Below are 70552 nucleotides of genomic sequence, written 5' to 3'. Positions count from 1 at the left end.
GCCCAATGTCGCTGGATGTGAGGGAGCTGGGTCTCTAGGTATGCTGAGGCAGCAGAAAGTCTGTGTGTGGGAGGAGCTTGGGTTATGGGAATGCTGGCTCAAGCTCAATGCCAGCAAAACGACGAAAAAATGCAGACCCCCAAAATGCAGACCCCATGTTTTATGTGTGTATATATATATATATATATATATAACATGCTATATGTACTGCTCAGGCAATAACCCTGTGGTGGTCACGGGCTCAAGGACTCTGTGTATGAAGGTGCTTTAAAGTGCTCACAGCCTCTGGCTTGCTTGGTGCCAATCTCCCTCCAAGGGACGCCTGTGCTATGCAATGCTGTTGTTCCAATTGCTCTCCAGAGGATACCTGTTGGACAAAAGTTTAATCAGTGAGGTGTCTTTCTGTTTGCTATCTTCTAATTCCATTTGCTATGAACTTTACAAAGGTATTTACCTGTTTTTGTGTATTTGAAAAAGAGAGTGCTCTCATCTGCTACTTCACTCTTCAAAGGTCCTCCATGGCTGGGGCTGGGCCAGGCTGAGACCGGTATCCTGGAACTCAATCCAGGCCTCCCCCAATGGGTGGCAGGCACCCAACTACTTGAGCCATTGCCCACTGGTTCCCAGGGTGCATTACATCAGGGAGCTAGATTTGAAAGTGGAACAGGGCCTCAAACCCAGGTTGTCTACTAGAGGAGGCAGGCTTCTCGAATGGTGCCTTAACTGCTGTGCCCAATACCAGGGCCATCCAGGAACTTTTCCAAGCACCATCTTTGCAGGAGCTGACTGATTTTGTTTTGGAATTGCTAATTTTGTGAACCACTGGTCAGATAAGTTTAAAAGTTTTGGGTTGCTGAAATAACTTCTCTTCTGTGTCTCCCAGGAAGTCAGATGGCACTAACCCTAACCTAATATGTCAATGGCTTCAGCAGCCTCCCAGGGCCCCACCGTGGAGCTGTATTCCGAATGATTAAGCCAGTGCCCTGCAACTCGACATCTCATGGCTCCTTGTCTTTCCCTGTTACAGTTCATGCTGGTGTGTAGTTTCTAAGACCAGTGCTCACTGGGCCTATTGTTGATGCAGTTGCCAGCCATAAAAAAAAAAAAAAAAAGATCATACTCTCATGAAATGAGGTCTCTGATGCGGTTGACAGGTGGGGCGATCTGGCAGTCTAGACACGCTCCAGCAAGATAACTGTGGCCAACTGTGGCCTGCTCTCCCTGGAAACTGCTTTCTGCTAAGCTTCTTTTGGCTCTTCCTTCTGTTTGTGAGGCTTGCTCAGCTTTTGTAGATATTGAGTTTGCAAATCCTCATTTAAATCCCAGTTGGGAGCTCTGGAGTTTGCTGATTCGAAGGGTTTAAAATGACCACAGATTGGAATTTTCGTTTGCATCTCTCAGTTGCCACTGAGCCTGTCTTGCTGTCGGTGTCAGCCATCAGTGTGCCGGTTGCTTTGCGGTTTGCCTGCTTGCTATCTTTGCCCCAGTTTTCTGCTGGTTGGGCCACAAGAGCTCTTTATCCTTTTAAAGTTAAAAGAAGACAACGACAATGAAGGAAGCATCTCTGCCTTAAATTAACCTGCTGTGGACAGCACACAACTGTGAACTGCCTATGCACGCCTTGAGCTTGGGAGGTTTTCATGATCCCAGATTGGAGGGGCAGGAACTGACAGGTGCAGAGCTCATTGTGCTAGTCAACATGCCTGGCTGAAATTTGGGCTAAAAAGAAAACACGAACCAAAGGCAGAATCTTGGAATGGTGCAAGTTTAGGTCAAGCTCCCATTTCTTCTTTAAAGCTCGTTCGTGGAGAGCTCCACAGTTGAACAACGCTGGGCTCAGAGCAGAACAACCATGTGTGACTCTAGCTGTGTGATGTTGGCCAAGTCCCTTCCCCTCTCTGAGCCATTTGGCCTCAGGATCTCCAGGCCAGCAGAGGGGACTCAGCTAGCAGTTAACAGATTCATTTGCTTGCTCTTCCAAAGCAACCCATCTGCACTCAGCCGGTAAGTGAAACCAAGCAAGAATGCTATCCCTGGGGAGCCTTTAGACTAGTGACAGGAGAAAGGCAATGAGCAATGGGCTGCCAGGATGTGGAGAATGCTGTGGAGGAAGGCCAGCAGAGTTAGTGGAGTGGAGGCTTGGACCAAAACCTGGCCAGCAGCACCTCCCCACACTGGCTTGCTCTGGGGATCATCAGCAACTCAAAATAAAAAAAAAAGGTGGGGGTAGGGAGGTGGGTGGGCAGGACAACTGCTGTTCCATTTAGGATTTATTTTTCTTTGTACACATCAAGTCTTCTTTTCCACTTTGTTTCAAGGTCTTTGGTCCCTGCCTATGGTCTTGGCTGCTCCTTAGCCTGGCTGGACTGTCATTTTCACGGTTGTTTGAATGACCCATTGCTCACCTGTGCCCTCCAGTGAGCAAGTTGGAGGCAAACTCACAAAACAGTGTCAGAGAATGTTCCTGGCTTTGGTGCCTGAGGCTGTGAGCCCCCTCAAGCCATGCCGTGGTCAGGCTGCAGCTAGCTCCTTTTGTGAGGCCTCTTTTTTCCTCTGTAAAATGGGTGCAAGAGTCCATAACCACTTGCTTCCAAAGGTTGCTGGGAGGGCAAGGTGATGACAAGTCCAGGCTGGCACACACATGGCACACAAGTTCATGTTGTGGAGTTGTAGCCTGTGGGACAGACAGATGCTACCGCCGTGGACAGGTTCAGGGCACACAGGCAACTGAACCATGGTCAACTGAGAGACAAGACAGTGGCATGGGAAGCCACCGGTGCCCTGCCTGGAGGTATAATCCTGGGGGTGTTGCCCTGCAAACAGAACACGGGCAGTGCCGTGGTTATTCAAGAGAACTTATGAATTAGCTACTATTAGCATCTTAAAACTCAATTTTTAAAATATAACACGTTTTTTATACTTCTTTTTCTTATTATCATTTTATGGTACAGTTCCATAGGCCCTGGGATTTCCCTTATCCCCTCCCCAGTTCCCTTTCCCCTCACTGAGTTCCCCTATAACATTACTATAATATAGTTCTTCATACACAGTCATATGTCCATCACTGTGGGCATGGATATTGGCAAGATGTAGTAAACAGTTTCATTAGGAATCCATCTTTGGAAGTAGACATGCATACTGCATTGTATCCTCACATCTAGATATGATAGTCTCCATTACACAGTTACTATACATTTCCTTAAATGAAAAGCCACAATACAAAATCAACAACAGGAAGAAAAATACAAATTTGCAACACAATGAAGTTAAATAACATGCTACTAGACATGATAGTCTCCTTTACACAGTTGCTATACATCCCCTTAAATGAAAAGCCACAATACAAAATCAACAACACTATGAAGTTAAATAACATGCTACCGAATGACTAATGTGTCGCTGAAAGAAGTGAAAAAGAAAATCAAGAACCTTCTTGAAGAAAATGATGCTTCTGTATGATCTGTGAGTCATTGAATAATATATAATATATAATCAGAAGAAAGTGTTCTTGAAGAGATGAAACTAATAAAAAAATTAAAAATCATGAGATATAGTTTCCACTGATCTTTGTTGGTGAAATGTGTCTCCTGTAGGCAATAAATAGATGGGTTTTGTTTTTTAATCCAGTCTACTAATCTGTGACGTTTGATTGATGAGTTTAAGCCATTTACATCCAGGGTTAATGTGAATGGGTGTTAATTTGATCCTGTCATTTTAGCAATGGGTTGTTCATTGATATAGTCTTCTGTTGTTATTTTCTGGAATGTTCTTCACATTTGCCTTTGGTTTTGGTGGGTGCTATTCCTTTTCTCAGTCAAGAGAATATCTTTAAGTATCATTTGTAGGGCAGCTTTGGAAGAGGCATATTCTTTTAACTTTTCTTTACTGTGGTAGAATTTTATTCATTTTCAAAGACAAAAGAAAGTTTTGCTGGGTCCAGAAAGTTATCCTGGACCGACAATTTCTTGATTTTAGAATCTGAAATATGTCACTCCATTCTCTTCTGGCCTGTAGAGTTTCCTGTGAGAGGTCTCCTGTGAGTTTAATTGGCATTCCTTTATATGTCAGCTGATTTTTTTTATGTGCACATTTAAGGATTTTTTTCCTTTTGTTCAATTGAAGAGAGTTTGATTACCATGTGTTGTGATGAATGTCACTTTTGATCAACCCTGTTAGGAGTTCTGTGCCCCTCCTGGATGTTGTTTCCCCATTCTTTCTCCAGATTGGGGAAATTTTCCTTTATTATTTCATTGAATACACCTTTAATCCAAGTTTCTCTTTCTGTACCTTCTGGAACTCCCATAACTCTTATGTTAGGCCTCTTAATAGTGTCTTTCAATTCTTGAATACTGTTCTTGCTCTGATCCAGCTCTGCTTCCAGCTTTTTCTTTGTTTACCCCTGGTGACAGGAAATATCTTCCAATTTTGAGATTCTTTCTTCATTTGCTTCATTCTATTTTGGAGACTCTCCACTGTACTCTTAATTTGCTCTACTGTATTCTTCAGTTCTAATGTATCAGCTTTCATTTGATTCATTTCCAGTGTGACATATTCCTTAAATTCCTTGAATGCCTGCTTTATGTGCTTCTCATTGTTGATAAGAAGTCTTATAACAAATTGTTTTGAATTCTGTATCTCCCATTTTCTTAATGTCTTCCTCACTTAACTCTGAGGTTGACAAAGAGTTTTGCTGATTTGCAAGGGAGTCTTCAGTAATATTCATTTTGCCTCTGTCTCTTCTTTTGTTCTTGGTCATTGTACCTCTGGTTAGCAGAATTTTCTCCTTGGGGCAGGTTTCTAAGCTGTGTCACCCACAGGTCTACAGTTCGATTTTACTTATTGCAATTGGTACATAACTCTTTGTTTGCAGCCAATTGTGCCACTCCCTCCAGTGAGTTCCAGATTTGGGTTCTTATATTAGATTTCCACAATGGTCTCCATAGCCCCGGTTCCTGGCTCACCAGTCTCCACCTCCTGTGATACCATGTTGAGGCTGCACCGTTGTCCATACAACCTTTCTTCCACTTTAGGTTGGAGCAGGTCCCAGGATTAGGGAGACACCAGGTGTCCTATATATAGCTACGTTGCTGTTAGTGGTGATCTTGCTGAAATCTGTTGGCCATTAGGTCTGAGGGCCACATGGACCTATTTTCACCCATACAATGCTGAAGTCAGTATTATTTTCCCTGTGGGACCAGTGCAATGCACTGGTCTTGGCGAGTTCCCCTCAAGATCAGCGCATATGCAGCTCTCTGTTGTCCCTGCAGTCTTAAATTCTTTGCCACACTGTACAAAATGGTGCCTCATGTGCCACTACTAGAGTTCTTGATCTGTTGGCCATCAGGTCTGAGGGCTACTCAGACCTATCTTGGGTGGAACTTGTAGAATGTCACATTGTTGCAGTTCGCTGAGCCAGAAATGAGCTCATTCCCAGCTCAGTGCATGAGCAGTACTGTCGTAGCTCTTGCCTCCTTAAGCAAAATGGCACCTGATATGTCTCTGGAGAGTGGACTGGGCTGTGAAATCCACCCTGTTCCCGCACTACCTGTATGGGACCTGCTGCTCTGTCTCTGCTCCTGGTCAAATCTAACAGAACAGTAGGATGGACAGTTCTTTGTCTGGGTTCACCTCCTGAACTCCCAGTGTAAGTCCTTTCCCACCTGGTTGCTGGTAGAGTTCAATTAAGATCATCACTGGCTGAATGCTGCTGAGGTATCAGTCACTGCAACACCACACATTTGTTTTCATTGTTTTCCTGTGTCTGTCAGTCTCCAGGTACCCCTCTGCTGTTGTTCTGTCCTGTTTTATTTCCTGGAATGTGCCCTCTCTGTTTCACACTGGCTAATGTCTCTCCATCTGTTTAAATGTATCCTTACCCTATTCTGCCATCTTGATTCCAAATAGAGCACACATTTTTATTTACTTTATTTGAGAAGCAAAGGCAGTCAACTTCCACTCAGTGGTTCACTCCACATATGGCCATCACAGATGGAGCCAGACCAGGATGGAAGTTGGGATACCAAAATTAGATCCAGACTGGCTAATTCTCTACCTCTAGTTGTGGCGATCCCATATGGGTACCTGTTTTTGTCCCAGCTGCACCACTTCCCATCCAGCTCCCTGCTTGTGCCCTGGGAACGCAGTGGAGGATGGCCTAATGCTTGGGGACCCTGCATCTGAATGGGAGTCCAGAAGATATTCTTTGCTCCTGGCTTCAGATTGGCACAACTCCGGTTGCAACCAGTTGCGGAGTGAAGCAATGGATGTAAAGTCTTTCTCTCTGTCTTTCCTTGTTTCTGTAAATCTACCTTTCCAATAAAAATAAATAAATCTTTAAAAGAAAGTACAATCCAAGTCTCCATGTCGGTGATAGGGACCCAATTACTGGAGCCTTCGCTACTGCCCACCAAGAGTGTGCACTGGCAGGAAGCTAGAGTCAGAAACAGAGCCACACTGGAGCTCAACTACTTTGATACGAGATACGGATGTCCTGCTGGGCCAAGCGCTCATTCCTAAAACATAGATCTTGTTATTGATGTTCAGGTGTGGTGAAGTCAGCAGACCAGGGGGTGATAGCCATTGGAGAGAGGGTCAGTTACCCACAATTCAGGGGTTCCTGGCTCCTGGTTTTGGCCTGCCCCAGCCTCTGCAAATGCAGGCATTTGGGCAGTCAGCCAGTGAATGGAAAAGTACTCTTTAACTCTGTCTCTCTCTCTGTGTCCCACCAACTTTCAAATAAATAAAAATTTCATAAAGATGTAGCAAACTTTGGGGAAAAAATGTCATCTTTCGTTCTGGAGAAGACAAAACGCAGTAAGATCATAGGATGGGTGGGTGGCCAGCTGGGCAGCAGAGTATCTTTGAGTATTGGCCGGCCCAGAGGGTTTCAACTTGATAGGGCCTGCAGGACCCAGCCATCAAAAGCATCATGATCTGGGGGCTACTGTAAGCAGGTCCTGATCATGGTGTGACCTTTGGCAAGCTTTGCTGGCCAGCAAGTCACTTGCCTTCTCTCTAGCTCAACTTCCTTGCTTGGAAAACGGGTGTGATCTTTTGTCCCCAAGGCCCTGATGAAATGGCTGAGGGAGTCTGAGTGTTAGAGGGTACCTAGGGAGAAGGGGTGTATGTAGAGTGGGCTAGCTCTTCCCTTCCCCACCCTGGTGAGCTAATGTCCTTGCAGAACCAAGAGGCAGGTGGGCCTTCCACGCAGGGACTGTGAGGACCAAAGTCCTGGGCCCAAGCCCATGTCCTTTATCCCTTCATTCTGACTACAAGACATAGTTCCTTCAAAGCATCCCTGGAGGGCCCGGCACAATGGCTGAAACTTCATGTTGCAAGTGCTGGTATCCCATATGGGCTCTGGCTCATGTCTCTGCTGCTCCACTTCCCACCCAGCTCTCTGATTATGGCCTGGGAAAGCAGCAGAGGATGGCCCAAAGCTTTGGGATCCTGTACCCATGTGGGAGATTCAAAGGAAGATCCTGGCTCCTGGCTTCATATCAACTCAGCACTGGCTGTTGTGGCCATTTGGGAAGTGAACCAGTGGATGGGAGACCTTTCTCTCTGTCTCTCCTTGAAGCTGATCTGCCTTTCCAATTTAAAATAAAAAGCTTTAAAAATCCCTCCATCTGGCTTTTGCACACCTTGCATGGAGGGGCGTTAGAGAAAGCCAACCCCAAGTGCCCGAGCACCTGCTGTGTCCCCTTGGCCACTACTTCTTTTGACTTAATCAGGATTCATTACATTCAGCCTTGTTCTCTGCAAGGCTCAGGGTGCAGGACTTGCCCTGCTCATCTAGCACATTGGCTACCATGTGGCTGTGCAGGTTGGAAGGACAAGCAGGACTGAAGCCAAGCACACAGCCAGTAAAAAGGGTGACTTTTGCATAGGTGTAATTGGATGGGGCAAGGCCCTGGTTGGCTGCTGTCTGCTTCTGGATAGGGAACAAGAATGGAGAGGTGCCTACTTGGTGTGGGGCAGGTCTCCTTCCTCTTCCTCCGGGCCCGGGGTGATCCGTGCAGGGTCATAGCGTGTGGGGATGGGCATCTGCTTCTACACAGGGCATTGGCAACCTCCCCCACACACATACCACCCTCACACCAGCATGTGTACCTGTCCCCAGACACACACACAGTACATACATACACACATACCATGCACACACATTGAAGACATATACACATACCAAGTATACATACATGGCCAGATATGTATACACAATGCAAACACACATATCATGCACATACAAACACACCACACACACACATGTACACACAGAGCAAGCACATTTGAGGAGTCTTCAAGAAATTCATGGGCAATGCCGCTTATTAAAAAAATACACAGATTTCACAATTTAGGCTGTAAAAATAAATTTATTTTTAAATTCCCTTTTTCCCATGCACTTAAATTATTTGAGAGACAGGACTGAGTGAGCCAAGGTCAGCAGCCAGGAACTCAGTCCAGGTCTCCCAGGTGGGTGGCAGGGATGCCATTGCTTGAGTTATCACCCACCGCCTTCAAAGATGTCCACCGGAAGTGGAACCTGGATGCACACAGGCACGCTGAATAGGACACAGGCCGTCTTCTCCAGCGGCTTGACCACCAGGCAGGCTGTGCCCCCTGGTGAGCCTTCTGCAATACTCCTGTGGCCCACAGCCCCATAGCCCTGGCCTGGGCTCATCTCCCAAAACCTGACTCTCCAAGGTGGATTTCTTCCAGTCCATGCCTACACTGCCTCCTGAGTGGGATGCACCCCGTGGGGCTGGGGGAAGAGGTCACCTGGTTATGCGTGTGACACACAGAAGTACATTCCAGCATGTTTTCTGTCCTGAGAGGTGCGTGTGCTGAGGTGTGGTGTTCCCATGTGTCTGGGTGGGTATTGGAGGATCGCTGTGCATTGTGTGGGTGTGGACAGGTATGGATGCCACTTACTAATGGCTGGGTGCATACCCTGGTGGGTTCCAGGCACATGGCCAGGGTAGAGGCAACGAATGGTCCCCTCCCCAAACTTGGGAGGGGCTTAGTCTCAGATTCAAGTTATTGTTCCTCTGTCTACCTTATTTCCAAGTTGCACAGAGAGTCTGGCGATGAGATTCAAGGCTGACGTGACTCCAGTCTGGAACTTTCCATAACCAGACCCTTCTCAGGCAAAGGCACAGGCAGAGAACAATGGGGACATCTCCCTCTGGGCCCTGGGTGGGGATGAGGAGTGAACACTGCAGGCAGGAGGGGGCTGGCAATGCATCATTTCTCACATAATCTTGGCCGTGGTGTGAATGTGTTCCCACAACTTACAGAGGAAACATGACCCCAGTGCAAGTGTTGGGCAGTGGGGCCCAAGGGGAGAGGTTTAGGCAGTGAGTGCTCTGTCATACCCTTAGCATAGAGGGGTTAGTGTCATGGGAGGGGGCCAGTGTCATGGGAGGGGGTCACATTGTCATGACAAGGGTCAATGTCTTAGGTGGATGGAGGTCAGTGTCTTGGGAAAGATCAATATCATGTGAGTGGTCAGTGTCACGGGGTCCATGTACACGGAGGGGTCAGTATCACAGGAGCAGGTTCATGGTCACAACATGGCATCGGGTCCTCCCTCTATTTGAACATTCCAGCCTCCAGAACTAAAAATTCCCTGCATTTCCTTTCTTATTGACCTGCTCTCAGGTGTGCTATTTCAGTCCACACTGCAGGCACAGTCAATCCTCTTCGTAACTCTGAGAGGAAAGGTCCCCGCGGCAGTGAGGGATCCAGCTGGATGCCGGGGGAGGGGGGAGACAGAGCAGGTGCCCCCAGGCCTGCAGTTGTGGGGGCTGCTCCCTTGCTGCTTCTGGTGGTGCCAGAAACTGATCAGAGCTGGCCAGAGCTGTGGCTCTTGTCACAGAACCAGAACCACGGCCGGGCAGGGAAACTCAGGGAACCAGCCCCAGCTTCTCTCTTCCTGGTCTCCCACCACTACCAGTGCCTCCCATTGGCCAGCCCAGCCACAGACACAGTTACTAGCCTGACGCTGGGGATGCTAGGGATGCTGGGGATGCCCCTCCCTCCCCCCCCAGCCTCCTGCCCAAGGTTACTTGCTCAAATGCCCACTGGCTGGGGACCCATGGGCTACTGGTCGGACCACTTGAATGCTCTCCCACCTTCAGCCTTCTGAGAGAGGCCAAAGGGTCTGTACCGAGGAGGCAGCTGCCGGAGGACACAGATGCTGACCACCATAACAAGGGAGGGGCGGACAGGAAAGTGGGGTGCAGGGAAACTTACTCTGGGTCTTGCTGTTGCAGGGAGGGAGGAAAGAGGCCCAGAGATGCTTAGGGTTTTGCCCTTAGGGCATCAGTGTATCCAGTGTGGGGAGTTCATTCCACACAGGAAGAGACCCCAACCGGGGCTGGAGGATTTCTCCCGACACCTTCCTCAGGGGCAGGGCCTTCCTGCCCTGCACGTGTTCATGCAGTCCCTGAGTGAAAACAACCCAAGTGCCCTTCAGCAGGACGATGACTCAACAGGATATAGTCTTCAGATTTATGTATTTTATTTGAAATGCACAGGGACGCACACACAGAGGGAGAGATAGAAAGAGAAATCTTCCTTTGCCTACACTGTTGTATAAGTACTGCGTGTTAACCGATTGCGCAACTGGAGCCCTAAGAGGGAAATCCTCCTCCAAAAATGGCTACAACAACCAGGGCTAGGCCAGACCAAATACAGACCCATACAGGCCTCCCACGTGAGTGGCAAACATTCAGGTGCTTTGACCGTCATCCGCCGCCTCCCAGGTGCGTTAGCAGGAAGCCAGATCAGAAGCAGAGAGTAGTAGGAACTGGAACTGGCACTGCAATATGGCGTGTGGGTGTCCCAAGTGGTGGCTTCATTGGCTCTGCCGCAGCACTTGTCCCAGAACACAGTCTCACAGCAGGACTGGGATAGCTTAGGAAAGCATCTTTGGCTTCAGATGCCTTGAGTAGAAGTTGGGCTGCCGATCAAGACCACAGTGATCCTCCACTTTGCTCCCATGGGGTGGGACAGAATCACAAATGCTGGTGAGAAAGCAGAGACAATGGAATGCTTGTACACTATGCAAGAGTGGGAAAGAGTGTGACATTAATGGAAAGCAGGATGGAAGGGCCTAGAAGGGTTAAACAGAGAGCTACCAGGTAGCCTAGCCATTCTACTGCCAAGAGAGACACAAATGCTACCAGCCCTACACTAAGTCCCCACACATGGGAGCTGCTGTAGCAGGAACCACGTACACCAAATTCAACCACTGCCTAGGCTGCAGGCATCCCCTGTCTGAGTGCTGGTTCAAGTGCTGGCTCCGAACCAGCTTCCTGGGAAGGGTTCAGTTGGATAACTGAAGTGCTTGGGTTCTGCCACCCACATGGGAGACCAGGAGGGAGTTCCTGGCTCCTGGCTTCAGTCTGACCCTGACTGTGCTGCTGTGGGCACCTGGAGTGTGACCCAGTGGATGGAAAATCTCCCCCCGCCCACCCTTTCCAACAAATATCTTAAAATCTCAGATGTAAATGTTCATAGCAGTTTTGATCATTATAGCAGAAGCAACTTAAGTGACCATGAACTGAAGATGATCCACACTGGTATGCCATACGGTGTGTTATTGTTCAGCCATCACCAAGCATATTGCACTATTACATGCTGTAGCACAGAATGATCTTAGAAGCATGACATGAAGTGCAAGGAGCTAGTCCCCAAAGGACCATTTCCTGTGTGACTCTACTGAAGCCCCTGGAGCAGGCACATCTAGCACCCTAGGGACAAATAGGAGGCAAGCATTGCCAAAGGCTAGGGAAATGGAAGCAAAGTTCCAGAAAATTCACAGAAAATGGGATTCAAAGATTAAGTTTATTTCGGTGCAAAAATATTTTTAAGATCCACATATACAAGGCATCTTTAAACGCTTCATGGCAAATGTGTATTCTGAAAAAAGCCACGCATGGATTTCAAACAGTTTTGCACCAAAATAAACTGCTTTTAATTCTGTCTCCCGTGGGCTTTTGGAAGTAACCCTGTATAGATGGATTGGGGGCTGATGGCCAGGAAACACTTGTTGCTTTCTGAGGTCCTGAAACCACTCTGTAACAATTGTGTGGATGTACTAAATGCCAATGAATTGTATGTTAAAATAGGTGACCTTTATGGAATGTGAATATTTCCCTCAAGCTGATCTTAAAAACAAAAAAATCAGACACCAGATTTGCACACAATATGATTCTGTATTTGTAGGAAAAGGCTCAGACACGTGTCTGTTGTCTTTCTGGAAAGATGTCTCCAATGAACTATCTGCTGTGGATCCTCCAAGTGGGATTGGGTGGGCACGGGGATAGCCCTCTTTCTTACTGTCAAATGAATGACTCAAATCCTCAGGGGATGTACTGCTTTTATGATGAAAACCAAGAGAAATCTCTCCCTGTCTTGGGCTGGCTGGGCCCTCCTTGAGAAGTGGGTGAGGGTGGGGTGGAGCTGCCGCATGAGCTCATGGGAGTGGTTCTGCCCAAGAGGGCAGGTCAAGAAGGCCTGCTCCCCAGGCCCAAAATAGACTTCTTATTGCAAACCTAGCCAAAAGCGTGATATTTTAGGGCTGTCTGGTCAATCAGAGGTGGGTGTGAGCACTGGAGTAGCAGTCCCAGGCCCCCAGCCTGGCTGCCCAGGTCCTGAGAGTCTGAGAATCAACCTGTCCTGGCTCAAAGCAGGTGCTTTTCAGGAGCTCAGAAGCAGGGCTGGCCTGAACTCTGAGAGCAAGTCATTCCAGAGCCTTTGCGGGCTGTTATTTCGGCTGCATCTCTGCCCACAGTCCAGTTGAGACTGTCTCAGAGCAGGAAGCGGTCTGCCAAAGCTTCTTCAGAGGGCCAGGCACAGTAGTCTAGTGGCTAAAGTCCTTGCCTTGAATGCGCCGGGATACCAAATGGACGTTAGTTCATGTCCTGGCAGCCCCACTTCTCATCCATCTCCCTGCTTGTGGTCTGGGAAATCAGTCGAGGATGGCCCAAAACCTTTGGATCCTACACCCGCGTGAGAGACCCCAAAGAAGCTCCAGGCTTCTGGCTCAGCACCAACCATTGCGGCCATTTAGGGAGTGAATCAGCGGACAGAAGATATTCCTCTCTGTCTCTCCTCCTCTCTGTTTATCTGACTTTCCAATAAAAATTTAAAAAATCTTTGGCCAGAGAAAACACTGGAAGCCAAGTGAAGAGTGGTTCCATCTCACCACCTCTCTCCTGTCTGTGACTATCTCTGTCTCTCTCTTAACCACTTTCTGTGTTTGTCTCTTGGAGTGTCTCCTGATGGGATTATCTGCCTGTCTGCCTACTGGTCTGTCCCTTTCATCTCTCCCATGTCTCTGCTGTGTCCACCCCAGCCTCCTAAGGGCCCACGGAGCCGTGCTGCTCAGGCGCTTTGCAGGCTGCCAGAAGAGAGAACCAACCCATAGCGCATCCTCTCTCCTCGCAGCTATTGCTGTGTGGCAAGGGGAGAGGGGCGGCCTCATGAATGTAACCCCTTAGGGGCCATGACATTGTTCTCTCTGGGACATCAGCGAGGGGACAGTGGCTGAGCTGACAATGTTAAGGCTTGCTCACAGAACAAAGGTTCTATTGATGCTGCACCACAAATCAAGTTAGACTCAAATTGCCACCTTGGGCCTCCCAGCAGCCAAAGCAAAGAAGGAAACCTGCTTCCAAAACCACCTGTCAAAGTCAAAGTGGGAATGAGATTCAAGGATGCAGTTTCTTATGGACGGAAGAGACAGCTTCAGGCAGACCTCTGGTAGTGTTCTTTCCAGCTGCAGCACAGACCAGACACAAGGTCCAGCTCTGAGGATGGTGGACAAGGTTGAGGAAAAGAAGGTCTCAGAGTTACTTGTGATGGTTTCTTGTGCAAAGTGGGACTCACTATGTTCCTCAGTGAGCTTGCTGGAACAAACAAATCCCACATTGTTTCCCTCCTTCCTTCCTCCCCTCCTTCCTTCCTTCCATCCGTCTTTCCATTCATCCATCCATACATCTTTCCACTCATCCTTCTTCCGTATCTCCATCTTTTAGCCATTCGTCCTTCCTTATATCCGTCTACCCACACGTCCAGCTGTACATCTGGCTGTCTTGTCCACACTGGCCTCCGGTGTAGACTGGTGGAATGCAGAGGGCAGGTGTGCTTAGACATAGCCTTTGTTCTGTGCAGCCACACAGGGATCCAGGCTCCTTCATGCACGTGGTTGTGTGAGTGTGTGTGTCTCTACCCTCTCCCACAACTTCAGGCTCTTCTCCCTTGGGCCGGTGGTCAGAAGAAAACAGTGAGGATCCAGTGTAAGAACTTCCTCTGGGCTGATCCCAGAAGCGACACACTCCCCTCTCACCCCCAGTCCAATGGCCAGAACTCGGTTCCTCTGCCACAGCTAGTTGACTTGGAGGCTGATGAGGAAGCACTGCATCCTGAATGGTCAGAAAGAGAGGGGGGTCATAGCTGCCAGGCAGGGCGACTTTGGTGCCCCCTCAGCAGCTTCCCTGCCAGCACCAGGACTAAGCATGGCCTCCAATCCCTCCTGCTGGCCAATCAGGAGGAAAGTCCTGGGACAACCTGCCTCTCCAGAGCAGCTACCCCCCCCCCCCGGGGGGGGGGGGCTGGAAGCACCGGAAGTGTGGGCTTCAGTCACTGCTCTTTCCCACATGTGGCTGTTTTTAGTTCTTAAGGACACTTGCGAGCCAGAGACCTCCTAGGTCAATTATTTCCTCTCCTGCAGCCAAGGCAGAGTGCTTCCCTCGGGTTACTTGGCTTGTGGGCCATCGTATCCATTCAGCTTGGAATGCCCCTTCTCCCAGTGGGAACTGGGGGCAAGGTGGAACAGTGCCTCAGGGGCAGCCCCTACCCTGGAGGGGTCTGCAGTCTCACTAAGCGGACAGAGCAGCCACCTGCATACAAGAGACCAGGTCACTTAGCAAAAAGACGACTGGCGACTTTCCTACATACTAGAGCAAGTTGTGCACACAGCTTGGCAAGTGAGGGAAGAAGCAAGCAACAAGCTTGGTGTGTAAATGGAGACACAACTCAACACCATACACAAAAAGCATACCTGTTGTCTTAAACATTTGCTGTGGCTGGGCTGTGAAACTGATGGTGAGCTTCCTAGCAGCTAGTACGAAAAGGAGAAACTTGTTCAGTTACATGAATCACATGATTATGCTATTGGAACAAACACGAGTTTTTCCAGAGAGTTCTGTTGGGTGTTCATTACTTCATCCATACCTATACAAGAGAGATATTATCACCCCCATTTAATAGGGAAATAAAAGTTTGCAGTTTGGCTGCAATTGTACCACTGGTTCATTGTGCCAATGGTTCAAGGCTTAGAGTATAGGCTGGTCAGAACCTGGGTCTCGCCATCAGAGCTCCTAGGTTTTACACTCTCCCCGAGGTCTCTCCCACACCTTGCAGTGGCACACACGGCCATCTCTCTACCCCGTGCTTTCTGCCTGTGAGCAGTTCAGGTCTTCAGCCAGAGTCTCTTCCTGTTTCAGCTGCCTCTCCATCGGCCAAGTTTTGGCTAAATATTGCTTCATTCATGCAACAAATTCATCTTGAGAATCCATACCACCAGGAACAGTTCTCTGCCCCACAGCCACAAAGCAATGTCCCTCAGAGGAAACACCACTTCATCCAGAAACCAAATGGTGAACAGGAACTGGCTGGGCAAGGAGGTGAGATAGAAACCCTGGAGGCAGGGGAGAGGAGCCTATTTTGGGCAGCAGCTTGGAGTGTTGAAAGGACAGCAAGTCAGCCTAACAGCCCAGGAGGTGAGCGAGGAGGAATTGAGATCAGAGGAAATCAGAGAGATGAGCAAGGGCCAGATTGTGAAGTTTAGGGTTAATGAGCCATTTTTCTTGTTTTAATTTGCTTGAATTCAGACTTCTCTGGTAAGTGTGTAGATTTCAGTAATTTTGTGTTGTAGAGATGAGAATAGACCAAAACCATCAATTTGTTGGAATGAAAGAGGGAAGAAGGAGGAAGATTGGTTCAATGGATGGATGGAAGAAAGGATGAATGGAAGGAAAGAAGGAAGGAAGGACAAATGGATGGATGGATTGTTGGACGGATGAATGAATGGATGGATGGATGGATAATTCTTAGGGCTTTGGTGTCCAGGGGCTGATTCACACAGGCCTGTGAGATTGTGCCCTCTCTATGACATGTTGGTAGCTTGAGTCACATTGATAGCTTGAAAAATCACCATAGTGGGAATTAGTAAATCTGCAAATCAGGGCTCCCTGATCCCCAAGAGTGTAACAGTTCTAGCTTACCAACAGCAAATGGTCACAGGTCTTCCACATGTTCACAGGAGAAGAAATTCCCAAGAAATTCCCAGGTAGTGTGAATGGAAGCCCTCGTGGCCAGCTGGTGACATGTGAATCATCCCACAACTGGCAGCCAGGCCAAGAAATGAGTGTGCATCCACCTGAGAGAACATTATGTAGGGGGAGAAGGAGTACAGTTTTGGGGGTTGCTAAGAGAAGAAAGGATTCACAGAGCCATAGGCACGTCCAGATATCAAACACCACACCTGACCCCTTAACACTCAGCAGCACGCAAACTCAGAAGTACCAACCCCCTGCAAGGCTCTAAGAGAAGGTGCTGCCAGGGGATGGTGCTGTGGCACAGTGAGTCAAATCTCTGCTGGCAATGTCCATGTCCCGTCTGAGCTCCAGTTGAAGTACTGGCTACTTGACTTCCAATCCGGCTCCCCACCCAGAGAAACATTGGACTAGGGAGACAGGGTATTAGATCAGCCAAGCCAGCTGCTGCCCCTGGCTCTCTTACTTAGGAGGTAGGCAAGCTTAGGTAAGCACTTAGTGTCTCATTTTTCTGAAGATCTTGAACTCTGAAACACATGACAGGACCTGGGAGTTGCTAGTAGCCACTATCAATACCTACAGCAGGGACTTTTGTTTCTGACCATAACGAAATCACTGGGTCCAGATTCAACCTTCCTTCTGAAACAACCAAAATCAAGACCAGATATACTAAGAACAGTTTACAGGGGACCGAACATGAGTTAGCGTACCATAGTAACACTTAAACCTTGGAAAGGCTTACAGTCTTGCAAAATTACAGACTGCAACGTGTGTTATGTTGGGAAATCAGGCAGATCCCAGTGATCTCTGGTTAAAGACATGAAGCCATAAGTCCAGGGAGGCCAATATGGCTAGAGTTTTCAGACCAGACTCCTGGACAGCACAGAGCTGCGTGAACTTCCTTTTTTTAATCTAAGAGGTGCAGAACAAGGGTAAGAACCACAAGAAAGACTAAACGAAAGACTAAACCCTGTCTCACCCAGAGCATGACTGGGAAAACCTTGTGGCCCACAGGACACCACTGAAGGTCTCTATCCAAGTCATGAGGAATGATTGTCGCTATGCTAAATTCTGTTAGGATCTAGCCTAGGATATCTTAAGAGTAAGATTAGAAAGTCTTAAACTGTTTCCAGGTAAATCAACTTAACACACAGGAATACAAAAGTATCTAGCTCCCCACAATGTAAAACTTGCAATGTCTAGCATCTAATTAAAAAAACCACTACACTTCCAAAGGAGCAGCAAAGTCTGACAATAATGAGGAGGAAAGAAGTGGATATTGACACAGATGTAAAGATTAGCAAACAGAACAATAAAGCAGTTATTTTGTGTTACACATATTTAGAAAGATAAATGGTTAAGTGGAAGATATAAAACAAACTTCTAGACATTGTCTTCAAATGGTGAAAAGTTGGAAGCCTTTCCTTTAAGATTAAGAATGAGGACAAAGATACCCCACTTCACCACTTCTATCCAACATGATACTAGAAGACTTAGAAAATAAAAAGAGGGCCTGGCGTGATAGCCTAGTGGCTAAATCCTTGCCTTGCATATACCAGGGTCCCATATGGGTTCCAATTCATGTCCTAGCTGTTCCTTTTCTCATCCAGCTCCCTGCTTGGCCTGTGAAGGAGGTAGAGGACAGCCCAAAGCCTTGAGACCCTGCACCCTCATGGGAGACCCGGAAGCAACTCCTGGTTCCTGGCTTTGGATCAGCTCAGCTCTGGCCATTGTGGCCACTTGCATAGTAACCGAGTGGATGGAGGATCTTTCTCTCTGTCTCTCTTCTCTGTGGGTCTGCTCCAATAAAAATAAATAAGTCTTAAAAAAAAAAAAGAAAAAGAAAATAAAAAAGAAGTAAAAGGCATCCATTTCAAAAGGGAAGAAGTAAAATTATCTGTGTGTGAAATGATCTTATGTATAAAGAAAGCCCTACAGATTCTACCAAAAATCTGTCAAAACCAATAAACTCAGCAAAGTTGCAGGTTATAATAACGAATATACAAAATTTCCATAATGAACTATCCAGACAAAAATTTAAAAGCCATGTCCATTTACCACAATATTTTTCAAAACTTAGGAATGAGTTTAACTAAGAAAATCAAAGATATGTACTCAGAAAATTGGGCCTGGCATCGTAGCCTTGCAGCTAAAGTTCTCTTCTTGCATCCGTCGGAATCCCATATGGGCACCCATTCTAATCCTGGCAGCCCTGCTTCCCATCCTGCTCCTTGCTTGTAGCCTGGGAAAGCAGTCGAGGATGGCCCAAAGCCTTGGGACCCTGCATTTGCATAGGAGACCTGGAAGAGGCTCTGGGCTCCTGGCTTTGGATTGGCTTAACTTCGACCGTTGCAGCCACTTGGGGAATGAATCAACAGATGAGTGATCTTCCTCTCTGTCTCTCCTCCTCTCTGTATATCTGACTTTCCAATAAAAATAAATAAATCTTTTTTAAAAAAACCCAAAGATATGTACACAGAAAACTATAAAACAGTGATTAAATAAACTGAAAAAAATGTGAATAGAAAGATATCCCATGTTCATGAATTAGAGGAACACAGTTGCCAAAATGCTTATACTACCTAAAGTGATGAAGAGATTCAGTTTATCTTCTTTTTTAAAAGATTTTTATTTATTTTTATTGGAAAGCGGATACACAGAGAGGAGGAGAGACAGAGAGGAAGATCCTCCGTCCAATGGTTCACTCTCCAAGTGACTGCAATGGCTGGAGCTGAGCCAATTCAAAGCCAGGAGCCAGGAGCTCTCCCAGGTCTCCCACAAGGGTGCAGGGTCCCAAGGCTTTAGGCTGTCCTCCACTGCTTTCCCAGGCCACAAGCAGGGAGCTGGATGGGAAGCAGGGCCGCCAGGATTAGAATCGGCGCCCATATGGGATCCCGGCACGTGCAAGGCCAAGACCTTAACCACTATACTATCATGCCGGGCCCCAGAGATTCAGTTTAATCTTTACCAAAAGGCCATTGAATTTTTCACAGAAGTTGAAAAAGCAACCCTAAAATCCATATGGAACTATAGAGCCCCAAAGAGCAAAAGCAAACCTGAGTTAGATGAACAAAGCTTGAAGCATCAGTCATTTCAAAGCATGCTACAAAGCTGCAGTCATCAAAATAGTATTGTACCGGCATTAAAATGGACCAGAACAGAGGATCCAGACAAATGCTTTTCCACAGAGCTGCCAAGAACACAAAATGGGGAAAGGAAAATCTCTCCAATAGGCAGTATTGGAAAAATTGGGTATCTACAAATTAGGCCCTCATCTCACGGTGCTCATAGCAATCTACTCAAATTAGATTATTCATACAACTGGAAACCACAGAACTCTCAGAAGAAAACATTGGAGGAAAGTCTCATGACAAGAGGCTAAGCAAGGATTTTTTTTTTTTTTGCTATGAATACACAAAAGATAAGAAAAAAAAAGCAGAAATACACAAAAGGGACTGTACCAAACTAAAAAGCAAAGCAAAACAATGAACAGAGTGAAGACAGAGTCTAAACGTAGCATAAACTTTGTGCAAACTCCACGTATAATAGGGGATTACTGTTAAAAATCTATAAGGATCTCTCAGACTACTGAATATCAAAGAAACAAATAACCAGATTCCAAAACACACTGAGGACCTGAATAGACATTTTTCAAAAGAACACATACAAAGGGCTAACAGATACATGAAAGAATGTTCGACATTATTCATCATCAAGAAAATGCAAATGAAAAGCACCATGAGAAATCCTCTTACACCTGAAAGAACGGCTGTCTTCAAAAAGGCAAATGATACTAAGCAAGCTGTTGAGGATGTGGGGTAAAAGAACTTTCCTCACACTCTAGGTGGGAATGGACATTAGTACAGCCATTGTGGAAAACAGTATGGCAATTCCTGAAAAAAACTAGAAGCAGAATTACTAAAGGAACCAACAAGCCCACTGTGGGCACGGACTTAAAGGATGTGACATCAGTGGGAGGATGCGTAAGAGATAACTGCATTCCTGTGTTCAGAGCAGCCAAGAGATGAGGTCAACCCCATCCACAAGGTAACGGATACCTGTGAGGCTTTAAGGAGGCAGCAGGTGCCAAGACGGGGTCACACTGCGGGGAAGGCACACTGCACGCTGTGGGGAAGGCACACTGCACGCTGTGGGGAAGGCACACTGCATGCTGTGGGGAAGGCACACTGCACACTGTGGGGAAGGCATACTGCACGCTGTGGGTAAGGCACACTGCACGCTGTGGGTAAGGCACACTGCACACTATGGGGAAGGAACACTGCACGCTGTGGGGAAGGCACACTGCACACTGTGGGGAAGGCATACTGCACGCTGTGGGTAAGGCACACTGCACACTGTGGGGAAGGCACACTGCACACTGTGGGGAAGAAGAAATCTTGTTATGGGCAACAGCATGCCTGAACCTAGGGGGTATTATTCTAACTGAAGGAAGCCAGGTGCAAGTTCTTGGTTTCATCCCTCTTGGAAATCTAGACAAGCCACAGTGTGGAATGTAGGTTAATTAGGAACCAGGCTGCTGCAAGAGTGAAGTGATTCTGGTCCCAGGACACACAGCTTTCTTTCTGCAGGATGAGCCAGTGCCATGTGTGTTCTTTAACTCCCGTGTAGTCACACAGGGAGTTTTTAAATGCTCTCACCATAGAAAGTTAATACATACCTATAGGTGTAATCACGAGCCAGATGTAGCCCCTGCACAGTATACGTAAGAATTGTATTGTACATCATAAGTATATACAATCCTATCATAATTCTAAAAACGTAATTGCAAAGACAAACCAAAAAACTCCCAAACTTTTACAGATGAAAACTTCAACTTTGCACCATTTCTAGTTCCTGGCCTTGGGCAGCCACCATTTTAGTCGGCTTCCATGAGAGGGTCTTTTCTAGCTTTCACACATAAATGTAAGCTCTCTTTTTGCACTGGATGGGATTCATGGCAGAGGAAAAAAAAAAATGTAATGAGCTTGATGGTAGAGCAATAGACATTACGCAACACACAAAGAGAACCTCTGAAAAAAATGAATAGAGTGTCAGTTAGCCTGGGACAAATTCAAGCGGCTTGATGTCTGTGTAATTAGGGAAGTGAAAGGAAAATTATTTGGAAAAAATAATGACTAAAATGTCTCAACCCCATAGGTCTAATAATACTGAATGTTTACACATTATTACTGTGTGCCAAGTTCAAATCTGAGTGCTTGCGCATATTAGCTCATCGACTTCATAAGCCTCAGAGAAGAGCACTTAACTTTTGTTCTATCCTCTTTTTGAAATGAAGCCACTGAAGGAACCAACTGCCCAAGGCCTTGCTGCCATGGAGCAGTTGAGCAAAGTCTGGAATCTAGAGACTTCAAACCTTGGCTCTCCAGTGAGGACCTGTTTTGCACCTCCAGTGGCCAGCACCCATCTGTTCTTTTTCATGGCTGCATAGTATTCTGTTACTAGAGTTTGTTTGACAAGGGGTTTGGAATATGGAGTGGTGGTGCCCAGGAGATGCGTGACCCTGAGCTGTTTCTGCCTGCTTGCCTGACTGTGGTCCTTACCTCCATCTCCAATGCAGAGCAAGTGCATAGAAAGCAGGCCTCTGTGTGGACACAGCCTGTGTGTTGTCACATTGCCAGGTGCCCGAGGCCCCGCCACTGACTGCCTTAATCCGTCTAAGTTTCACTTGATGCAGGAATGCTGTCTGTCCCCCTTCTCCCCTTGGACAGCTGCTAGGCAGTTGGCAGCAGGTGCTCCTGGCTTAGAACATCAGCATCATTACAGAACAGCTCAAGCTGGCGACCTGTGCTTCTTGTGGCCAGCGGGCACAGAGCCACACTGGGGATGTGGGAGGAACAGAGGGTGCATTCCAGCTCCGGGCTGGCCCGGTCGGCCCTGGTGAGTCTCCCTCAGAGGAGCGAGGCAGTTTTGAGCCTCTCCAGCTGGAACCTCCCCGCTCCTGATCCACCCGCCGGCTGACTCACAGCCCCGCCCTGGCTGTGGGAAAGCAGCACCACGCTGCTCTCCTTTTGTGCAGCTCCCCTGCCTGCTTTGCTGTGGGCTTATTTCAGATAGAAGGGGTCTGGGGTGAATATTCAGCCTTCTGGCTTGCAACCCAACGACCACCAAGGCCAAAGAGCTGTGTGTTGCCCAGACCGCCTAGAAAGCTTGGCAGATGCAGAGGGTGTGGCCTTTGGGTGGGACTGCAGGCTCTGTAGGGGCTGCGTCCACAGTGAATGCCATTGCTCCTGCCATTGTGTCTGGCCTTCCTACATCTTCTCCCACTGGCTAATGAGAGCCCCCCCTGCCCGCGCACCACCACCACCAGATTATACTTGCTCCCCTCTCTTTGGCCATCCTTCAGGCAGATGGCACTCCTTCCCTCGTAGGGGCTCTGGGGTCCCCAGAGGCCGAGGGACTCTCCAGAGTCACACAGCAAGTTGGCAGCGGACTGAGGAAGTGAGTCCAGCCCTCACTGGCTCAGACACAAAGGAACAGACCTCCCCTCCTCTAGATCTGTCAGGGGGCTGTGTGAGCCCCTCCTGGAAACAACTCACTCCTGGAGCTCCTTTGGCCTCCCTCGCCTCTCCGTCCATGCCACCCCACCGAACGACAAAACTCACTTCACTTAGCTTGACTGCAGCTCTGGGCACACAGTAGGTCTCCTGAGGACCTCCATGTTTCCTTTGTTCCCTTGCTGGGCACCTACTATTGCCAGCCCTGTGCTAGGAGGCCAAGGCTCAGCACCACACAAGCACTGTCTCATTCCAGTCCATAAACAGCAGTTCGTGCCTCGCTACTCTGGAGGCTGGGTGGCCAAGGTCAAGGCCCCAGCAGACTGTGTGTCTGGGGAGCACTTGCTTCCCAGCAACTAGACAGTACCTTTCATGGGGGAAGGGTGGGGGAAGGCAGCTCTCCAGACCCACTTGTAGGGGCTCTAAGCCCAAACCCCATCCCCTCCCACATCCTCCCAGCGCCTCCTAGTGCCCACACTGTGGGGGATGGGATTTCAGCACATGTACTTGGGGGAGGGGAAGCATCACAGACACAGCTCAGAACAGCTGGCCACAGCTGTCCTGCACATGAGCTCACACACCAGGGCAGAGGCAGTCATCCACAGCCTCGTGGATACATGCCCCCTGTGTGCCTGCAGCAGGTGCCACCAAGAATGATGGAAGAGGCTGCGTGGGCCCCGAGCGGGGCGGGAGGGAGGAAGTGCAGACAGGTCTGCTGGTGATACAGGAGGGGTGCTTCCTGTGGGATGGCCAAAGAGCAGGTTCCTGGAGGGCAAAGATCCTGCAAGTAGAACCAGGGAAAATGAGGTCTGAAAAGGAGCAGCAGCCTGGGCCGGCCACGGTAGCCTTGCGGCTAAAGTCCTCACCTTGCACCTTCCGGGATCCCATATGGGAATCCATTCTAATGCTAGTGGCCTCGCTTCTCATCCAGCTCCCTGCTTGTGGCCTGGAAAAGCAGTCGAGGACGGCCCAAGGCCTTGGGACCCTGCACCCACATGGGAGACCCTTAAGAAGCTCCTGGCTCCTGGCTTTGGATTGGCTTAACTTCAGTCACTGCAGCCACTTGGGAAGTGAATCAACAGATGGGAGATCTTCCTCTCTGTCTCTCCTCCTGTGTATCTGACTTTCCAACAAAAATAAATAAATCTAAAAAGGGGGTGGAGGAGCAGCTGCTGGACCACACTGAGCTCAGCAGGGCTGTGGGATTTCATCTCTAGAGGTTGGGAAGCCACCTTTCTGTTTGAAACAGGTGTATGTGACATGATCAGATTTGCACAGAAAAGACACCAGGTCCTGGGAGGGGAAAGAATTCTAGTGTTCACAGGGCTGGTTCTAAATTTGGATGTACTGCCTCGATCAGGCTGACGAGGAGAGCGGAGGGCACGCAACAACCACACAGTACAGCCTCCAAGAAAACCAACCTGCTCCTCCCACATCCCTGGGTTTCATCTGAAGCTCCTACTCACTGAGGGGTTTGATGAAAAATTTCATTCTCGCCCACAGTGCTCCTGACACGGTTCCCACCCCTAACCTGTACAGGCCCCACTATTCCACATTCTAGGCATAGCCACAAGTGTTTGCTCCTCAGAATCTCCCATCAAGCCTGAAAAACAGGTGTGGTTCGATACCTGTTTTGTAAACATGGGAGTTGAGGCTGAGAATAAAGCAACAAATTGCCAGCACCACCGGTCTCTAGGAGGTGGAGCATGAACAACAGGCTTTCCTGTGGGCAGGTTCTCAGCCTGGCCATCCGCTGCAATGACAACTTGTGCTTCCTAGAATGGTGTGACAGAATAGCATGGGTGACCTGCAGGTGCACCTGTTTGTTCCCCCAGCTCCCGATACCTGACAGCTGGGCTGTGACTTCCCAGGAGCACCGCTAGGGACCACATCTCTGCTCTCTCCATCCCCCAATTCATCTACCACTCTCAGTCCTTCTCTGACTCCCTTATGCCCCAAAGCGGTAGCCAGATCTCCCAGGCCTGGGTGCCTCAGCAGCCCAGCATCCTCTTACTCCCCAGCCTTGTGTTTGGAAAGCAGTGAGAATGTGCAGTGAGGTCTCAGCTCTTGGTTCATCTAGCACCCATCGAAAGATCTGCTTCTGAGAATTTTATGCATACGAGGCATATTCCAAAAGGTCACGCGCATGTGTCTTATGACAAAATTGCATGCATTGCAATTTGGGGTGGCATTGTTTTAGTCCATTTTTCTGCAAAGTTTCAGAAGTCCCCTCATAAGTGCCTGCAGAACACCCAGGAGCAGTGTCCTTGCCCCTACCTGCTCGCAGATCCTGGAGCCCCGCCCCTTGAGCCCGCTCCTTTGCAGGAAAGTGCAGCAAGATGAGCAACTCACACTGGTGCTAGCCTCCTGGATGCTGGCATGCAAAGAGCCAGCTCTTACCCTGTGGCAGCAGAGGTCAAAGGGGTGAGAGACCCGAGGGATGGCTGAAGGTCAGTCGGCCCGGGTAGGAGTTGTGCTGCGTACTCCTTTCTCTTGACCTTGAAGTACAAGTGCTTGTTATCATCTGGCTGTCCCACGTCACAGTCAGATGGGCACTGATGGACTTCCTGAGGCAGGTGCTCTTTTCAGGCCATCCTCTGCAGCACCCCAGGGCAGAATGCCCATTCCAAAGCCTTGCCCAGACCAACAGAAGACAAACCTTTTTTTTTTTTTTTTTTCATTTTATTTAAAAAGCAAAGAGCCAGAGAGACATCTTCCATGTGCTGATTCACTTCCACAACAATCAGAGTGAGTAGGGCCGGGCCTAAGTTAGACTGAACTTGATCTAGGTCTCCCACCCGCGTGGCAGGAACCCACATACTTGAGCCATCAGCTGCCACATCCCTGGGATTGGAAACAATGGAGGTGGCACTCACTCACACTCTGATATGTGGGAGTCCCAAGTGACAACTCATCAGCTGTGCCAAACACCTCCCCACACCACCCCTCCCCCTTCAGGATTCCTAAGGCAGACCCAGGAATCTGCATTTCAAACTCACAGCCCCTTGTGATGACTTTTAGGCCCTGCGAGAGTCCCTGACACAGCCAAGACCCCCCTGGGGGAAGCCTATCTGGGCACTACCATAGCTGCCCCGGAGGCGTGAACTTGGCTCTGAGCTGCAAACAAGAGGCCTGTGTGCAAAGTGCAGAGGGGTCAGAACTGAGTGGGGTAGGGACAGGTGAGGACTGGAAAGGGGCACTGCAGGCAGAGGGGACAGGCTGAGGCCACAGGCCGTGATTTCTGCACATCGCATGGGTTCCCATCCCCGTGTGGCTGCAAGTTGTGGGCATTCTGTAATAGGCAGTATCTGAAGTTAGGTCTGGCATGGTGACAGCAGCCACGTCCCCGTGTCACAGTTGGATGGTAGGGGGTTTTCAGGGAAGGCACCTTGCACTGACCCCCACAGCTGAGAGCCGCCTTCCCTCTACCAGGTCAAAGATGCTGGAGTGGCCTTGAAGGTGCTTGGGAAGCTCCTCCCCTTTGCCCATCCTGCTGTAAAGCCCTTGATGGCAACAGTGCCACCTGTAGTGCTGCCAGCCTGCATGACGCGTCGTTTTGGTGGGTGGAGTCCCTGACCCATCACCCGTGGGCTGTGATCAAAGGCCCTTGCTTGCTGTCTGGCAGCCCGCATGGGTTGATTAGAACACCACACTGTGTAGCCCTGGTTGGTCAGCAGCCGCCCCCTCTCCAGACTAATTCCCAGAGGAAGCAGTGCAGGCAGTTCTAGCCTCAGGACTGCGTTCCCACGCCCAGATCCACCCTGGGGCCTGGGACTGGAGAGTCCCTTTGCACAAGCTGAGTGCCCGTGGCGAGTCCCTTGCCCTCTCTGGGCCTTGTACAGAAGATGGCTGGGAGGAGCTGTGCATTTTTCTGTTTATCATCTGTGTTTACAGAGAACCTATCATGTACCACATTGGCTCCAAAGACACCACAGACAGGACAGACAAGATGCCCTCTTACAGCTGGGCTCCTGGCTGGAAAGAGGATGAATACAGTATTAGAGTCCCCACAGCTACAGTTAAAGGGGCAGGGAGGTTGGTCTTGGGGCTAAGAAAGTGCTGCTTGAACTGAGCCTCGAGTGCTCCAATTTTAGTATATGTGCTGCCGAAGTGAGCACACCTCTAGTAATTCATTAAAGGCACTTAGGAGATGGGGTTACAGGGGTGGGGCAGCAGCAGATGCAAAGGCCCTGAGGCTGGATGGCGCTCAGGGTGCTTTAAAAGCAGAAGGTGGGTGGGAGATGGGTGGACAAGTCTGCGGAGTCTTGGTCTTGTAAGCAAATCAGAATGAGGGCTTGCTCTACGCCTCAAGAGGACCCTGCTGCCAAAACTCAGCCAGTGTGAGCACACCGTCTGCAGGGCTCGTCCCGGTGTGGCACAAGAGCCCGGCTCCCTCACACAGACCACCACCAGGACTGAGCCCTGAGACACCCACAGCCACCAATCCATACCCCTCTTTCCTGGGGTCCCCAGGCAGTGTGTCATGCAAGAAGACAGTCAACAGCTGATACACTTGGGTTCAAACTGCAATGGAGCCTGTTTGTGATGTTAAAAATCCAGGGAACATATATTTTAAGCGCAGGGGATGCCAAAATGGAGCTGCTTTATTTAAGGAATCCTCGAGCCGGTGTGAAAGGATGTTTATTGGAGCTTTGGCTCCTGGTGGGGGAGAAATAGGTACCGTGAGGCTTGGTTGCTAAAAATAGGGGGCTTCTCAATCTGGTTTCCCGTGATCACCCCCTCTCCTCCCACCCCCGCCTCGGGCTGAGCAGTGCAGCCCGAGTGGTAGGACCTGGCTCTGCCTTGGACAGGATCGAGGCCCCAGGGGCCTGGGTGGGGCAGTCACTCAGTGCATGTGGGTGGGGAGCGTTTTAGTCAGGATCCCTGCCTGAAGTCTGTCACTGTCGCCCCTCAGACAGGGCCTTGTCAGTGCCCACCTTGCCAAGGTGGGAGCTAGGGCTTTGGGCTACAGGGCAAGCAGATCTGCCCATCCCAGGGGTGACCCTGGGTCATGTGGTAGGCAGGGTCCTTCAGGGTCTGCCTAGCTTGGGCTGGTGAATTGAATCAAGCCAAAGAAAGATGAGGCGGCTCACTGCTCGGAGAGTCCCTGATGGGGCCCATTGTTCAGATTGCACATCAGCTGGCCTGGGAAGGGAGGCTGAAAGAGGCCCAGCTGAATGAATCTATCCTGCTTACGACATTCCCAGGACCTTCTTCCTCAGCCTCCTGCCAGCCAGCACTCTCCGTACAGCATGTTTGCAGGGGCACTCTTGTTCATTCGGCTACTCCCACATTGATTCATGAAATCATTCATTCACCTTTATCATTCAACAACTGCGCTTGGACCAAGCTCAGGCCTTGGGTCAAGTCCTGGGCAACCTCGAGGACCCTAAGGCCAGGGGGTGCAGACAAAAGGGCACTTTACAGGGTCCTGGGCCGCACAGTGGCTCAGTGATCAGGTCCATGGGCACTGGCCCCTAGAGGGACCCCCACCCCCACCCCATGCCACCTCTTCACCCTCCCAAGTCTCTAGGGAGGGTGGGCCACTGGAACTGTTCGCTTGAAGCGAGGAGTATCATCAGGCAGCCAAGGACACTTGGTGGTCAAGGTCTTGAGGGTCACAAAGACTGGGGTTGAAACTTCTCAGCGTGAGCCAGTTTCTCTCCTTTGCCAGCTGCCCTGGCCTCAGGTGACTGCTGTGTCACTCACAGGTGCACATCCCCCTAAGGTCCCCTGCCTCCCTCATGCACCTGCTTTCTTCCCTCCCACCCCCACAGAGCACAGGCAGGAGCCACCTAGCCCCTCCTCTTTGCCTGGCACCTGCTGGAACAGACTCACCCTCAGGGCAGGGACCTCAGCGCCCCACTGAGGGGCAGGGAGGAGCGACCAGTCTCCCACAGGACACTCCCATGGTAGAACTGAGGGTGATCTCATGCGGGTACCATTCCTGGTCTCAGTGAACAGCTGAGGACACAAGGCTCAGAGAGGTCAAGAAGGTATCCGAGGTCACACAGCAACAGCAGAGCTGGGGGAGGGGAACACACCCAGTCTGAATTCCTGGCTAGTGTCTTTTGAGAGAGCTGGACAAGGCGTAGTGAGAGGCAAGGTCACCGGGCAAGTTGTTTGCCATGGGGACTGATCCATAGCCCATTGCACTTTTTTCTGATGCCCTTGTAGTGCCATTTGAAGGTTTTGTTAATTTCTGAAAGACACATAAAAGACCAAGTAAGTGTGGCCCATGAGATGTCTCCTCCATAAGCCTGTCCCCTGGCTGGGTGGCAACTGGCCTTCATCCCCTGCCCACCACCCTCACCACCGAATCTGACCAGGACAAGGCCTGTGCCACTGGGAGGCCGTGGCCGGATGTGAGGGAAGGAGTAGGGGACAGCAGATGGGCACACACAGGCCTTTGCAAGGCAGCTGTCAGCGCAGGGGGTGTGCTGTGTCAGGTCTTTCTGTCGGCTGTAGTCACGTACTGCGGGGGACCGGGGGTGCCCTCCCCCTTGTTTTACTCTACACCTGCTGCTACACCTGCTTCTCCCGCAGCGCCCAGCCCCACACCTGTTCTTGATGGCTGCACCGGCTCTGCCTCCCCTGGTATGAACTCTCAGGGGTGACCCTCCAGGCGCCCCCCGCCACCCACATGCCTGGCTCATTTGTTCCTCTTGCATCCCTCTCCCTACACAGCTTCCCTTCCCAGCCTTTGCCCATGCTGCCTGCCTGTCCATACACGCCAGAACCTCCTCCTGCAATGCACTTAGGAGGAGATCTTCAAAGTGGGGGTACACACAACCCTCCCATGAGAATTCTAAAAGCAGGGGCACATTTTGAGTTGGCATCTGAATGTTTTCATCCTAAGTGTGAACAGCGGCAAAAGGATGTGATTCCTAGCGTTCAGTGTGCTGACCGTGTGCCTAAAAGAAAATCTCCAAACCATGGAGCTGCACCGTCAACTCACGCACTTGCCCAAAACTCCACCTAAAACTCCACCCTGTGCACCAAATGGCAGAGCCCTACACACGTGCACCCCGGCCCCCAATTCCCCACCAGTTAGCTGCTCCTCACCTAGTTTGGTGGAGGTGGGGGCTGCCCCAAGACATGAAGAGCTCACCCCATATCCCTATCCTGTTCTCCCCTGGTGTAGCCATGCATCTTCCCCGAGCAGCTGACCCCAGGAGCGGCAGTCTTGATGCTAATGAAGACGGCACTTCTTGTTATCACTGAGTACTTGCCTTGGGGGAAGCAGGTGCTAATTACCTAGCATGAATCTTCTCATCTCATCCTTGAAGCAATCCTACGACTAGCACTCTTACTAACCCATTTTGTAGGCGGGGAAAGTAAGGCTCAGGGAAGTTGAGACACAGGCACAAGGTCCTACAGCTAGAAAGGAGGACGGGCAGGTGGTGAACTCAGAGCCAGTCTGGCTCCAGAGCCCAACCCTGTCATCAGGACCCTGTGGTTGTGGGTCAGCCCAGTGCCTGCCCTTGGGATGCACGCAGCTACCCATTCATGAGCTTAATCATCCATTCATTGAAAACCAATTTTGCCAACAAGCACTTTCTCAGGTGACATCAGCACAAGTCTGCATCAGCTGTGAGGCACGGGTCACTTTCATCTGCATTTCACAGATGTTCAGAGAGGTTACACCAGTGCACAAAGACACACAGCCAGCCAGTTGTTCAACGGTGTTGGAGGGTGCAGCTGCTGACAGCAGGTGGTACAGGGAAATGATGTGGTTGGCCGGGATTTGCAAGTGACCTGTCCATTTCACAAGGCAGGCAGGACAGCCTCCAAGGCTGAATTCACCTGGTGGGGAAGTGGCAGAATCAGGACTCGGCTCCAGCCCATGCTGTTTGGTCTGGGCCCCTGCCATGGTGGCAAGGGCTTTGAGTTGAGAAGAGGTGCAGTGAGCTCAGAGCAGCCGGAGCAGGAAGAAGATTAGCCTTTCCCAGGTCACAGATCCTCACTGTCCCCCCTAAACACACACTTTAAAAAAAAGAAAGAAATATTTATTTCATTTGGAAAGCAGAGAGAAGGAGAGATGGAGAGAGATCTTCCATCTGCTGTTTCACTCCCCCAAATAATTGAAATGACCAGAGCTGAGCCAATCCAAGTCCAGGAGCTTCTAGTCTCCCGTGTGGGTGCAGGGATCCAAGGACTTGGGTCATTGCTGCTTTCCTAGCACATTAGCAGGCTGCTGGATGGAAACTGGAGCAGCCATGACAGGAAGCAGCAACCATAACAGAGGCTGGTCTGAGAGAATGGATGGTTAGCCTGATGTGCCACCATGCTGCGCCACCTCCCAGTGCCCTGCTGATAGTGTCACCACCCCCTGCAAGTGGCCCTACAAAGCAGGGACTCTCCAGAGCTCCTTCTGCAGGTGCCACGATGGAGGCACAGAGAGGACACAAAACCGACCCAAGGACGCCCAGTTAGTAGGCAGTCGAATGGAGATGTAAGCCTGGGCCCTTCAGCCCCGACAGTCTATTATCCCAGACTCTGTGAGCCTAGGGCTGGTTTCTCTGCAGCTATCCCGTGATCCCAGGGCCGGGCCTGGGCTGGGTGCTCAACCCCTGAGATGAATCAGCACAGACCTGCTGACCACTGCTCCAGGTAGCATGAGGGGCCGGAATGTGCAAGGCACAGATGCTGGTTGGAGCCGGTTGACTTCTGGTCTCAGTACCACCCTACAGAGCTGTGGGGTTTTGGAGAGACTGCTCCTCCCAGTACATATGATAACATGCAGAGGATCACAGCCCTTCGTCTGCACGAGCAGGTAAGGATGACATGAGTCGGCCACACAAGGGTGCCAGAAGCCACTCCCTAACCCCTACCTCTCCTTCTTGCTTATTAAGTAAGGTGAACAGAGCCTAATACATTCTTCTACACTGTTCTTCTACACTGTGGTCATGCTACTGGTACTCTCTGATTTCCACTTTCCCTGGCTATAAAATGGGCATATTGACATTACTGCTGCAAAGTCAATATGTCTAAAGGGTTTGGAATGCACCTGGCACTATTAAGTATTAAGTATTATTGTGTCACATTTATCACTGTAATTGCACCGGATATCCAAAAAAATTGAATCATAAATTGATTTTTTTTCCTGCTCAGCCCCCACCCCAGGCTCTGTCCCATGCCCATGACGTCCGTTTCATGCCCTATCCCTTTGCTGTGACAATGTTGGGTTGGGGGCTCCCATGATTCCAGTCTCTGGCAGGGCCATTTCCCTTGGATTTCAGGGACACTTCTGCCCTTGGCCTTATCAGATGGCCTCCTGAATGTTGTTGATGTGTTTTGGGTAAACTCAGAAAGGAATCCTGATGCTCAGAGCCCTGGAGATCAGCTCCTTCTGGAACTGGCTCCAGTACTTAGCACAGGAATCTACAAGCAGACAGGACAAGGGACACGCTGGCACAAGTCTTTCCCTTTTTGCCTTGGCTGCCAGGCACGTTGTTGCCAGATTCTGTGCCCTATGAACGTGATTTGCTCAAGTGCAGCCAGGAAGATTCTGAGTGCTGGCTTTCGGCTCGCTGCTGTGCCACCTTAAGCTGGCGGCTTCATCACCCCGAGCCTCCTCCTGTGTAACAGAGAATGGAACGACTCAGTTCTGCTTCCTCCTGACTGTCAACTCGGCAGTTCCTTTCTCCCTCTGAGCCTCAGCTCACGTTCTGTTTCCTTGCAAAAAGAGAGTTGTGTTGGCACCATGTGATCAGAGTGCAAAGGGGCACAGCCTGGCATCCACAATGTAGTGGGCACTTTGCAGCTGGCTGCTGAACACATGCTTTCGCAGGTGAGGATTGCCATGTTTAGAAACGGAGGGCTTTTTGTAGGTAGTGTCTGTAGAAAAGCTGAATCTATCTGTAGTAATTTTAAAGCCAAGCTTTGTGGCTGGACTGTTCCTGTCCTGTAGGTTCTTAAATTAAAGGGAGGAACCTGAGAAAGAGCCCAATTGAAGGTAGCTATTCCTCCCCCTTCAAGTGACGGGATCCCATATGGGTACTGGCTCATGTCCCAGCTACTCCACTTCCCATCCAGCTCCCTGCTTGTGGCCTGGGAAAGCAGTGGAGGACGGGACCCTGCACCTATGGGAGACCCAGAAGAGGCTCCTGGCTTCAGATCAGCTCAACTCTGGCCATTGTGTGCACTTGGGGAGTGAACCACTAGACAAAAGATCTTTTTCTTTGTCTCTCCTTCTCCTATAAATCTTCCTCTTAAAAAAAAAAAAGGTTTGCATGCACAAGTGGGAGACCTGGTTTCTGGCTTCAGATCAGGCCAACTCTGACCATTGTAGCTTTCTGCAGGAAGGGGTCAGTTTGCTGAGTGGTCACAGTCGGGGCCTTCCCCACCCCACCCCCAGTTGAATGTGTACACCTTTTATCAAGTGCACCTGACCCTGTGCTATTGCCTGGGGCAGGACCTGCTGATGCCCTCAGGAGTCACACCATGGAGCTCAGCCAGGGCCCTCCCACTGCCCACTGCCCATTGCCAGGAAGCTCCACCAACCCTGAGCAGTAATGAGAGATAGCCTACCCAAGGGCCCCTGCAATTCAAGTGCAAGGACTGGAGCTGAAGGAGGGTGACAGATTCGGCATGAGTTTTGTGTGTGTGTGTGTGTGTGTGTGTGTGTGTGTAAGTTAAGTTCTAGAATATCTATGACTGGAGGCTGTTGTCCCAGCCCTAGGAGTGTCCCACCTCCTGCCCCATCCCCTAGGTCCTTTGCAACCCTTTAGTATCTGAGATCTGCACCATACCCCAACTATCTCTCCAAGTCCCAAGTCCTCCTGCTGTGGCACCTGGGCAGGAGCCATCTTTGACTTTGGGAAATACAGCTGAGAGCACAAAGTTTGGCGAGAGCAATAACTGTGTTTGCGCCCGACTCCTCAGAGCAGCTGAAGAGCCTTAGGCCAGTGACCTCACCTCTCCCAGCCTCGGCCTTACTAGGAAGATGCGGGTGGTAGGGCCTGTCCCCTTGGGTGTGGCACAACTGAAGTGTTGGAGAGGGGAGAATCAGTTGGCACACCTGTGCGGCAGGTGCTATGTGCACCCGGTCCCTCCCTCCACTTCCCTGACCTTCTTACTCTCAGTCTCAGCACCTGGTCCCCTAGTCTACACCCAGAGATTCCTCACAGAGCGATGGGTCCTGCTGGGGGGCTGGGGGGAGGGGGGAATTTGGAGAGAGGCAAAGAAAGAGAGAAAGAAAGAACCTAAACAGGAGCAGGAGCAGGAGCAGGGGTACTCATCTCAGGAGAGCTACTTGGTCCACACACAGCAAACACAGGGAAGAATTCTCTGTGGTTCTTCTAGGATCAAAACATCCCACACAACACTTGCTCTTAGGATCTCCTGTGGGTAGCAGCGGCCCAGGGGAAAGGCTACTTTTGCCCATTTTCAAATCTCAAGAAACGATTTGATTCAAATCCTTCTCTGTGTGGCTTTGCCGTGGAGCTAGGGCCGGAGCAGCCTTCCTGCAGGGCTAACCACATTCACACGCATCCTGGTGCTAAAGCACAGCGCTTTCAAAGCCACGAGGCAGCCACAACTCCCTGTCCCACCTCTCCCCCTCCCCCGCCCCGTCTGTATAGCAGGTGCTGCTGCATCCCAAGGTGTACCCGGGAGCAGCACAACACAGCCCCTTACTAGGGTGCCCTGAGAGTGAGCTCTAAAAGGGCCTGTTGGCAAACCATCACCACTTTGCCATTGCCAAGTCTCAAGTGCTCTGTCAGTCTCTGTTTAAGCAAGATTCCCTGGGCTCCTTTGGGAACCATGCCCACCCACTCCATTCACATCCCCCGATGTACATGGCATGCAGGTGCCTTCCCCAAGAACTTTGGGGTTAAAAAACTCAGCAGCTAGGAGAGCACCTGTAATATCAGGAATTACTATCGCAAATACAAGGCTACCTTTCGTTGAGTAGCATGATAAGTTGGGGCGTGGCAGGAGCAGGAAGGGCTGCCAACGGATGGCGACTTTGAGCTGATCTTGAAGCATGAGAGACCTTGGAAAGGGCCACACCTCTCAGTAGAAGCCTTTCCTGGAACCTCCACCCCACCCCTGTCATTTGCACAGCTCCAGCCCACTCTTCCCCTTTCCAGCTTGAGCACCTATCTTCCACCCTCTGAGCCTTGATGGTCCAATCCGTGAAGTGGGTGTTAAGTCCATATTTCCTAAGATCTTACAGAATGAGTCTTCTTGTGGAAGCCAGTGTACTGTGAGGACCTGGACACTAAGGAACAGGTCTCCCCTCCCTGTCCCACCCTCCTTCCCCCGTGACTGTGGCCCAGATGCCTGGACAGATGTGGCCAGCGAATCCCTGCCTGAGAAACCCCTATTACACACTCTCTCTCTGCCTAGCTCTTCCCACACCTAAGCCTTCTAGCCCATGAATCGGAGCCTCTCTGCCTCTACCAGGTTTCCTTAACCCAAACATCTCCTCACCATTCTCATCTTGCTTTACTTCCTTCCCGGCTTGAGACGCCACCCGCACCTCTACCACTGGGCACCTCCAAAGCAATGGGAAGCCTGTCTGCCCCCAGAGATCCAGCCCCCGGGGCTTGGCACACACCCTCTGCTCAGCAAGCGTTAAGAACACCGTGAATGAAAGCGCAGAGTGGACAGCGCCTACGTTTGACCTCGCAGGCACGTGGAAGGTGGGGTGGGAAGCCGGCCACCCCGGGCCCAACACTGTGAGTGAGGTGTTTTCAGGTTCTTCCCACAGTCACAGACCTGCGTATCCCCGTTCCCCGCCCCAGCAGCTGCGGCTAGGGGGCCGGCTTGGCCCCTAGAGTCTGCAAGACAGCCAGGCGCACAGTACGACTCCTCAGAGTCAAGGCCGGCGCCCGACGGGCCCAGTCTCTGAGCCGACACCCAGCAGCTCCACGCGCCTCCCCGGGGTCCGGGCGCGGGAGCGGCGAGGGCGGGAGGCTCTGCTGTGCCTCTCCCGCCGCCCGGTGCAAACTTTCAAAAGATGCGGCGGCCGCGGCCCCGCCCCTGCACGGTTGGAGGAGGCAGCAGGCGGGGGAGGAGCCGGCGGACCCGGGCCGGTGGCTCCGCCTCCTCCTCCCGCCCCGGCCGCCGCCGCCGCCGCCTCCTTGCCGGCGCCCACCCCAGCAGCCGCCCGCCGGCTCGCCCGTGCAGCGGCGATGCCCGGGAGCCCAAGCCCGGCGCCGGCCCCGGCCCCCGGCCCGCCGCAGCGTTAACCTCCGCGCTCCCCGGGCGCGCCGCCGCCGCTGACCTCGCGCTCGCAGCCGCGATGGGCAACACGGTGCACAGGACCTTGCCAGGTACGCCGGGAAGCCCTGCCCGGATAGACTCGTCCTCTCCTCCTGGGGACCCGCGGGGTGGCCCTCCACCCCCAGGGAGCCTTAGACGCGTCCGGGGCGGGAGCCTGCAGTGCCTCCAAGACCCGGTTCCGCGCGCGTCCCGTGGCAGGGCTTTGCGCTCCGGCAGGGCGGCAGCGCGTCCCGGTTACCTTGGGGACCCCCGGTCCTCTTCTGTCTTTGGCTAACCGAGCACTAGGGCAGCGGGGGATAGGGTAGGTGGGACAATGCCGTGCGTCCCCTCGCCTTTGTTCCAGCCCCAGGGAGCTTGAGCAGCGGAGCCAAAGGCAACCCATAGGGTGACCGAAGCCGGGCTCGCCTGGGCTTCCGACGGCCAGAAAGCCGCCCGCTGGGCCGACGCTGCAGCTGCCAGGGCTTGCGGGCGGAGGTGGGAAGGGGGAGGTGCTCACAGGGGTCCCCCGGTTTCCAGCAGCCCAGCGCCCCCGCAGCACATGCTTGCTGCCTGTGCTTGGCCACGTTCCCACGCGCACCCCGGCGGCGCCCCCCTCTGGTGTCGGCTCAACTTGGGTGGGGAGACCGGGGCGGGGGAGGTGGGCGGCTCCTGTAGCCCCCTGGGAGTTGCTGCAGCATCGCCCTCTAGTTAGAATCAACCGGTAATTCTTGGGCTTGGAGTGAAGGGATCCAGAGTGGGGCCTGAGGGGGGTCGGGAGGAGGACGAGTCGGGGAGGCGGAGGAGTCCTTCCTGGGAAATATCTGTAATTGTGGGAAAGGACCCGGGTCCCCACCGGGGCTCTGTGCCCTCCCCTGGTTTTACAGAGGGGGAAAAATGGAAGGGCAAGAAGCAGGGGAAGTGACCCGCCCAAGGTCGCAGGGCTGGTACCCAGGCCTGCCTGCCCACACCTGGAGACCTGTCCCTCAAGTCTTTAGAAGTATTTTGATGTAAGGCTGGGCATGTGCAGCATCCTCTGGGCTATGGGGAAAGTGTGTATATTGTTGGAGGTTCTGCTCCTCGGGAAAGCTATTCTGCTGGGCAGCAAATTCAGGGTGAGGTTTTAGAAGGGGGATGAATGGGCCCCTTTTCTGCTCTAAGTTCCCACAGAGCCCATTCTTGTAGGCATCCATGCAATGATCCCAAAAAGAAATGTGTCTTCCTCCCCTACCCAACCCCCACCATGGAGTTCCTGTGGGTGGTGGCACGGCTGGGGTGCCCAAGGCCAGCTTGTGGAAGAAGATTTTCAGGCAGGTGCATTCAGGCAGGACTGTTGTCCAGGTGTGCTTGCTGGACCACCCGTGGCTGTGGCAGCCACCCAGGGAGTGGAGGACCCGCCCTGCCAGCCAGATGCTGGAGCAGAGGGATGGCCACCAAGCGGACAGCAGATCTTCTAGCCACAAAGATACTGGGCTGGGCTGTTGTTTTGTTTTGTTTTCATTTCATAAGTTGATGTTGTCCTAGTGGGCAAAAGCCATTCTGTCACCAGGAAGGGGGGCAGTCTTGAGGTAAGGGGTGGGATGGGGCTGACGCTCATTGGGTGTGCTCAGTGAAGCCAGAAATGGATGCATTATTTGTTCCTTGGAGCACTACCGGCTCCACGGTCTGGACCACCCTGCAGTGGGACACCTGGGTAAGGTGGTCCCCTGGTGCAGCGTCTGAGAGTGCTAAGTTTGTGCCCTGGGCCTTGTAGTTTGAGCTCTGGGAAGAGGATCTTGAGTCACATCAGCTTACAGGTACCAAGAGGACAAGGGTTCCTGACCTATCCATGATCAGTTTCGTGCACACATTGTACCATTTTCTATACCCTCATGCTCAGCAGGTGGTGCTGCCCAGGCCTGGAATAACCTTTAGTCTACCTTTCCAAGTCCAGTTCAGTTGTTCCCTCTTCCAGGAAGCCTTCCATGACTACCTTCCTCCTCTCCCACACAGCTCCCATACACAGTCCCATCTTTTGCCGGGCTACCTGGGAAAGCTTCCTAAGTCTGCTTATTCATCCCATCACGAGTTGTCGTCATTGCCCATCGCCATGATTCTCTTTGGGCTTCCCTGAGGACACAGCCCCCAGCCTGGATCATCTTATCTCTATGGCTGCCCATTGTTGAGCCTGGTGCCTGGCAGAGGCTCAGAAGCCAGGGGTGGAGCATCCATGCCACACGCACCTCAGGACACTTGGCTCGGCCTGGCCCTGGAGGATCCTTGTGCTTGCACTCTCAGAAAAAGGACTCGTGTGTGGGGTTCGTTCTGCAGGCCTGGAAATAGAGAGCTGGCATTTGCGGAGCACCTGGATTTCGTGCCAGGCTTCCTGCATATGTGGCTTCGCTTCCACACCCAGCACGCCTCTCGCCTTCAGGCGGCTACACTTGCTGAGCCCTCTCTGCCTGCAACCTGCTTCTTCCAGAGCGGTGTGGGGCTCCCCTCTCACCCCCTGGTGGGTCTGTGCAGCCCTTAGCCCCTGCCCCCTTGGCCTGCTTCTGGGGGGGGGGGCTGCAACACGCTGTGACTCACTGTGTATCAGCTCTTCATTGTCTGCGCTCCCCACCCCCACCCCTCTGCAGGTAGAGTTCAGTCTGTTTTGTTTGCGCTGTATCTTCAGCGCCTGGAGGTGGGCAGGTGCTTCAAGAAGTTCGTAGAATTCAAAGACCAGTTTATTCAGGTACAGAACATTTTGAAATCCCTGCATACAAGACGGCTTCGGAAAATTCTTGGAAATACCTGCTGTATAAAACCTCTCTCTTTTGCCACCCAAATCAACTAATCTTTTGATTCCGTGTCTCCATGAATTTTGAAAGCACTCTCATTTGTTGAAGAAATGGATGAAGGAATGAATAAATTCTGTCCTGCGAGGTATTGATCCTCATCCCATTTCACAGATGAGACACAAAATCTAATTAGGGCAAGAGGGCTTAGTCAGCCCCACACCGTTGGCAGTGCTGGGATGGAAATCCAGGTTTATTTTAGTGCCAAAGTTCGGCCTCGTTTCTCTGTCTTGCCATAGCCTCCCACCCCGAGGTGAGGTCACATTCACTGGGCAATATGGACCTGTAAGAGAAGGGGCAGGTGCTTACAGCGGGTGCTGGGCTGCATCTTGGGAGCCCACACACGGCCTGTGCACTTGGCCTCGCTCTTCACTCTTCTCCATTTTACAGATGAGAAGACTGAGGTGCAGCGAGAGTAGGACATTCGTTTGAGCTCACACAGGTAGTGGCGAGAGCTGGGGCTTCAAAGATAGATATCTGACTTTTTTTTTAAGCTTTATTATTTTTTTTTTATTGGAAAGGCAGATTTTCAGAGAGAAATCTCTTCTGTCTGCTGATTCACAACCTAAGTGCCCACAACGGCTAGAGCTGAGCTTATCTGAAGCCAGGAACCTCTTCCAGGTCTCCCACACAGGTACAGAGTCCCAAGGCTTTGGGCCGTCCTCGACTGCTTTCCCAGGCCACAGGCAGGGAGCTGGATGGGAAGCCGGGCTACTGGGACATGAACCGGCAACCATATGGGATCCCGGCACGTTCAAGGCGAGGACTTTAGCTATTAGGTTACTGCGCCGGGCCCAAAGGTCTGACTTCTACCACCACCTGCCGCTTCTCTGGGCACTCCAGTCACCTTAGTCGAAGGTTCAGTGAGAGGGGGAAAAAATGCAAACAGTCAAGGTAAAGGTGAAAAGAGGGCAGATTCCAGGCCCCAGGTTGGCGGGAGGACGGGCTGTTCCCCGTCTCCCACTAGCATGTTCCAGTCCATTCCCGCTTGTGCCTTTAGGACTCAGCTGGAGTTCTGGTTGGTGAAGAGGCTACATTCAAACTGCCTGTTGGGTTTAATCATTAAATTGGTCCAGGCTTGACCAACCCAACAGCCTTTGGAGAGCTGCCTCCATCGTGTGTGCCCCAGGGCTTAGAGCCAAGAAAGCGTGAAGGCCCTGGTCTGTGCCAAGCCCTGGCGTGGCTGTGTTTTGTGTGTGTGTGTGGCTGAGTTACACAAAGAAGGGTAGGGTAGTCAGAGAGAAAAATCTTCCATCTACCAGTTCATTCCGCAAATGGCCACAATGGCTGGGGCTATGCCAAGCTGAAGCCAGGAACCTGGAGCTTCATCTGGGTCTTCTACATGGGCTCAGGGGTCCAAGCACTTGGGCCATTCTCCATCTGCTTTCCAAAGCACATTAGGAGGAAGCTGAATCAGAAGTGGAACAGCCAGGTCTCTGACTGGCACCCATATGGGGTGCTGACATCCCATCAGTGGCTTTACCCATTACACAGTGTCTGTTGGGCACCTGTTGTGTGCCAGGCTCTGCACGTATGATGGATGCTGCCTGTCCTGGAGTTGGCCCTGGTGGAAGGGGGCCATGTGTGCTCATAGAATGGGAATAAGTAGGCAGGTCCTGCCCCTTGTGCCTCAGAGAGGCAGCAGCCAGTAGACCGCCTGCTTTGGGCTGTGACTAGCTTTGAAGAAGCTCCTTAGTGACACAGCAAATAAGAAATAAAACATCAGCATACACTCAGACAGTAGGAGTGCTTCGCCAGCACACCTTCAGTTGTGCAGCGTGTTGTGTGTGATGCTCATGTGTGTTGTGTGATGCTCATGTGTGTTGTGTGTCTTGCCATGTCACTGTGTTTCTCTCTGTGACTCGTAGGCTACAGGTGAGCTGCAGAGGGAAGGCTCTGTCTGCAACACAGAGTTTGGGCTCGGTCTGCCAGGGTTTGTGATCGCTGTCTGTCTCAGTTTCCCAGTCATGAAACTGGGAGATGGGATGGCTCCCTCACTGCTGGTGGCCGTGGTCATTGTTGCTGCTATGGGGAGAGAGGCCTTGAGTCTGCCCTTGGGGTCCCTGTGCAGTGCTGGTTGACAGGTACCCGCCACGCCTTGCCTTAAAGGCCCTGCTGCAGGTGCCTGTGAGTGTAGAACCCAAGGCCTGGCTGGGAGGTTACAGTGAGTGCTGGAGCATGCAGGCAGGGCTTTCTGGAGGAGGTGTGCTCTCTCTAGCCAAGACTTGCACAGAGAAGAAGGGAATGGGAGAAGTTTTTCAAAGCAGAGGAACTTGAGTGTCAAGGCCGGAACAGGTCAAGCAGGACATGTGTGGCATTCTGGGCGGGAAGTCTCAGAGACAGTGGGCATGGCAGGAGATGAGGTCACAGTGGTGGACTGGCTTGGAGAAGAATACTTGAGGGCCTGGCTGCCATGCTTCCCACTGGGATAACGGTCACATTTGGCTGCAGGGGTGGGGCATCTTCCCAGAGCCGTGCTGCCTGGGCCACTCAGAACAGGTTGTTCAATCTTGCGCATGGGCACACACAGTCAGCTCAGCCCCTCTTTTGGACCAAAGGGCTCTCTGTACTTGGTGGTGCTCTCTGAGGGCTTAAAATAGAAGCCCAGAAGCCAGGGTGTGTGGCTAGAGCTCAAAGCAGAGAAGGAAGGGCCAGGACACAGAGCTGCTACCTGCACGAAGCCAGTGCCCCCACCCAGGCAGTGCTGCAGGTGGGCAGAGCTTTGGCATGTTAGTCCTGCATCAGAACCCTAGTCTGTTTCCTTCATTGAAATCCCCAGAGCGGCCTTCTTCCCGTGTCACAGATGAGGGACCTTAGACCCACATAGATCCCAGTCCTGCTTTGGATCAGGCAGCAGAGCAGAAGTGCAGAGCCCAGTCACTTCCCTCTGCCACTGTGGGACTCCTTGTCAGGTGAGGGAGGGAACCCCTGTTGCTCGCAGGTGTACCTTTTCTACCCCAGGAGGACAACCCACTTCTGTCCCTGTTGCCAGAATGAATCTGTCTGTGGGGAAGTCCAGCCCCTGGCTGAGGCCCCAGATGCTGGAACTTGACAGGTGCATGTGGCCTTGAAGGAGCTGGCCATAGAGAGAAAGGTATACACTAGAGCTTGGGACCTTTTCCTCCTGCTGGACCAGAAGTCGGGCTCTTGATTGGTCTGTGGGATAAGACCTGGGTGTGGGCTTCCCCCCAACCATCTCCCATAAGCTGATGCCCCAGTGTGCCTCACACCCCTTTCCCTGAGCCCCACCTCCACACCCAAGATGCAAAGCAGCCCCCCCACCCCCCCGCAGTAAGTCAGCAAGAGCTCGGGTGTGTGATAGCCTTGGAGCATCCTGCCCGTCAGCCAAGCTGGTGCCTGCATGGATTGGCCTCCTACACTTCTGGGCACAGTCCTGGCCCTGCTCCTTATTGACCAGACAAGTGCCTGGACCTCTCCAAGCCTCATTTCCACTCCTGTGTGGGTGGGGGTATGGTAATGATTTTACCTCCCAGACACGCACAATCTCTGGCAGACAGCAGGTGCTCCCACGGGGCACCTGTGAGTATTAGATATTCTCCAAATGAGGGTGCAGAAGCCCCTGTCCCATACTGAGCTGGGGTCAGGCACTCCCAAGGGAGACAGGCAGAAGTGTGATTATCACCACTTACCTTGTAGCCTGCAGTCTGCCTCGGATGTTGCTCCAAGCAGGTGCCTGCCCATAACCCTCAGGACAAACCTTGTGTGACACTAGAATTGCTCCCCTGTGCTATAATGAGTCCTGTGTCATTGTTAAGAGAACAGGGGCCCAGAGAGGGCCACAGCTCAGGTAGCCCAACAGGTGGAAGAAAGAAAATGTGCCTGTGGAAGGGGTGATGTGCGGGCTGTTTCCCGCATGTGCTGGCAGGCTGTAGGAATCTCAGCCTTGAATAACAGTGTCTACCCTGCTTCTTGCCTTGACTCGCTCCCATTCCAGCTCTTGAGTCTGGTAGGGTGGCAAGGGGACAGGAGACATTCTGTGGATGGCCTAAGGGGGGGTGGGGCTTGAGATCTGATATGCACAGCTCCAACCCCTTGCCCAAGCAGGTCGGAACAATTGAGCACTTTCCGGAAAAGCAAAGCCGGGGGTTTTCCCCCGGAGTGGGGGGAAAAATGAGGAGGGAGGGGTAAAGAATCCCCAGGGGAGCACTACCACCACAGTGGGACAGTTGCCTGCAGAACTGCTGGGGAAGGGCCTCCACCTGGAACCCACAGCAGCTGTGACCAATTTGTGTGTGTGTGTGTGTGTGTGTGTGCGTGTGTGTGTGTGTGTGCGCGCGCATGCAGGGCATCACTGCATGGAGGCAGGTGTCACTGTGGTCCAAGGAGGGCTGGCTGGGCTTGGAAAGGGGAGGAGATGCCTGTGACTGGCCTGGCACTGGGATTCATTGGTGTGATGCTGGCTGCTGGAGCATCTAATGGGCCCTTAAGATGCCTTTTGACCCCAAGGCCTCACACTGGGATGCTGCTCAGCCCTCAACAGATCTCTTTGCCACATCTTTTTAGCTTAGTCTTCCTCTTGCCACCTCCGCGTGGTGCTGGGCCCATTGTATAGATTGGGACACTGAGGTAGAGAACCATGAAGCCAGCTGCCTCAGGCCTGGTGCCTCCCTGCTCCCTAGCCTCCCAGCCTTGGCAGGGCTTCCTGACTCAGTGGCAGGTGTCTGTGAGCAAGGTTTGGGGACAGCCACCCTCATGCCGTCCACTCTCATTTTCTCATATTGCCTGTGGTTCAGGGCTCCTGGCCCCACCTCGGGCCAGCAGGAGCCAGATTCCCTGGTGAGTAAGTCTCTGGGGAATGGGAGCGGCGGGGGTGCTGGGCAGGATGCCCACGGCGATTACAAGGTGCATTTTGTTGACATCCTCTACTTGTTGATATCATAACTGCACTCCTTGGGCACATGGTTTCTTTCCTCCTGCGCTGAGGGTGATGGATTTATGAGATGGGTGGGCACCCCGTGTCCGTGGATCCCAGCCAGAGCTGCTCAGTAACTTTCCACGCCAGCCAGGCGGTGATTCCTGCTCCTTGAGGCACCACCTCCTTTCCCGTGGGCAGCTGGGCTGTCCCAGGTGCAGGCATAAGAGAGGAGAGTTTCTGCATGTTTCAGCTGCGGTACAAACCCTTGTCCCTGCACACGCTGTGTCCCCGGGATCTTGAGGGCCACCTCCCATGGAACAGAGGGAAATGCTGAAATAGGAGCCTTGCACAGGTCACACAGCAGGGACAGGCTGGACCCCGAGACAGGTGATGGGGACACAGCCTGGAGTTTGAACGTCAGTGCTGTCGGCACTGGGCTTGGTGGCCAACTCCCTTCCCCATGCTAGACTTCCATTTCCTGTCTGTAGGACCACAGTGGGCCTCTCCCACTCTCGTGGGACTCTAGTGGGATGAGGGGAAGTCAGAGCCCTGTCCGAACTGAGGACTCCAGGCAGGAACTGCACCCTGCCAAAACTGATGTGGGGAGGAGCCAGTAAGAGCACCAAGTAGTCCGGCCACATCGTGTGAGGATCGGGGGTACATGTGGGTTCTGGGTTCAGATCCAAGTGGATATTGACCCTGCTGGCTATCGGCACCAGGACCTAAGGCAAAGCATTCTCATCTGTGAAATGGGCTCAAAAGGCTGGAGTGACACGCTGTGAGCAGGGCAAAGTCACCAGCACATACAGGATGGCACAGATCCCCGAACTTCCATTTCAAAGTGCTTTCCGCTTTACCGTCACCCGAGGGGGAAGGGAGCACAGATCCACGCTGGCTTCCTGCAGGCATCTTGGCCCCCATTCACTGGCTCTCAGGGGGCCAGTGCAAGCGCCGGAGGAAGCCCCAGAAGAATGGAGGTTGCAGGGAAGGAGAGGAAGCTGGGTCTTTAGGATAAGGCACATGGCAGGAGAGAGGCAGTATTTTTGGAGTTGCTTCTCCGGGGGGAGTGGTCAACCTACTGTGTCTTCACTCACTTCTGTCTCTTCGCTCCTCCTTGGGAGCCCAGAGCTAGCCCGTGCTCAGATGCCAGCTCCACCATGTCTGGGCTGTGTGGCCTTGGGCACCCCTCAGATGTCCTGATTGTGGCCCCCACGAGGTCGGGTCGCCTTCCTCCTCTGATCTCCCCCCAAGTCCTTCTGGGACCTCAGGGCTGCTGCCGGCCCGTAATTGGTCTCCTGCTTTCCTTTTTTAGATGCTCTGCTTATTGTTCATCCCAAGTTCTTCCAGCTCATGGCCTTGGAGCAGCTCCACACTAGCTGATTGATGACATCCACCCCGCAGCCCTGCCCCCGCCCCCCAGCCAGAGCTTCCTTCCTGCGACCCAGCTCACCCTCTCTTTTACAAGGAGCCCAGCCTTGTGCCTCGCCGGAGCCCCCTCTTATCCAAACCTGCACCTTGCCCAACTGTGGTACTTGGGCAGAACCTGTTTTGGGCTCTGGAAGTACAACCTCTGCCTGTCCTGCCCCAGGGGCTTTGCACCCTGAACAGCAGGAACAGTGAGTCTACACTTTGGGAGGTCTGCAGGTGCTTGCCTGTGACTTGGCCCCAGAGCAGTGAGGCTGGGGCTGGAGGGGGTAGGGCAGGTGACTGTCCCCAAGGCGGAGGAAAGGAGACAGCTTGGGGCTGGCAGATTCCAACAGTTCAGCAGCTGCCAAGGAACGCCTGGAGGAGACGCAGACGTGTGCAATGGGCAGCCCTGCGCCAGCTGTTGGACACGGGGTTTGAAACCTGGGCTGTTCTGTTGCCAGTTCATTTTTGACAAGCAGACAGGGAACAGACAAAACTTCCCAGGGTTTGAAGCTTCTTCAGGAATTTGGCGGGATTTCTACCCTATGTCTAGCCCTTTGGTGCCCACTTTCTCGAGAACTCTGAACTCCCATGCATGACTTTGAAGACCCTTAGGGCTGCGTGCGGCTACTGACTCCCACCCCATACGCCCTGTTCTTGCTTTTCCCCAGTGCACTCCGCTTCTACTCTCCTCCAAGCCAGCTCTTCACTTGGTGCCATTTCCTTCTGCCCCAAACATACTTCCCACTCCTTGGCCCCTGGGCTGCACAGAAGCTGCTCCAAGCAATCACCATTTCCCACGGCCCGGTCCCCAAGGCCGACCACCCTGTGCAGTGGAAGCATCTGTGTGTGTCCACCTGCACGCTGTCCCCTCTCCCCTGGGCTCTGGGATCAGCCAATGGCGTGTCCCACTGCAGCCAGTGCAGGCATGGGGCAGAAGCTGTGTAAATGTCACCTAGGGAGGAAATGGATTCTTGGGGGAAGAATGAGGGTGTGTTCCCTGCCCGCCCTGCCTCCCTGCCACACCACCTTGAGACCCTGGCCATGAGGCTGGGGCGTCCTAGATCACTTTATCAACAGTATGTACTGAAAGCACCCCGCAGAGGGTGGGAGCCAATGTGGGAATCCCAGCCCCCAGCTCAGTAGCCTTAAGGGGGTGTCAGAATGACCCCCCATACCCCAGAACTCTCAGCCCACCCAGCCAGGGCAGCCATCATTTAATCCGCCTGGCCTGAGCTTTGCTCCCCAGCTGCCTGGCTTGGCCTCTGGCCTCCCTCTGGGCCCACCATGCATGCGTGCGCAGCTGTTGCCAGTTTTGTTTGCAGAACCCTGGGGAGGGGAGCCAGGTCACTTTGCAGTCCAAGCTGGCCCTCTTCCACCCAGGGTTCTGGCCAAGCAGGCCTCCGAGGCAGAGCAAAGTCCCGGGAAACTGGCGCCTGTCACAGGGCGCCTGTCACTGCCCTATTTGGCAGAGGGGAGGAAGCGGTTGGTTTTTTTCCAGCCCACTTTTAAACCCACCAATGGGAGAGGAGGCTGCTGCCCTGTGCTGCCGGTGTGGCGGGAATCTTGACCTTCTCTGGCTAGAGTGCAACCCGCCACTCCCGCGCAGGCATGCACACACACACACACACACACACACACACACAACCCGCCACTTGCAGGCAGGCGCACACACACACACACACACACACACTCTCACCCGCATATATAAAGTACATACCCTGGGCTGCTTCCTACAGGCCACAGCCTTGGCTAGCATTTTGGCTTGTCTTTGTTAATTATTTCATTTATTGTATTTGAAAGACAGAGAGAGAACATTCCTATCTGCTGGTTCATGCCCCACATGCCCACCAACAGCTAGGGCTGAAAAGGTGGCAGCCATGAGCCTGGAACTCAGTCCAAGTCTTCCTTGTGGGCATGCAGAGATTCAAGGACTTGAGTCAGCATTGCTGCCTCCCAGGATGCACGTTAGCAAAGAGCTGAAGTTAGAAGTGGAGTGAGGACTGGAGCCTGGTTGCCTGGTAAGGGATGCGGACATCCCAAGCAGCGTCTTGACCACTGTGCCACCACACCGGCACTGTTGGTTTCACATTTTGGACTCGGGTGAATGTCATTTAGTACCAGAGATTTCTCATTCCAAGTCTACAATCCAAAGATTGTTTTATTTTTATTGGAAAGGCAGGTTTACAGAGAAGAGAGACAGAAAGATCTTCCATCTGCTGATTTACTCCCCAGATAACCACAACGGCCAAAGCTGAGCTGATCTGAAGCCAGGAGCCACGAACTTCTTCCAGGTCTTCCAAACAGGTGCAGGGTCCCAAGGCTTTGGCCCATCCTCTGCTGCTATCCAAGGTCACAGGCAAGGAGCTGGATGTGAAGTGCAGCAGCCAGGATATGAGCCAGCACCCATGTGGGATGCAGGTAGAGGATTAGCCAGTTGAGCCATTGCACTGGTCCCAATCCAGAGGTGGTTATAAAGTCCTGGATGTTGGATACCAGATGTGTGCATGGATGTGGATTTGCCTGTAGATCAGAGACCTTGCCCAAAGCACTTGACGACATCAGTGACTCCTCACTCCCCAGCCCCTGCCCAAAGGATGGAAGCAGCTGCCTTGAAACCAATGAGGGTGTGATACACAAGTCAGATCCCTACCCCTGAGCCTTGGTCTCCTTGTCTGGAAAAGAAAGACACCAAAACCTCCTTGGCAGGTTGATTCCGAACATAAACAAAGTCTTGTGCCTGCAGAGGTCCATGAAACGCCAGCCGGGCCTTCTACAGGAGGCCGGGGCAGGACAGACCAGTGTCCCATGGGCAAGCCCCCATCCTGGGGGAGAGGAGGCCATGGTGCTGGCTGCCAGGGCCGCGGTGGCTGGCCATGCCCTTTTCCTGGGGCTCTTTTTAGATCAAAGGAAGGGCTGGACTAGGGAGAGGAGAGAGGTCCATTCAGGGGCTGGTGCAGTGTGCATCTGGGACACAGCTAAGAAGGCTTAAAAATAGGCCGCCGGCCTTGGACATCAAGGAGAAGTAACTCAGGGGGGTTTCATGAGGCCCTTCCTGCCCACCAGGGCCCGGGAGATCCATCCCAGAGGGATGTGCTTCCCCAGCGGCAGGGAGCTAACAAGGGGATTCCAGGAAGCAGCACCTGCACTGGGTAGTCCAGCCAGGCAGCCTCACTGTGTGCTGTCCCTCGCTCTGGCACATCGGACGTGATTGGAACTCATTTTTTAGATCTTGGAGGGGAGGGACAGCCCTCAAGATCACATGTCAGGGGGATGGATGGTGGTGCGGTGCGTCAAACCACCGTTTGGGACACTGGCATCCGCTAATCCCAACATCAGCTCAAGTCCCAGCTTTTCTGCTTCCGATACCATCCTCTGTTAATGAGCCTGGGAAAGCAGCAGAGGATGGCCCAAGTGCTTAGGTCCTTGCCACCCACACAGGAGACCCAAATGGAGTCGCAAGCTCCTGGCAGAGACCTGGTGCAAACGCTACTGTTGTAGGTATTTGGGAAGTGAACCAGATGGCGAAAGATCTCTCTCCGTCTCTACGTCTCTCTCCTCCACCCCCATCCCTCTGTCTTTCAAACCAAATAACATCCACAGAGAGAAAAGCAGGTCACAGGGAGTAAATGATAAAGGCAGAATTTTATCGTTCCAGTTTTAGTAGATGTGCTGCCAAAGCGAGCACAAGACAGAATTTTAAACTCGAGCCTGACTCCTAGCCCATGTTCTTCTTAACTACCCCTGACATTGAGATATAGACAAAAAGCAACGGGAGATGGAAGTGAGAGTCTGAGACGCCACACCACTGCCACGTGGGAGAGCTGTGCTTTCGGAAGGTTCTGCCATGTTAGTAGCTAAGCGTGCACGCAGAGGCCGTGAACTCACCCCTGCACTGCCCAGCAATGGTTTCTATGTGCACCTGCCTCCCGAAAGACTTGCCCAAGGTAGAGCAGGGATGGTCCAGTACCCTCCGTGACCTCTTGGCTCCACCCCCATCCCTGCCCCTCCAGCAGCCTTTGAGTAACCCTGAGGGTTGGGCCAAGCCTGCCTCTCTCTGTCTGTTGTCACTCCTGAACTGGACAACCACCACGAGATCTCTCCTGGATGCCCCTCACCAACTTGTTTTCGGAGCCCCTCGGACCCAGGTCCTGCCTGGAAGAGGAGAGGGCTCACCAGTCAGTGGCAGTAGCCTGTCACAGAGGACAGGGCCATGGGAGGTAGTCCCTGGCCTGGTCTTGGGGTGGGGGGCTCCTGTTGGCAATGGTCCCAGCGATAGACTGTCGGACTGTGGCCCTGAAAACCTCTGTACCCCTCAGCCATGTTGCAGGGGGCACAGCAGATGTACTCAGATGGGAGGGGGTATGTGAGGATCTCAGTGGAATCTTCTATAGCTGTGAAGAAAAGTGCAGCCAGTGATGGCCAGAGAGCACTGTACTGACATATGGAGTCAGAAAGACAAGGCCCGAGGTGCCCGGATGCACACGGCCCCCGATTGTAAGCAGGTTAGCCACACTGAGTTCTGCATAGTGGAGAGCAAGTGGGGCAGGAGGACGAATTGCAGTTTAGGGTCATGGGGAGCTGGGTCCACACCACACCATTGCCCCTGCCTCCTCGCAGCCTAGAGCCTTGTCCTGTTGTCTCTAGAATAAACAGAGCCAGTCCTCCCAGCAGGGTGAATGTGCGCTGAGAATCTGTCCAGCTGCCTGGGACGTGGCACCCCTGCAGATGCAAGTTAGCCACTGGCTCTTCCATGGGCAGAGGAGACCTGCGGTGCCGTCAGAGGCAGGACGTGGACCAGAGATGAGAAGCGGGTGGGGTCTTTTCTGTCACGGGGCCCGTGTGTCTGTGGCAGCATTTGAATGAGGAAGCTCGGGTTTGCTGTGGACACTGCTGTGGGAGCTAGGATGGTGTGAGTTCACCTCCATATGTCTCCTCGATCCCAGCTGTTTGCAGCTGCCACCGCCATACCGCTTGGTGGCTGTGTTCTTTTGCTGTCAGCTTCTGCAATAGATGTAGATAATGCATCCTCTTAAAAATGTTTTCACTCTGGTTTTCCCTGCCACGTGTCAGGGCCCCCGCCCCAGTGCTGGAAGGAAAAGAGAATATTTTCATTTGATGGACCAGGTTCAGCATGTTCATAAATTCAGCTGGGTTTTGGCTGCATGCTGTGCCTGCATGTAGCTGGGTTTGCAGGAAGCGTGTCCTGAGTGTCCAAGCTGATACATCCCCCACCCTGGAGTTCACAGTAATATCTCCCCTCCACCTCCCCCCACACCCTGTGGCCATTGTAGAACATCCTCCTGGGTCTTCCTCGATTGTTGTAAAGACACTAAGGGAGAGATAAAGTGGGAAAACACAAAGTGTCAGGAAAGGAGACAAAAAACGATCCAGTCAGGTGGGCCCCTGGCTCTTTGGCAGCTGGAGGGGACCTTGGTCTGCTGGGCTCCCACAGGGAGCTGCAGTGCGGCTGTGTGGCATGGCCAAGGCCCCAGCCACTTCTGACCCTGGGCTGCCCCAGGTTTCCCTCCGTGTGACATGTCCACCATCCACGTGGTTCTGCCAGGCGGTTTTCTCACTGTCATGATTCCTGTGTCGATTCCTCCCTAGCAGGCTGAGGCCCTGCTCGGCTGCAAGCCGTGGCACAGCTCCTCTCACCTGTGCTGTGTACCCCTAGTCTTGCCTTCTGGTCTCTGTGAAGGCAGTGGCACCTTCACTGTCTGACACCTGCAAGGCACACTTCTGCCCACCTACCTTCCCCACGAGTTCCAAATCCTCCTGCCTTTTCTGCTCCCTCAACAGCAGGCTGGATGGGCTTCTCTGCCCTGCCCAGCCGCTGGCCAATAGTCCAGGACTCCTCCAGGCTCCTGTAGCTCCTAGGGCTGACATCTTGAGGAAGCCTTATCGTGTGCCTCTTTGTCATTGAGTATTCAACAGCAGCCCAGGTCTGTAGGAGGGCCAGGGGAGTGTGAGCTGCGGAAAAGGGAGTGTGCAACTGAATGAATGAACATTTTGCTTGCTGCCCTGCTGGTCCAGCCCACTGCCTGGCAGGCCTGCCCAGCAGTGAAGAGCTTCCGTAGGTGGCTTCTGGCTTGCCTCTCCTACATCAGGAGTTTGTGGCCCAGCTGTTCTCTCTTAGTTGCTCAAAGGCAGAGACACTGGAACACCTGTTTGGAAGAAAAGCCTTGCAGGGGCTACGGGGTTGGGGGATTACACTAGGCTGGCCTTAGCTCCAGCAGTTGTGTGGTTTGTGGCCCAACTCAACCCTCTGGGACTCTGTTGGTGCATCCCCATGGTGGGCCGGCCAGTAACAGCAGTCCTTGCCTCCTGGGGTTCCTTGTGAGCATTCAGTGAGGAAGTGTCCAGCCCAGGGCAAGCATCCCTTGTGGGCTCACTGCAAGCCAGATGTGGCTGTGGGTCAGGATGCTTTTGGTTGCAAGCCTCAGAAAGCCATTTTCAACCTGGCTTAGAAGCAGAAGAGGCCCGAAACTTGCCAGTCAGGTGAGTGACTGGGCTCACATCCCGAGTGGAGCACTAGCCAGGATGGAGGGCAGCTGGACCTGGGAGGAAAACTAGGGCATAGTACCTGGAAAAAGGAGGGAGGGACAGCTGGCAAGCAAAGGCAGCAGGTGCCCAAGTGGCCAAGATTGTGAGCAGGTTGGAAAGAGGGAGTCGTTCCTCATGGCCCAAGCCTGCAGGAGGTGGTACCTGGAGCCTTATCCTCCCCGGCCTGACCTCTGACCTTCTGCCTCCTGGGTTCAAGCATGACGTGTCTGAAGCGCTGCTTGCCTTGTCCTGGTTGATCTCGTGCTGGGGTGGGCCCCTTGCTCTCTGCCGTAAAATGGGCTGTCGGAGGAGGAAGTCTGTTGCTGTAACTGGAACACAGCAGCCAGCCTTTGCCGGGCACATGGGACTCAGAGAAGAAATGAGCATACCTGCCCTTCACCTGCATCCCTGGCCTCGCCCCCCACCCTGCTCCATCACTGCTCTGCTTCTCCTGAAACCAGAAAGTTGTTTAGCATGATTCTATCCACTGCATATAGTTTAAACGCCCAGAGCAAGTATAATGTGTTTTCTTTCTTTGTAATAACAAATTAAAACCTCCAACTCTTTACTGTCTGCAAAACCAGTATCTGCCTCCACCTCCCTCCCCATCAAACCACAACGCCTATACCCTAGTGTCACCTAGGATGCAGGTAGAAGCCCTGGACTTCCTCACCTACCATTCCCCAGCCCTGCCCCAGCATGCAGTGGCCTGTGCCAGACCTCCCAGAGTGGCTCATGTCACTGAGAGTAAAATGAAGAACCAGACAGATAGCCAATGGGCTCTTCTCCCTGACCTGTCCCCTCTCCTCTCCCTGTGTGGCTCACCCCCCTGCTGGCTCTCCTCACTTCCTTCTTGTTTTTCTAGCACACCAGCACACTCCCACCACAGGGCCTTTGCACTGGCTGGCTGTCCTCCCACCCCTACCCCCACCGCCGAGGATGCCGTCCCACCAAAAATGCTCTTGGTCACTCCTTCCCCACAGGCTGTCCCTTTAGTCCTAATCTGATTCCTGACTCTGCCCTGTGTTCCTTGGCTGCATCCCACATGACAGAAAGTGTTCCGTTCGCTTATCGGACTTTGCCTGCTACCCGCCTCCATCCAAGGGGAGGATCTTGGATATCTTGGGGTGGGGGAGGGGCTAGTGTGATGCCTAGCATATACCATACAGTTCCCTGACACCTGCTACCTGACTCAAGTCCCATCAGGTTCTTTTTCTCACATGGGACCTTGGCTTTGTTCCTTGGATTCTGGCTTGCCTGGGTCAGTGACATGTATTTAGAGAGAAGCCTCCAAGATTCCTTGCCCTATTCCTACCCAGTTCCCCGGGTCTTCCTTCTCCTTGGGCCAGGGCAAGGAAGCTGTTGTTCATGCACTCACGCACTGCATCACTTCTTCATTTTCTCCTGCCATAGCTCCCACAGGCCCCCGGTGTGCCCAGAGTACAGTGCGGGGCCTGGCCGCCTGAGTATGGGAAGTTGGGTCCCTGTCATGGGGTCGCCATTCTCACCATGTGCCTCAGCCAACCTGCGGACTGGCCTTGACTGCTGATAGTGAAGGGGCCACAGTGACTCATGCAGCCATACCCCCACTCTGCCAGCTCCCTGGCTGCCCCTGGGGTGGGACACGTGACAGTTCCACCCAGGTCCAGGCCAACTGGGCCCTTGGTCAACAAGTGGCCAGCCAGCTGCTCTGAGACCATCCCAAAGGTGCACACAGTGGAAAAGCCAGCCATGCTTGTCACAGGGGCTTCATTTCCAGTGGGCCGAGAAGGAGAGCAGGTCTCAGCTCCTGGCATGGTTTAACTCGGTAACCTCATGCTGGCAGGCTGGGAGTAGATCGCCAGACCTATACTACATGCCCGTGGTGTTGTAGCACCTTCATCTCTATTCTCCATCAGCAGCTATGAGTTCTGTAATGTCCCCGTTTTTCAGGCAAGGGAAGACCAGAGAAGCTGTTGCCAGCCCTGGGCCACACGGTTGGACAGCGGCAGAGCTGGGATTCCAGCCCCGAGGATCTCGGAGGCTCGTGCACCTGCCTTGGTGCTGGACAAAACTTGTCCAGAGAACAAAACCCATATCCTCATCACCTTCCCCCACCCCCCCCTGAGAATCCAGGGTCCAAGCTTCACCTGGAGGGACCCTGCCACCCAAAGATGGCCTGGGAGAGCCCTTTAGGCTGGGACAGACTGGGCGAGCTCCCCGTTGTGACAGCTTACTGGTATGAGCCCGTCTAAAAGTGGAGCAGCCCCCAGCTGCCCTGATGTGCAGTGGGCACAGCGACTTGGCTGTAGCTTTGGTCTAGCCAAGAACCTTCCCAAGTATAGCCCTTATAGCACTAATTAAGATGAGATCTAAAGGGGGAAATGATGATTCAAAATTGACTTCAGGGATCACAGGACTTCCCAGGGGTCTAACGATGACCTCTGTGTGTCTCTTGCAGACGCAAGCCCACCAGCACGCCTCCTGGCCACCCGGCCATGCTGCGGCCCGGGTCCCGAGCGGCGACCAGTCCTGGGTGAAGCACCGCGTTTCCATGCGCAGGCCAAGGGCAAGAACGTGCGGCTGGACGGCCACTCGCGCCGGGCCACGCGGCGCAACAGCTTCTGCAATGGTGTTACATTCACACAGCGGCCTATCCGCCTGTACGAGCAGGTGCGGCTGCGCCTCGTGGCGGTTCGCCCGGGCTGGAGTGGCGCACTGCGCTTCGGTTTCACGGCGCATGACCCGTCACTCATGAGCGCCCAGGACATCCCCAGGTATGCCTGCCCCGACCTGGTGACGCGACCCGGCTACTGGGCCAAAGCGCTGCCCGAGAACCTGGCGCTGCGCGACACGGTGCTGGCCTACTGGGTGGACCGCCACGGCCGCGTCTTCTACAGCGTCAACGATGGCGAACCCGTGCTCTTCCACTGCGGGGTGGCCGTGGGCGGCCCGCTGTGGGCACTCATTGACGTCTACGGCATCACGGACGAGGTGCAGCTACTTGGTAGGTCTGGCGCTGCAGGGAGGTGGGCTGGGCGGACCCTGTCTAGCCCGGATCCCCGGGTGCAAGAGTATGTTTCTTTACTGCTTCAGCCCTGTAGGTACGGCTTATTTAGGTGGGCCTGGGGCCAAGCTCTCTGTATTTCTGTATTTCAGTTCGTTCATTTCTCAGGACAGCCTGCCATCCCACCTATCCCCTCACGCCCATGTACAGATGAGCAAACTGAGGCACGGATGGGCTCCATCCCTGTGTTGCAAAGCTAGGCCCGGACCCTAGGTTAGGTTCCTTCTCAGACTCCTCCACTCGCTCTTTTGGTCATTCTCTGTTTCATTCACTCAGTTATTCGTGGACTCATTCCTGCATGTACTTCCGGACTGGCTCATTGGTCCATTGACTCACGTATGCACCTGCTCACGTGTTCATTTGTGTACTCATTCAGGAACATGGGCCCTGACCCAAGAGTGCCTACACTGCTGGCAGGTGAATCCATTGCAGGCCTCCTTGCTCAGGGGCTCAGGGTTCACCAGGCAGCCCAAGTGGGAGCTGGACCCTCCTCCAGGAAGCAGCCACAGATGCTGAAATTGTGATAATGAGGACTCAAGCCCTCTCCTTTAAACTTTACTGTTGCTGCGCTTTGGGGAAGGTTAAATGAACAGGCACACTCCAGGAGAGGAGCCCTTTGCAAGGGTACAGCTGAGTGGTGTTTAGTTGGCTGTTATCGCCTCTATCTCATTCCCAAACATTTCACCACCCCTAGAGAAACTTGAACCTGTACTAATCTACTTTGTGCTGTTGAACCTGCACGTTGCACCTGAACCAATCCAACCTTAACTTCCGGGGAACAGGCGAGGTTTCTCGTGGGTTCTGGGTGCACCCGTCCATGTAATTTACCTGCAGTGAAGCACACAGGTCTAGACCCATGTCCTTAATGCTGGAAAGTTCCCCTTCTGAGTCACACCCTCCCTCCCCTGCCCCCACTGTTGTTCTGGTCTTTCCCCTTGAATTAGTTTTGCCTGCTATCGAGCGTCACACTGGCAGGCTCATCCAATCTGCATGTGCTTGGATGTGGCTTCTTATCTCAGTGTAGTTTTTTTTTTCTAATGCATCTGTGTTTTTGCTGTGTGTATCAGTGGCTTGTTCTTTCTTATCACTGGGTAGTATTTCCTGATACATTCCCAGTCTGTAGACCTGAGCATTGGGCTGTTGCTGGCTTCTCAGCCTTGTATATTTTGCAGGAGAAGCACGACCTGGGCTTTTTACCTTCCGTGCCCAGCAATAGGCACAGAGACCTCTGTGCATACATGCAGGCTGTAGCTCACCACTTCCTCCCAGAGGTAAAGAAGGCCATAGAACTTCTGGGTAGTTCAGAACACACCAGCAAGCCCAGAGACTTCTGCTCTCGACCCGGGCTCTCCGTGTGTCAGATGTGGCCCTGGCCAGGTAACAGAACCTCTCTGTACCTTGTACAGTGGGTTCACAGGGGTGCTCACCTTGTGGGCTCATCAGTGGATCTGCATGAGATGACAAAAGTGGACCCCTGACACAAGAAGGCAAGGACGTAACTGCGCCTCTGCAAAGGGGCCAGAGCGCACGACCCAGCTTCAGGCAGAGGCAGAGCAGGTGGTGAGGCCCTCTCACCCTCCACGCCGGGGGCTTCCATGGGTGCTTTCACCATGCCTCCCCCACCCCATGTGTTTTCCAGAAAAGGTTTGGTGTTTTACCTCCAGTGAGTGCAAACTCCTAGACTTCCCCAGAACTCTTCTTAGAGCTGTCGGTTCCTGGGGGACAGGACTGCCATCCTGCCTCATGCCCAGCCCAGGAGCCCCAGACACTGACGATTGCTGATGGAGAGTGAGGGTTTTGTAAACTGCGGACTGGCTGCAGCCTTGGAGAGATGGAAGGAGGCAGAAGACACCTGGAAGGATACATGGACTCCACGCTGTCCGTGTGCTCACCCTGCTGGACCCTCACGTTATTTAGTGGCCCTGGAGGGGAAGGCACACCAGATGCCTCCCTCAGTTTCCCTCTCTGCAGTTTTCCCTAAGAGGCACAAATTCCTGGAACATCTGGGTGCAGGTGCTACAGGACAGTGTCCATAAAAGAGAATTAAAAGGGGAGGTAAGATTAGAAAGAACTCCCTCCTTGGGTCATGGGATGATGGGTGAATTTCACTTCCTTTTTAATATGTCTGCCAGTTACTTTAAAAAAATTTTATTTATTTTTATTTGAAAAGAAGAGCTACAGAGAGGGGCTGTGGGGAAGAGAGAAATCTTCCATTCAATGGTTCACTCCCCAAATGGCCACAATGACCAGAGCTGGGCTGAGCCAAAGCCAGGAGCGGGATTCTTCCAGGTGTCCCACGTGGGTCCAGGAACCCAGGCATTCTTGGGCGGTCCTCCACTGCTTTCTCAGGCCTTCGCAGGGAGCTGAATTGGAAGTGGAGCAGCTGGAATTCAAACCAGTGCCTATAGGGAATGCCGGTGCTGCAGGGGGAGGCTTAAACTGCTGCGGGATAGTATGCTGTGTTGTCAGAAATGTTTGGTTGTGACACACACCCAGTTCAACCTCACTTACACTCAAGGGAACTTGGGTCTTATGTGATTGGTCACCCAGGGAACAGCATTGGGTCTGGCTCTATGCAGCCCCCCAGAACCTGGCCTATGGGTCGGATTTTGCCTCTTGCTCCACTGTTGCTATGGCCGGCTCTGTCCTCAGCTGAACTCCCCTGTGGGGCAGAGGGAAGGCAGCTGTGGCTCCAGGCCTGTGTCCCACCAGCTTGACAACCCAGCAGAAGGAGACAGGCTCTTCCCAAAGATCTAACTTCATATAGCCTCCAGACTCCACCTGTCTGTCTGCCATGAGTCCTACACCCAGATCCAAATCCAGAGCCATGGCCAGGAGATTGGCTAAGTGATTGGGCTGGCTCAGGGTCCGTGCCCCTCCCCTTCCCTCTCTCGGGGGGGGGGGGGGGGACACAGTTGGCACTGGAGGAAGGGCTGCAGATGCCAGGTGGTAGCCAGAGGCAGCCTTTTTCCCCAGGCCTCTTCAGGGCGTCATTGCCCTGACTTGAAAGCCCTGAGCATCTGCCTTCATTAAGAGCAGTTATCAGGCACCTGCTGGGTACCAGACCCTTGTAGGGGGTTCCTTATGACAACTCAGAGGCAGGAAACCGTATGATCCTCTTTTGCAGACCTGGCCTTGAGAGAGAGCTTGGCCGAAGTCACTTGATGGTGATTCTAGAGGCAGAGTTTTCTGTAGTGTTATAAACGAAGAGCCTGATGGTCTGGGATGGATCTCTGCCACACAGGGCCTAGAGAGCCTGAGGCACCAGTGGCTCCAGGCTGTGGGTGAGGAAACCAACACCCAGAGAGGTTGGTCAGGGTTTGTCCGAGTCACAGTGAAAGAGAAAGGCTTTCGCCCAGCATCTGGGGGGGGGGGGGGGGAGAAGTGGCTGCAACTACAGTGCCCCTGTGGGCGGCAGCATCAGTCAGTGCCCACCTCTCTGTCCCCAGCAGGTGGCTAGAGGGATGGACCTTTCTCATCTTCCTTGGAGGGGAGAGCTCCACTCTGACTGCCAAACTGTCCTACTAAAGGCTCTTGGAGGTGTATTCTGGTTCGGGTGACATGTGGCACATGATCATGCCACAGTTCTAGCCTGGATAATCCACTCAGGGGCCAGTGAAATGGGTGGGGATCTCCATGTGGCAGGTGTAGATGCCAAAGTCACAGCCAAGGCTGTCAGGGGGCCGGTCAAGGTGCCTTTCCTTCTGTTTGGTCATCTTTGGCTGGCAGAAGAACAGCCTATGGGAAAGTCCTAGAGCCCTTGGTACAAGGGGCACCCCGGCACGCCCAGGCCAACACTCAGGCCTTTGATCCTGGGCACTTGCCCGTCTGTGTGCCCTGGGCTCTGCTCCTGTCCCCTCCGTCCATTCTTAGATCTGTCCCCTTTCTCTGTTCTCCACCGAGTCTCACCCTGCCCTCTGTGGCCCATCTCCCAAGGCCTAGGGGCCTACCTTGCACTGCACGTGAACCTTACAGGCTCAACCTCCCAGCCTCCCGTGCTGGGCACACAGGACACAGAGGGTCTCCTGCCAACTTCTAGGTGCTGCTCGTGGCTGCTGGGTCTCCCCCAGCTCCTAATGGTCGTCCCTCCTCCCCAGCTGCTCCTCCCTCCTCTGACCTAGGCACACCCTCCTTTCCTTCCATGGCATGATACCGTGTACATGTGGGGAAGCGTTTACTGCATGCATGTGGAGGAGGCTGTAAAGACAACTGTAGATTTTTCCAAATTGCCATAAAGGAAGGCTATCTTTGTCCAGATGATCTCAGCCATGCATGCTATCTCTAAGCCATTGGCTCCCAAATCCCTGCCCTTCCCTCTGCCAGCCCTGCCCACAGCCTCTGAGAGGCATCCCACCCTGGGGCACGTTCAGATGCAGGATTACCACCCCCCCTCATCCTGTCCCCTGCCATCGCCATCAGCAGAGCCACCTAGCAGATCTGTCCCCAAGCTCAGAAGTCATCCACGAGTCCTCTTCTCACCTCGGATCCGTTTCTGGGCCTGTCATGTCCTTTCTGCCCCGGCACACGGCCTGAATGGGCCTCTCTGGCCCTGGCCTGGGTTGTCTGCTCGGTGAATACTGGGTCGTGGGGATACCTTTTGGAGCCGTACTCTTCCGGGTCCCACCAGACCCTAGGATGGCTAAACCCCATAGGTAGAATCATGCGTGTTAAAGAGCTGGCGCTGGCGGCTATGCAGGCTGGGTCAGGCTGTCATCACATCGTGGCTCTCAGAAACAGCCACTTGTCCAAAATGCCTTTTCAAAACAGACCTTGTTTTTGTCTATTCTTGTATGTGCTGCTTTTCCTGATTATAAGAGCAGTCTGGGAAAGTGCTTGAAGGAGGTCATGGACAGGACAAGCATCTGGAGCAGCAGTCACAGCTGTTGTGGGGACACCTGCATCCCGTGGCAGAGTGCCTGGGTTCAAGTCCCCGGTCGGCTTCCGATCCCAGCTTCCTGCTAACGCACACCCTGGGGAGCCACAGGTGATGGCCAAGTTGAGTCTCTGCAGCCATGTAGGCTTGCCCAGATGGGGTTCCTGGCTCTTGGCTCCTGCTGGCCCAGGGCTAGCTATTGCAGGCTCCTGGGAAGTGAACATGGAGGTGGATGCTGTGTCTCTCTGCCACTCAGATAAACAAAATCAATCAGTAAATCAGGAAAAACTGTTCATGGAAAACTGAAGTACAAAATATTTCAGCGTAAAAAATTTGAAATCCAGTTTGTTTGCAATAAGCATTCTCACAAACTTCTTGAAGATTCTGCATATACGCTCAAGAAGTTTTAGCACCAGAACAAACTTAGCTTTTAAGCCTGTTTCTATGAACTTTGTGAAACACCCTGCTAACTGCCGTGTGCCTTGTGTACTTCCTTCCTGTTTTCCTGGGCATTCACTTCCATGGCTTGCCACACACACTTTTCTCCTAAGATTGGAATCCATTGGTTTTTATCTTTCATTTATGTAATGGACACTTTTTCCACATGGTTCAACATGAGTTGAAAAACTTGATTTAAAAAAAAAAAATCTGTATTAGTTTGGCATTATTGTAACGGAATACCTGAGGCAGGCTTCTTTAGAGAGCTTTGATTGATTGATTTTTAGCTTTACCTTGGGAGAGTAAAGTGCACAAGACGGAGGCCCCCGGGCTTGGACTGGGGGTCTGGGGGTGTCTAACAGCAGGGACACACACTGGAGGGAGAGGGCCCATCAGACCAGAAGTGGAGAGCAGATGGGGAAGAGGCTCCAAGGACTCGCGTATGCGCATGCTCAGGAGCCCCTCAGTCCTGTCTGAGGCCACAGCTGCAGTGGTCTGACCTCCCACCAGGACCCTCCCACACACAGTCCCTTGTTTCAAGTTTATTCACTATCTATTTATTTGAAAAAACAGAGCGGCAGAGAAGGAGCATCTGGTCCACTGCCCAAATGGCCACAATAGCTAGGGATGCTTCCAGCAGAAGCCAGCAGCCAAACTCCATCCAGGTCTCCCCCAGGGGTTCAAGTGCTCTTTACATCACTAGGGAGCTGGTTTGGGGACTCAGTCCCAGGCACTTGGATAAGGGGTGCACCTCCCCACCCAACTCAAACATCTGTTCCATTTCCTGCCGCTGGTACACCGTCGCACTGTGGACCGAGCCTCCCCATCTTTGCAAGCCTTTGAGGGACAGCACACATCCAAGCATGGCAATCTTCATTCATGTTTTTATGACACGTGCATACTGATCATTGAGAAATGTGTAACTCAGGAAAAAGAATCTGAAGAAAACCCCTTCATAATATCATCCCAATTTTACCATTACCATTTTCTCAGATATCTTTCTAGAGCTTGACTTCTGTATACATAATGAACAGATAGAGACACATATGGACATCCTTTTTGAAAAAATATTGATTTTCAAAGAGTTACAGAGAAAAGGAGAGAGCTTGTTGATCCACCGATCCACTCCCCAGGTGGCCACAATGGCCAGAGCAGGGCCAGGCTGAAGTCAGAAATGAGGAGCTGCACCCAAGTTTTCCATGTGGGGGGCAGACTGCCTTCCAAAATTGCAGGCAGGAAGCCGGATCCAAAGCGGAGCGGTTGGGACACAAACTGGCACCCGTATGGGATGTGGCTACCACAGTCGGCTGCTGGATCAAACACCGGCTTCACAAATACTCTTAGAAACCAAGTTCAAATCCCACTTTTTCCCTTAGGCCATATTTGGGAAAGCAGTCCTCTAAGCAAAGTTGTACACACTCCTCCTGCTAGACTCAGGCAAGGGTCTGAGAGGAAAAGAGGACCACCTCGGGGCTCCAGGAAGGTACAGGCTGTGGCCCACCACAGCCTTGAGGCCCCACTGCCCACTCCCGGGAGAGGGGGTAAATTCGGTCCAAGTGGCCGGTGTCCAGCTGCTCTCAGGCCTCGGGGACACACAGAGTCTGAAAAAAGCCGTGTTCACGATGTCATTTTCTATTAAGGAGACTTAGAGAAGCGAATGTTTTTGGCGTGACATATTTAACGTGGCAACATCTAACACAATCTTGGCTAGGGAGGTCTGATTGTAACAGCCTGGGAAACATTTTTCCTGTTTACTTGTTATGGGTGACAGCCTTTTATCTCTAAAAAAAAATCTTCAAACTATTTTTAGTAACTGTTTCTTCCTGATTTCTCTGGGTTTTTTTATTTAATTTTTTTTATTTAATTATTCAGTGCGGCTATTGGTCTCTCCTAGAGACTTTAGTCACACATCTAATTCAGTCGTGGAGCCAATCAACTCTGTTACGGTCGAGGCCTGTGTGCTAACCACTGAGACCAAGAGAGACAGGAAGTTATCTACCCAGGCAGGAAGACCTGTATGGGCCGGAGGGGAGAGGGGAGGGCAAATGCTGTTTCTTTGGCTGTAGCATTCGAGGACATTTTTTTTTTCTCATTATCACTCCAAGTTACTCAACCATGTGCTCACGACTGTGACGTGGGTCCTGGTGTTCTGTCCCACAGACAAAGCTGGTTGCTTGTGAAGACCATTGCTGATCATCTCCTCAGGCCGGCTGCCTTCCGGCCGAGGCTGGTGCAGGCCTCTTAGCTGCTGCCTTTGCCTGGTCATGGTCCCTTACCCGCTCCGTGCCTCAGCTACCCTCTCTGCTACAATGCTGGGTGGCAGGGTGATAACTCAGTACATCCCATTCCAAGGCTGTTGGAAAAACGCAGTGAGCTCTAACAAAGCTTACGATGCCACCTGCCCCCTGGTCAAGTCACTGATACTGTGGAGTTTGTTGACGTGGATGGATAAAGGATTTGTAAATGCCTTTTTAATACAAGTGTGCAAACTTCGGGCAGTGGGGGTGGCGGCTGCATGGAAGGGAAGCACTCTGGGATGAGGGAGGGTTGGCAGGAGACAAAAGGCAGGAGAGAGAAAGAGTAGCGCAGTCTGATTTCAGGTACTGGACCCACTTAAGTTGTCCTACAAGGAAGGCCGGGGTCCCTGCACTCATGCCACCCTCCTGTTCCACGCAGAGAGCGGCTTCGCGGACACCATGACGCCGGCGCGCCTCAGCCAGGCCCGCTTCAACGCCTGCCTGCCACCCAGTAGCCACGACGCCGCCAACTTCGATAACAACGAGCTGGAGAACAACCAAGTGGTAGCCAAGCTGGGTCACCTGGCGCTGGGCCGCGCCCAGGGCCCACCGCCACCTCCAGCAGCAGCAGCAGCAGCAGCAGCAACCAGGACACCTGCTGATGTGGCAGCCGCCGCCATCCCGTGCGGGCCCCGCGAGCGCGCTCGGCCCGCTTCCTCGCCAGCGCTGCTGGAGACCGACCTGCGCTTCCACTCGACGCGCGGACCCGACGTGAGCCTGTCGGCCGATCGCAAAGTGGCGTGTGCGCCAAGGCCCGACGGCGGTCGCACGCTCGTCTTCAGCGAGCGCCCGCTGCGGCCTGGAGAGAGCCTCTTGGTGGAGGTGGGTCGGCCGGGTCTGACGGCGGCTCCTGGTGCCGTGGCCTTCGGCATCACGTCGTGCGACCCGGGCGCGCTGCGACCCGCCGAGCTGCCAGCCGATCCCGACGCGCTGCTCGACCGTAAGGAGTACTGGGTGGTGGCACGCGCGGGGCCTGTGGCGAGCGGCGGCGACGCGCTCAGCTTCACGCTGCAACCCGGCGGCGACGTGCTGCTGGGCGTCAACGGGCGCCCGCGCGGCCGCCTGCTGTGCGTGGACACCACGCAGGCACTCTGGGCCTTCTTTGCCGTGCGTGGTGGCGTCGCGGGACAATTGCGCCTGCTCGGTGAGTGCCCGGTGACTGCGCCTGCATGAGCCCCTCTCCCCGCCCCCCATCTCGGCGCATCCCTGGAGCCCCATATTGAGTAGGGTGCCCTGAGAGGCTAGGTGGGTAACGGGTTGTTGTTGGGCTCAGGGAAGTAAGAACAGCCCCGAAGGTTCAGCAGGTGAAGGGGAGTTGGAGCCCTCCAGTGGGAGGTGATGCTTGCCCTGACTCTATGTCACATATAAGCGCCACAGGCCACCCCAGCTGCGGGTTAGATGCGGCCTCAAGAGGACCTGCCACCATCGCGTTATATGCTCCTAATAATGCTCTGAAACTTTCTACGGCTGTGAGAAAGCTGATGAAGATTGAGTGGACAGTGGCAGAGGCACCAGCGGGTCAGCCAACTTCTGGACAGGTCCCAGAAGTTACTGAGCCCCCACTTCCTTCTGCGCGCATGGGCAAACGCCTTGCTCCTGGCGGCGGCGGTAGCGTGAGGATGATGTGGAAGGCTGCTTACCTGGGAGACACACACCTGCGCTTGCTGGCATCATGTACAGTGACTGGATGAGGATAAGGGAGGCGGGGGCCACCCAGCCGTGGTCTGGCTCTTGTTTCTTCCAGGGAGTGGAGGTCGCAGTCTGACATGAGTTACACAGCTTCCTGTTGGGGCTTTAGGAGTTAAACCTTAGAGTCCTTGCCATATGCGAGCAGCCAGGATGAGCCCTGAGCAGTCAGCAGGGGAGAGGAGCAAGAAGGGCCTGAGTACTTGGATCATCCTCCACTAAGTTCCCAGGCACATTAGCAGGGAGCTGGATCAGAACTAGAGCATGCGGGGCTCAAACCAGTGCCCACATGGGATGCCGGCAATACAGGCGGAAGTTTGACTTACTATGCCACAGCGCCAGCCCCTAAACAGGGAGTTCAAGGGTACATGTAACCTAAACACCTAGAATCGCGTTCAAGTGACTAGGTCCAGATGCTGGAAGGATGTCAAGTTTTGGAACTTGACGCCTTCACTCTCATTCTGGCTCTTGCTGCGGGGGGGTGACTTCACACACACACCAGGCTTGCCTCCTAGGGGAGTAAGCCCCTCTTTTTCCCAGCAGTCTTTGCGAAAGGGACAGAGCCAGACCCGGCCTGGGTTATGTGATTGTCCCTGAAGCACCTCTGAGTTCCTGCCAGTCTGGCCTGAAGAGGCTGCCTGGGCCTGTACCCCAGAAGTGTCACTGGACTGTGGCTGAGACAGGCAGGTGGGGGGAAAAGCAACCCCTTGCCCTGCTCCCCACCACTCCCTGAGAGCATCTCTTTGCATCTCAGGTACCCTGCAGTCTAGTCCCACAGCCACAACGCCGTCAGGGTCCTTCAGCGGCTCCCAAGATGACAGCGACTCGGACATGACCTTCAGCGTCAACCAGTCCTCCTCGGCGTCAGAGTCGTCCCTGGGTGAGGAAGCACAAACCCCCATGGGTGCACGGAGGGGGACGGACGGGTGGGCCACGGCCTTCCCCTCACTGGAGGGAGGGGGGCGCATCCTGAAGGGCGCAGCGTTCTATCCTGGTGGTCAGCAAGGAGGAAGGGTGTATCGAGAAAGGGGGAAACCTGCCAGGTGACCCCAGACTGGTGGCCATCCCCCCCAAAAAGACTGACCCCCACCTCAATGCCTTGTTGGGGCTACATTACTAACCTGCGTCTCTTCATTCCCCCTCCTGGCAGTGACGGCCCCCAGCTCCCCGCTGAGCCCGCCCGTGTCTCCCGCTTTCCTGCCCCCGGAGCCGACGGGCAGCAAGAACGGCGAGTGCACCGTGTGCTTCGACAGCGAGGTGGACACGGTCATCTATACGTGCGGACACATGTGCCTGTGCCACAACTGTGGCCTGCGGCTCAAGAGGCAGGCCCGGGCCTGCTGCCCCATCTGCCGGCGGCCCATCAAGGATGTCATAAAGATCTACAGGCCATAACCGGGCCGCTTCCGGGGCCTTGGCCGGAGCAAGGCAAGGGGAGCCCCTGAGCGGAGCAACCTGCTACAGCCGCCAGAGAGGCCCCGGGTGACGGCTACTATGTCATCTGCTAACCTCCAGTGGCATCTAGTTTGTGGAAATGAGGCCTTGAGTCCAGGCCCGGGGTTGCTTCCGGCTCCAAAGTGCTTTGCCCCCAAAAGGCTATCCCAAGAGCAAGCTCAGGAAATGCCTGGCAGACTGCCCTGTCCCGTGGCGCCCTTGTAGCTGGGAAGCTGGCGTCCTCTTGTGTGTGTGTGCGTGCAAGGAAGGCTTGTCTACGGGGCTGGGCCGAGCATAGGAGAGGGAGAAGGGTCACCGAGCGAGAAGGCGCAGGTATTTTATGCAGGGACCCTGACTCGGGGAGGCCGACACATAGGGATGTGCAATCCAGAGCCCAGATGTGAGCGACACTGAACATTGTCCACTCCCTGGTTTTGAATGTGCAAAGCCTGGATCTAAACAGTTCCCCCCTGGGTGGAATAGAAAAACAAAAGAGAGAGACACTCTACTTCGCTAAGGGGAGGCAAAAATAACTCATTGTTTACAGCTCCAAGGCAGCAGCTCCTGGGGAGGGGGTAGGGGGAGAGGAGCTCTGCGGAGGAGCCAGCTCTGTTTAGGTTTTTGCCTCACCTTGCAGCAAGCAGCATGTGGAAGGGGGTGGCCGCGTCTTCTCACCCCTTCATCCTTCCCCCCTCAGACTAACAACAAGCACATCGCACCTTGGCCTGGCTAGAGGGTTTGGTTCTTGTGGTCCCCCTCCTGGTCTCCAGGAGAAGATGGGGCAGCGGCTCTTTTCCTGGGGTCAGGTGCACACTCAGCTCACGCTCTCTTTCCTGGTGCGGCTCCCGGCCCAGCCAGAGCCCTGCGTGTGGGCATTTGCAGGTCACCCTGGGAGCTGGTCTTTGTTCTTCCTCTTCTGTGAATCTGTCCCCCACTGATGACTAACACGCTCCTGGAGAAGCAGGTTAACTAAGAGTTGAAACTTCGCGTGCAAACGCAAAGCATTGCCAGGCATGCTCACGGATGTTTCCTGGGAACCTGGCCCGGCTCCCACCCTCTCATCCTCTGGTCTGTTCCTGCAGGCTCCGCCTCCAGTCCATCTCTGCAGGCTCAGGGGGCCAGCCCAGGCCTGCTCCTTCCTCCTGGCCCCTGGTGCTGAGCCCATCTGCCCTGACTGTCCCTTAAAGGAAGTCACTTGAATGGTTTGATTCTCCGTTTCCAGTCGGAGACAGCTGGCGAGAGATGAGCATTATTTTTATCCCACCTTCTGACCTGTGCATCTCTTGCCAAGGCAGGTGGAGAGAGGAGGGCATTCAGGGAGTTGTACACAGTTATGTAGCAAATGCTGGCCATAACTTGGGGGTGGGGTACCCAGGCACTCACAAAGTGCCACCCAGAAGGGCGGTCAGTGCCCAAGCCATGCTTCTCTGCCTGGGAGTGGTCATGGTTTTCTGACTTGTCCTGCATTTGGGAGGAAATCCCATACTGTCTCACCCAGCCAGAGCTGCGCCCCCTTCTCCAACCATGGATCATTTTTCCCTGGTGATTTTGGGAAGCTTGTCCACATTTTAGTTTCATAGCACAGCCTTTGAAGGAGCTACTCCTGGAACCCCAGTGTTTGCCTGAATAAGAGTTTGAGATTCTTGACAGGCTCCCCTCCAAAGCCCCCCAGGTAGCACAGCCTCCCCTCGGACTGGGTGCAGGTACAGCAGACAAAGGCTCAGGCTGAGAGGGGCCAAAAGTCATCATGGGGCAGAAGCCACCCCCGTCCCCTGCTGACGCACAGTCAACGGCTCTGGTGGGTTGTGGCCAGGGCAAGCCAGTTGGCCCTTCCCATCTGCCACCTGGAATTCCAGCTAAGGTCACATGCAGCTGGCAGCAGTAACTGAGGGGTTCACCCAGGGGCAGACCAGGCATGCCTTTGGCAACCTGTCACCTGGGAAGGAAGGAGCGGGTACCCCACTGAACCTGCTCCAACCTCCCTGCTTCTAAAATGGATTCCGAGGGCATCTGTCCTGAAAACCCGGTGCTAGGAGCTGTGTGTCATTCGGGGCTAAGGAGCGGCTGCTCTCACTGGCTTCTCTATTCTGGCTGCCAAGGGGACAGGAGGGGGAAGGAACCACTTCTTAATTCCACACCTACTACGTGCCTTGGCACTGGGCTGGAGGGGTGCCTTCTCACATCCGTCTTGGGAGGCAGGTCTCGGGCCTGCTCAGAGTCCCATCAAAGACACTGCTGATTAGAAAATACCCCCAGTTTTATGTGCCACCAGGGACAAGATGCTACCCGCCCTGCCTGTAACGTGCTACACAGTTTATTGTGCTCTGAGATGAGTGTGTGGGCAAACGTGCTGCTGAGAACTGCGAAGCAGGGTACCACCCTCATTCAGCAGGTTAGGGTGCTGAGGCCCTAGGAGTGAGGTGAATGGGAGTCACACCCAGGCACATCCCATGCCGTCCACCGCCTGGCCTGAAAGGTACCTGCAGCCACAGGCATGTGTGTGCATGCAGCTGAAGGCTGCTAGCCACATACACCCACACTACCTCCCTTTAGGCTCGTGCCCACCTTCTTCTAAGCTAAGTTGTGGGGAAGGGGGGTCTTGGCGCTAGCACAGGGAGCCCATGGGAGGATGCTTTGGGACACACAGCTCTCCAGGCTCGCTGCCTACAGAATGCTCATCTGAGTGTCAGCAGCAAGGTCAGGACGAGGGACTCCCGGAGCTGCACCTGTTGCGGTGGGCTTGAGCCTGTGCTGGTGCAGCTGGAACAGCAGGGCTGCTTCCAAAGCCAAATGGGCTCCTTTGCCCAGTGTATTCTGAGAGGAGAGTATCTTAGGGGTTTAAAATCCCCTTGCTAACTGCAGCACCTTTTCTCAGTCATTCAACCCTGACTAAATGCCAATCAGCACGGACCATGTCCTGGACACGGTCATGAGTGGGCAGAAAAAGAATCATGCAATAGCTCATGGTGCGGACATTGACCGATCAGTCAGTCTTGCTTTGACCTGAGTCCACGTGTCCTGGGTCCTCAAAAAAGTTCTACTGAGCCGAGCCACCAGAAACCGTTTGGTGAATGTACAATGCCACGTGCAGAACGCACAGTCACTCAACAACCCTGCTGAGCGCCTGCTAGAGGCGTGGCGTGCTGGGAGGAGGGAACAGAAGGTCCTGCTGCAGCTGTGATGCCCCAGACAGCGGCGGCGTTAGGAGGCTCACGAGGCATCCGGGGTAGTGGTCTTTGGGCATTCTCAGCCATTGGTGAGTCGGAGTGCCCAAGACCACTTGCCTGACCCACAGCTTGTGTGTTTTAAAAACCCTCCATGTTGAAAATGCCAGGCTCCTTTGCAGTCCGTGAGCTGCTGCTGCCTTCACACCTTCACTGGAACTCCCCACCCACCTGCAAAAGCCACCTTGTTTGGAGCAGGACCCCCTGCTTCAATGCAGGCTAGGTCCCCAGCCTCAAGCCCCAGGAGAACCCCAACTGTGGGAGATCCACTTCAAGACGAATCCACTGCAAAGCTGAAGCCTCGTGTGAGAGGCAGTACCCTCTCCGCCCCCAGGTTCAGTGCCACCCCTGCGAGGTTGTGGGTGGGGGGTGGGGGACGCTGGCTCAGGAATTTGCTGCCTCCTGGCGTCTCTGGGTGTTTCTGTTGTGTCGTGGGCTTTACCAAGCTCTCCCCGTGGAATGACTTGTACAACTCTCTGTCTGTGCCTTACCAAAGTGTCTGTGCACTTTTTATCCTTTTTAATAAAAAGCAACTTCTCAAAGTGGGCGGGGGACTAGTCCACGGGTAAGGTTCTAGAAATCCATGACAATCGCTTTGACTCTGGTGTTCAGCTCCTGCTGGTGCTGCGAGAAGGGGCTCCGCCCCCGGCCCGCACCCCACTACCTGTGTACAGACTTTTCTAACCTGTCTTTCCTTCTGCTTTGATGCAGCGCTGTGACCACTCCAGGACAGTGTCATCTTCCAGGGGATCTGTAATAAAGGGTTTTCAGACTTGCTGGGTTGGGAAGGGTTTTGTGTGTTGTGGTTTTGTGTGTTGTGTGTTCTGGGTTTTTTTTGTCTGTTTTTATCTGTTTTATATTTACATAATTTTCCTGTTTAAAGAATAAATACAACTTTGGCTTGTTTTAAAAATGTCTTTGGAACTTTGGTTTTATTTTATTAAAGATTTATTTGTTTTTATTGGAAAGCAGAGTTAGAGAGAGCGAGCGCTTCCTTCTGCTGGCTCACTCCCCAAATGGCCGCAACAGCTGGAGCTGCACCGGTCAGAAGCCAGGAGCCAGGAGCTTCTTCCAGATCTTCCACTTGGGCACAGAGGCCCAAAGGCTTGAGGCATCCTCTACTACTTCCCTAGGCCAACAGCAGGGAACTGGATCAGAAGTGCAGCAGCCGGAACTCAAACTGGCACCCACATGGGATGTCAGTACCGCAGGTGGTAGCTTAGCTCACTAAGCCACTGGTATGCCAGTTGTAAAGTCATACTTGTGGAGGTGAGAGGTTCAGACCAGGGTCACCTTGGGGAAATGAGGCAAAATGTTTCCAGGCCTCAGCAATGTTGGGCCGTCTTGCCAAATAACGCATCACTGGGAAGTAATTCTAACCAATATTAAGCTCTACATTGCTGCATTGTTTACAAGAAGGAAAAAAAAAAGGAACAGTAAGCAATTCTAACGTCCAACAGGCTAAGATGAATTCACCAAAACAAGTCACGAGGGACAAACCCCCAGTGTGGACAGGTTTAAAAAGACAAAAGGCTCAGATGGAAGTAGATCCAGAGACGACTGTCTGCATCAGGACCTGTTGGCTTCCCACCTGCTCCACCCTCCTGCCCTGTGGCCCCAAATCCCAGGCAGCTTTTCCAAAGGACAGCTGGCAGGTGCAGGTGGCTTCCTGCTGTTGAGCAGTCTGCCTCCGAGTGCACGTACTTCCAGCGGGCGTCCTTCCCCAAGCCAATTGCTGAAGCCAAGGATCATTCAAGGCCTACGGGTCAGACCCAAAACACACACACTCTCCTGCCCACCCCCCAACTGACTTCTGTGGACTGGGAGCAGGCAGTC

General features: G+C 53.0%; 1 protein-coding gene across 1 annotated transcript; it reads left to right on the top strand.

Moving 5' to 3' along the window:
• The first annotated feature begins 35909 nt into the window (after window positions 1-35909).
• Window positions 35910-65897, top strand: NEURL1B (neuralized E3 ubiquitin protein ligase 1B). The gene is made up of 5 exons (XM_058677718.1): window positions 35910-36144; window positions 54159-54704; window positions 62752-63516; window positions 64813-64938; window positions 65209-65897. Exons 1-5 carry the CDS (start codon window positions 36114-36116, stop codon window positions 65451-65453), a joined length of 1713 nt encoding a protein of 570 aa, XP_058533701.1. The 5' UTR covers window positions 35910-36113; the 3' UTR covers window positions 65454-65897.
• Window positions 65898-70552: the final 4655 nt, after the last annotated feature.

Source organism: Ochotona princeps, chromosome 19, assembly GCF_030435755.1.
Source record: "Ochotona princeps isolate mOchPri1 chromosome 19, mOchPri1.hap1, whole genome shotgun sequence".
NCBI lineage: Eukaryota > Metazoa > Chordata > Mammalia > Lagomorpha > Ochotonidae > Ochotona > Ochotona princeps.
The sequence above is the reverse complement of the archived record's forward strand: the minus strand, read 5'-3'. Positions and strand labels throughout refer to the sequence as shown.

Excerpts from the sequence above, each read along its gene's own strand:
- NEURL1B (XM_058677718.1), top strand. The coding sequence starts at position 36,114 with ATGGGCAACACGGTGCACAGGACCTTGCCAG. Across the intron at positions 54,705-62,751 it reads GGACGAGGTGCAGCTACTTG|AGAGCGGCTTCGCGGACACC; the intron begins GTAGGTCTGGCG and ends TGTTCCACGCAG. Across the intron at positions 64,939-65,208 it reads GGCGTCAGAGTCGTCCCTGG|TGACGGCCCCCAGCTCCCCG; the intron begins GTGAGGAAGCAC and ends CCCTCCTGGCAG.